The sequence below is a fragment of the Elephas maximus genome, chromosome 1 (assembly GCF_024166365.1).
Source record: "Elephas maximus indicus isolate mEleMax1 chromosome 1, mEleMax1 primary haplotype, whole genome shotgun sequence".
NCBI classification, from domain to species: Eukaryota; Metazoa; Chordata; class Mammalia; order Proboscidea; family Elephantidae; genus Elephas; species Elephas maximus.
In genome coordinates this window covers 193,438,977-193,506,910 of record NC_064819.1, presented here as the reverse complement: position 1 = coordinate 193,506,910, position 67,934 = coordinate 193,438,977, and the positions used below count along the sequence as shown (strand labels likewise).

At 39.2% G+C, this 67,934-nt stretch overlaps 1 protein-coding gene, 1 long non-coding RNA gene and 1 other non-coding gene across 5 annotated transcripts; 2 read left to right on the top strand and 1 right to left on the bottom strand.

Moving 5' to 3' along the window:
* The first annotated feature begins 7,767 nt into the window (after positions 1–7,767).
* Positions 7,768–7,839, top strand: TRNAE-CUC (transfer RNA glutamic acid (anticodon CUC)). The gene has a single exon. It is a non-coding gene; the product is annotated as a tRNA-Glu (tRNA).
* A 12,821-nt stretch (positions 7,840–20,660) lies between these two features.
* On the bottom strand, positions 20,661–38,001 carry HEY2 (hes related family bHLH transcription factor with YRPW motif 2). 3 transcript variants are annotated; one of them, XR_007519210.1, is made up of 6 exons: positions 37,667–38,001; positions 35,719–35,797; positions 35,504–35,587; positions 32,546–32,627; positions 25,602–27,330; positions 20,661–20,944 (listed from the first exon to the last, which is right to left on the bottom strand). XR_007519210.1 is itself a non-coding variant. In XM_049900381.1 (5 exons), exons 1-5 carry the CDS (start codon positions 37,747–37,749, stop codon positions 26,651–26,653), a joined length of 1,008 nt encoding a protein of 335 aa, XP_049756338.1. In that variant the 5' UTR covers positions 37,750–38,001; the 3' UTR covers positions 24,253–26,650. The 3 variants fall into 3 exon arrangements, 2 of the variants coding, with proteins under 2 accessions (XP_049756338.1, XP_049756353.1); XM_049900381.1 differs by lacking the exon at positions 20,661–20,944 and having other exon boundaries at positions 24,253–27,330; XM_049900396.1 differs by lacking the exons at positions 20,661–20,944; positions 37,667–38,001 and adding an exon at positions 37,052–37,259 and having other exon boundaries at positions 24,253–27,330.
* Positions 27,178–32,822, top strand: LOC126085276 (uncharacterized). The gene is made up of 4 exons (XR_007519230.1): positions 27,178–27,250; positions 28,017–28,090; positions 29,559–29,650; positions 32,254–32,822. It is a non-coding gene; the product is annotated as an uncharacterized LOC126085276 (long non-coding RNA).
* Positions 38,002–67,934: the final 29,933 nt, after the last annotated feature.

The window sequence follows — 67,934 nt, the reverse complement described above, 5'->3', positions numbered from 1 at the left end:
ACCAACCCTATAGCATCTAACAACAACAACAGTCCTACATCTAAACAGGCAGAAGAGAGTTCATTATTTAATAGTATTCAAGGCAGTGGCTCATTTTCACAAACTAAGGTTCTGCACATATTAAGTACCATCTTGAGTATTGAGAAGAATGCGTATGAGTGTTTTCGTGGATGGGCCTAGAGTCAGTTCTTCCCTTGGAATGTTAAAAAGTCTGAAGAGGAGGTAGAAATCATCTCACTATTTGAAAGAAGGAGTCTGTCAGAGTGTCCTGAGAAAGAAATATTGACTTATATGGTAAAGGAGCTCTGCCTAGGTTCAGGTCAGTGTGTAGAATTTAAGGCTGATTATTTAGAGTAAGCGCAATAAATTTACCCCTTTCTTTTATTCACAAGTAATTTAAAACTGTTTGGTTTTGGACAGTTTTTGACTGTCTTATTTCTGCTAAAAATAGTCTATTCAGTAGCCTGAGAAATCACTATATATTTTTTATACTTTCTGAAAAATTTATTCAAGTAAGCATTGGTACTAAAACATAATTTATAATTCTGAAATTAATCCCTAAATCAAAATGACATTAAATGGTGGTGGTTTTTTGGATTTATTGGGTAAAAGAAATGTACAGTGCAATATGCTGAAAATGGGTTTTTTCAAAGGATTTTTTAAAACTTTTTATTTTGAAATAATTATAGATTCACAAAATATTGCAAAAAAAGTTATAGGGAAGTCTTACGTACCCTTCACCCAGTTTCTCCCGGTGGGAATATTTTGAATAACAACAATATAATATCAAAACCAGAAAATTGACATTGATGTAATCTTCAGAGCTTTTTCAGATTTCAACACTTACACACACTCCTATGTGTGTGTGTGAGTATGTGTTCAATGCGATTTTTTCACACATATGGATTCTTGACATCACCGCCATAATCAAGCCACAGAAGTGTTCTATCCCATAAGCTATCCCTTTACAGTTCACTCATGCTCCTCCCCATGTTGTTCTTGTTAGGTGCCCTCAAGTCAGTTCCGACTCATAGTGACCCTATGCATAACAGAACGAAACACTGCCTGGTCCTGAGCCTTCCTTACAATCATCATTATGCTTGAGCTCATTGTTGTAGCCACTGTGTCAATCCACCTCATTGAGAGTCTTCCTCTCTTCCGCTGACCCTGTACTCTGCCAAGCATGATGTCCTTCTCCGGACAACATGTCCAAAGTATGTAAGACACAGTCTCGCCATCCTGTCCTCTAAGGAGCATTCTGGCTGCACTTCTTCTAAGACAGATTTGTTCATTCTTCTGGCAGTCCATGGTATATTCAATATTCTTCGCAAACGTCACAATTCAAAGGCGACAATTCTTCTTCCGTCTTCCTTATTCATTGTCCAGCTTTGATATGCATATGATGCGATTGAAAATACCATGGCTTGGGTCAGGCACACCTTAGTCTTCAGGGTGCCATCTTTGCTCTTCAACACTTTGAAGAGGTCCTTTGCAGCAGATTTACCCAATGTAATGCGTCTTGATTCCTTGACTGCTGCTTCCATGGGTGTTGATTGTGGATCCAAGTAAAATGAAATCCTTGACAACTTCAATCTTTTCTCCATTTATCATGATGTTGCTCATTGGTCCAGTTATAAGGATTTTTGTTTTCTTTATGTTGAGATGCAATCCATACTGAAGGCTGTGGTCTTTGGTCTTCATTAGTAAGTGCTTCAAGTCCTCTTCACTTTCAGCAAGCAAGGTTGTGTCATCTGCATAACGCAGGTTGTTAATGAGTCTTCCTCCAATCCTGATGCCCCGTTCTTCTTCATATAGTCCAGCTTCTCGGATTATTTGCTCAGCATACAGATTGAACAGGTATGGTGAAAGAATACAACCCTGACGCACACCTTTCTTGACTTTAAACCAATCAGTATCCTTGTTCTGTCCGAACAACTGCCTCTTGATCTATGTAGAGGTTCCTAATGAGCACAATTAAGTGTTCTGGAATTCCCATTCTTTGCAATGTTATCCATAATTTGTTATGATCCATACAGTCGAATGCCGTTGCGTAGTCAATAAAACACAGGTAAACATCCTTCTGGTATTCTCTGCTTTCAGCCAGGATCCATCTGACATCAGCAATGATATCCCTGGTTCCACATCCTCTTCTGAAACCAGCCTGAATTTCTGGCCGTTCCCTGTCGATATACTGCTGCAGCTGTTTTTGAATGATCTTCAGCAAAATTTTGCTTGCATGTGATATTAATGATATTGTTCTATAATTTCCACATTCGGTTGGATCACCTTTCTTGGGATTAGGTGTGAATATGGATCTCTTCCAATCAGTTGGCCAGGAAGCTGTCTTCCATATTTCTTGGCATAGATGAGTGAGCACCTCCAGCATTGTATCTGTTTGTTGAAACATCTCAATTGATATTAACTTCCCTGGTGGTCCAGTGGTTAGGATTTGGCACTTTTACCGCCACAGCCTGGGTTCAATTCCTGGTCAGGGGAATACTTTTTGGCAACCACTAATCTGTTCCCATTTCTATAATTTCAAGAATGTTATGTAAGTGGAGTTATACAGTATGTAACCTTTTGGGATTAATTTTTTTTTTTTTAACTCAGCATCATTCTTGTGAGACCCACACAAGTTGTACATGTATCAGTAGTTTGTTCTTTTTTATTGATGAGTAATATTCCATGGTATGGATGTACCATAGCTTTATCTAACCACCCACTGAACGACATTGGCATTATTTCCAGATTTTGGCTGTTACAAAATAAAGCTGCTATGAATGTTTGTGGGCAGGTTTATGTGTGAACATAAACTTTCATTTCATTTCCCGAGAGTGCAATTGCTGGGTCATATGATAAGTGCATGTTTAGTTTTACAAGAAACTGCCAAACTGTTCTCCAAAGCGGCTGTACCATTTTACATTTCCATCAAAAATGAATGCATGATGAAAGGTGGGTTTTTAACCTATTAAATAAACTTATTAAAGTATAGTCACACATTTCTTCTATGTTCACTAGCCTAGAACTACCTCCTAGGGTTTCCAAGGAGCAGCTGGTAGATTCGAACTGTCAACCTTTAGGTTAGAAGCCTATCTCTTAACCACTGAACAACCAGGCTCCTCCACCACTCTATTGTTGTGTGCGGTGGTGTTAGTTCGACTCCACTACTATATTCTTCTATACTATAATTGCTCTAAACCCATTGCCATCAAGTCGATTCTGACTCATAATGACCGTACAGCACAGAGCAGAGCTGCCCCATAGGGTTTCCAAGGAGCAGCTGGTGAATTTGAACTGCCAGCCTTTTGATTGGCAGCCTAGCCACCAGGGCTTCATAATTGGTCAAATATACTATAATTGCTTGTTTACTTGAGCCCCAATAGACTAAGCTTTAAGATCAGGGATCCTGTTTTATTCACCTTGGTGCCCCTGATGCTAACAGTGCCTAGTATATATTAGATATTTAATATTTCTTGAATAAATGAACAAATTAATGAACAAATGAAGATAAATGAATCAGATTTAAATAAAAATTGAAAAATAAACTTGCCTATAAAGCAGGATTATAACTGAAATTGAATTGGTGCCCTGATTTTTCTTTTTATGTATAACAACATTTTCAGATCCGAAATTGACACACTGTAAAGTGAACCACTTATGGGCAAATTAATTAAAACTAAACAATAAATTATGTTAGCCCAAGGTTATTCATTGCGGTACTTTTGTAACAGTAAAAGACAGAGAAACTATATGCCCCAAAATATGGAACTGCCTTAATAAAACATGGTATATCTATATTACACAATTATCAAAGCTAGTGAGAAAACTCTTTATGCAATGAATGGATACCCTTCGAAAGATATTAATTTTTTTAAGTTACAGAAAAGTATGTATAGTATGCCACTATTTGTGTAAAAATAAAGAAATTTAAAAAGAGTATATATATGCATAAAGATGTTAATTCTCCCTAAGTTAATTTATAAGGTATAGGGTGTGTCTGGATTATCTTGTGCCAGATGTAAAAAGTGAAAAGTAAGCAAGTGCCCAAAACTGATAGGGACGTGTCAAAAGCAGACAGGAACCACCTTGAAGGGCTCCTTACCTGCTGGGCTGTGTTTAGCAGTGGCTGCTTTCCTTTACTTGAACCACAGCTCTAGTCAGGTGGCCCTTTCATCCAGGCCAAATTCGTGACCACTTAAATATTAAATGAATAATCATAGCAATAGACTATAACACACTGAATTTAAAAAAAGCCGTAAGAATAGGAAAACATTATGAGTCCAAATGGTTTTTCGAAAATGAGGCAAAGAATAAAAAGTGTAATGAAAGGAAAGTTCTTCACATAAAAATGACAGAATTAAAATATCACCATTTTGCATTCAGCATATAATAATTGATTCAGGTAAGGATCATTCAGGAGTACTAAAACCTTTGGGTGAAAGTTTGCTGGGAAACAGAATATTCACATAGTCTCAGAATATTGCCTCCATAGGTGATATCTGCATTTTTCAATATTGTTAACTATAAGCGTAAAAACATAACTTGACAATGGAGAAAGATGGCAGACACCTTAATCAAATGATCAAATTTACTGTATTAGTTTCCTATTGCTGCTGTAACAAATTGCCACGAATTTAATGGCTTTAACAGCACAAATTTGTCATTTTACAGTTCGGTAGTTCAGAAGTCTGATACAGGCCTCACTGGGCTAAAGTTGGGGTACTGGCAGGCCTGCAGTCTTTTTGGAGGCTTTAGGGGAGAATCAATTTCCTTGCCTTTTCCAGCTTCTAGGAGCCATCGGCATTTTTTAGCTTATGGCCCCTTCCTTCTTCAAAGCCAGCAATGACAGGTCGAATCTTACTCACATTGCAGCACTTTGACACTGTCTCTTCTGCCTCTCTCTTTCATTTATTAAGGACCCCTGTGGTTACGTTGGCCCACCCAGATAATCCAGGATAGCCTCCCCAACTCAAGATTCTTAATTTAATCACATCTGCAAAGTTCCTTTTGCCATGTAAGGAGCCTTCAAGCTAGCTCCTGTATACTTTTGAGATGTCCCTATCAATTTGAGGGGACTTTTTTATTTTCCAGCACAAGATGGTCTAGGATTGAGAGACTAGGATATGGACATATTTGAGGGGCCGCTATTCTACCTTCCACACTTACCATTACAGATAACCCAGTACACTAGCATCATGCACATCTTGATGTAATGCACCAAGAAGGACATCTCACTTACAATAGTTTTACCACTTAAGAAAAAACTAACCAAGTTGAGGAACTTTCTAAAACAATTGTCTGATTCTTTTCAAAGGTGTCTATTCTGTAAAAGAAAAAAGAAGGCTGAGAAACTGTTCCAGATAAAAGGAAAGAGACGAAAGGCACAAGACAACTAAATGCAATGTATAATCCCTGAGTAGATCCTGGATAAAAAGAAAAACTATAAATGGCATTTTCAGGACAATTAGAAAATTTGATTCTGAACTGTATAATAAGTAATATTATTGTATTAATCTTAAACTTCCTGAAGGTGAAAATCGTATTGCTTATTCTTAGCAGATACAAAGTATACAGAAGTAAAGTATCATGATGCCTGCAATGTAAATGGTTCAGAAAAAAATATAGAGGGAGAAACTGAGAGAAAGCAAATATGAAAAAATATTAACTGCTGAATCGAGATGAGTACTGCAAAATAGAAATATAATGCAAGACACTTATATAATTTTAAATATTTTAGTAGCTACATTTAAAAATTAAAAAGAAACTGAAAATAATTTTAATAATAAATTATCATTAATTATTATTTATAAATCAAATAATTTATAATTAATTAAATAAACTAAATTAATTGTTATAAATTATGATTATTTATTAAATAATAATTATTCAACCTAATACATTCTATTATCATTTCAAAATAATCAATTTATAATTAATAAGATATTTTACATTCTTTATTTTCATACTAATGCTTCAAAATCCAGTGTGTATTTTACACTTACAGAACATCTAAATTTGGACTAGCCACATTTCAGTGCAAAATAGCCACATTGTGGCTGGTACTGCCTTATTGGACAGTGGAGGTCTAGATGAAGCATGTATGTGTGCTCATTGTACTATATTTGTGATTTTCTGTAGGTTTGCAACGTTTCAAAATAAAAGGGTGGGGGGCGGGAATTGGTATTTGTTTATACCTAGACTATTTCTGAGAGGTTACAGAAGAAACTGGTAACGCCGGTTTACCTCTGGGAAAAAAGAAATCGGGGATAGAAGTGGGAGGGTGGTTTTCACTGTATCCTTTTGTACGCATACTGTGACTATACCTATTAAAATTTAAATTAAAATCAGTTTAAAAACATTACCTGCTTTATCATTTTTATCGAAAACCAGATACTGTAACGCTAAGCTCTGGTAGCCCCCCAAACGAGAGGTAAGAGCTCCATCTACTGAACTCGAGATCCTAAAATAGCTTCCTTCCTTGGTAAAGGGAAGAGGAGTGTGTCCCACCTAAAATAAAACAATAAGTTCAGGAACTTCCTCTGGTGTTTTTTCCATCTGATTAGTCATAAAAAATCCTTTTAATCCACCTGTTTTCATATCAGTAGTTACTTTTAGATAAATTACGCCAACAATGTAAACTCCACCTCTGAGTTGCCGAAAACAAGAAACAATATTCGAGCACAGGCTAACCTCAGTTCTGTCGTGATGGATGATGGCAGTAACTCACAGTGGCGCCGGATGTTGGGACCAAGTTCATTACAAATTTATGTCTTACTTAAGCCTCTTTCCAAGTTGTAGGGGAGCGGGGTCTCTTGGGTTACATTTCTTCAACGGTTAACGGCTGGCACTTTCAACGTGAGTTACGTCCCATTGCTTTCTGCTCGTATTTCATGAGGGTTTCTGAGTTGAGGTTGGGCTGTAAGGTTTCTTGCCTCCGCTGATAATTGCATCGTTTCCTGTGTGCCGAGCATAATGCGGAGAAGTGAAGCAACTGCCTAGATAATAACACTCTTGGCAAAACATGATAATGGAAATACAATGGATTTAAAGGGTTTATTTGGATCCGGTGCCAAGCTGGTTCTTCGCTAGGCCTATTACCCATAACTCTCTTCAGCTTCGTTAAACTGAAACACAAATAAGCAATAGTAAGTAGACAATCAAGTCCTATAAGGCTACGTGTCCCTTCATCACTCATATTTACAAAGCACATGCTTTGTGCCAAGGACGCGTGCCCTGTGGCAGCCGGCTCGCCGACATGAAACGCTCTCCGCAGGTGGCAATCTAGGGCAGATTTCAAATGTTTAGTGGGATTTAATATCCGCCTGAGAGAGGATGACAGAAAGGTGGAGAGGTTAGATTTGGAAAAAGAAATTAGATGATTAAGAACATAATAAAACAAATTACATGATCTGGACCGTGCTTTAACTCTGCGTACACTGTGTTGGGTAATTAGAATGAGAATTCCAGAACCATGAGGCGGGATCGACACAACGGCAACGGATTTGGTTTTTTTTTTTTTTTTCGGTTTTTCTATAACGGGTGTCCAAAGAGGACTGGATTTGGAGAGTCGAGGTTTATTCCGTAGGTCGGCGGCTGAGCTCCTCCTGTAGGGAGCAGTGGGAATTTGCCTGCGTTTCGGGAATTAAAACCCGGAGCAAAAACGGAGGAGGTGGGGCTTAGAAAAGACAGCCTGTTTTCTGTTAGTCGGCTGGAGTACATGCAGATTTTTAACAGACAACTAGAGTTTTTGGAATTATTTTTGCATCCTCCCTGGTGGTCTAGTGGTTAGGATTCGGCGCTCTCACCGCCGCGGCCCGGGTTCGATTCCCGGTCAGGGAAATACTTGTTTTATTCTTTACAACCTACGTGTGAATATTATTCGTTTTTGTTATGGTTACTGGTGCTGTTTTTCTCGATCACAAAAATTCAATTTGTTTTGAAACTTTACGACATTTAAAATATGTCATACGTATTTACAGATAAGATCATCTAGAATCAAATAGACAAAATGAATTCTAAAGTACTCTAAAACCTGTTAAATCAACTAAAATTGCATTTACCAACTTTTGAAAATAATTTGGAACTGTATACAAGCGATGATTTTTTTAAAAAAGGCTTTGTTTAATCTTCAGGTTTGTTTGGCTAATAAAAGAAGAAAACAGTTTTAAGGGGAAATTATACCTGTTTTTCATCATGCCTAGAGTAAATTTCTATTTTTTCTATGTATTCAGATTGTGTGCTTTGTAGATTATTTCGTATGTTCGCAGCTGTTTCTACTGTATTGCCTTTTACCGATCTTCGATGATCTTTTTTGAGATACGTGATTGGTTAATAAGTAGCTGGTTTACTGTTTTTTCTTTTAATAATTTTTTTCTTTAAATGTCTTGGGAGAAGTACAGGCAGAATGCTTATTGGAAGCAAGGATGGAGAGACTTCTTCTCACATATTTTGGACATGTTATCAGGAGGGACCAGCCCCTGGAGAAGGACATTGGACATTAAAGTACAGGGTCAGCGAAAAAGAGGAAGACCCTCGAGGAGATGAATTGACACAGTGGCTGCAACAATGGGCTCAAGCATAAAAAGGATAGTGAGGATGGGGCAGGACCTGGCAGTGTTTCCTTCTGTTGAACACAGAGTCCCTATGACTCCACGACACCTAACAACAATAATACATTTCGTTAATTATTGTATCTTTTGAGTTTTTAATTTTCTCTAAAATATTCACACAAATATGGTAAATTTACTGCATTTAGAATGTGAATTTTCAGTATGTAAATCATATAACCCAAACCAAACCCACTGCCTGGAGCCCATTCTGACTCTTAGCTACCCTATAGAACAGAGTAGAACTGCTCCACAGGGTTTCCAAGGCTGTGATCTTTACGGAAGCAGACTGCCACATCTTTCTCCTGCAGAGTCCTGGTGGCTTCAAACTGCTAACCTTTGGTTAGCAGCCGAGTGCTTAACCACTGCACCACCAGCGCTACTTTTAAATCATATACCCAGTGCCACCCCAGTGCCGTCGAGTCGATTCCGACTCATAGCGACCCTATAGGACAGAGTAGAACGGCCCTTCAAAGCTGCGCTTGAGTATCATTAGGAGCTCTTAGATTCAGGGCAAGTAGGATTCTGGGGAATTGCTCAAAAGAAAATATGGCAATATCAGAGTCAAAGAGAAGGAAAAAAGTTCTACGTAGACATAAACTTCTTTTAATCTTGAAGTTTTAAAACCATTCCAACCTCTGACACTTTTTAACCTGTTGGGGGTTTGACCATTTAATTTTAAATCTGAAATTTCACAGCAGCATAAAAAAATGGACTGAATCTTGATTACCACTAAGTTTGTTTTGTTTTCCTTTTTGCTGTGCTCAAACTGATCTGGAAGAATAATGAGTGTGATCTAGGAAGCACATTGTGGCAGGTCTCATAGGGATGGAGGAAAGATGTGATCTTGATCCTTAGGGAGCTTCACTTCATTGGATAATTAAGACAGAAATATATTCGTTATTATTACCATTAACACAAATAAGAGGCATAACTCATTGAGAATGTGCTATGTGTCGAGCACCTCAAATAATCATAATATGTGGTAAAGGAAAAGAGAGGTAAGTGGGCACTAGAACGAAAGTAAATCTTGAAAACTGGATCACAAACTAGAACTAACAGCTAGTAAGATCTGGAAAACCTGAAGAGGGGACTGGGTGTTTCATCTAAGGGGATCTAGGATGACCAAGGCCTGGCAACTCCACTGAAAATGGCTATAAATTAGGCTGACTGTAGAAGGGGACACTTGCTGAGAGTAGTACTTCGTGAGGTAAAATATGTAAGTGCATCCAGATTATAGAGGGCCTTAACATCAGCAGGGAGCCCTGGTGGCTCCGTGGTTAAGAGCTTGGCAGGTAACTAAAAGATTGGCAGTTTGAATCAACTAGCTGCTCCTTGGAAACCCTGCGGGGCAGTTCTACTCTGTCGTACAGGGTTGCAGGATCTGCTCAATGGCAATGGGTTTGGTTTTGGCTTTGGTTTAACATCAGCATAAGGAGTTACAATGAGAGTCCAAGAGAATTTGGTGTTTGATAGAATAGGGGGTTAAGAATAATGAAGAATCAGTAATGACTCCATAATTTGTGGCCTGTATAGCTGAGGTGACATAAAAAGTAATAGGGAAGCTGAGATGGGGAAACAGATTGGGGACAGAAGGTAAATTCAGTTTGATCCTTACAGAGGTAACACACACCAAACCACACCCACTTCTGTCAAGTTGCTGCCGACTCATGGGTGGCCCTATCGGACAGAGTAGAACTGCCCCACAGGGTTTCCGAGGCTGTAAATCTTTAAGGAGGCAGACTGCCACGTCACTTTCCTGCAAAGCGGCTGCCAATCTTTTGGATGGTAAGCAGGTGAGAACTTTAACCACTACACCACCAGGGCAACACATCGGAGATACATAAATGGAACTCTGGTTATAAGTGTTGAAGACACAGACTTTGGAGCCAAGGCTGGGAGGGAGGGGAAAAGGGGGACTCTTTGCTTAGGGGGCACTGAGTTTCTGTAAATGGTGGAATAATTTGGAAATGAATAGTGGTGATAGCTGCACATGATGAATGTAATGAATGTCACTGAATTGTCCTTGTAAAAAACGTTCAATTGGCAAATATTTTGTACCATGTATTTTTACCACATTAAGCCAAACAGAGTAGATAGCCAAATATATCGTAGCATGGTCATACAATGAAATACTACAGAGTAGTGAAAACGAATGAATTACTGCTCTTCTCGTCAACATGCTGAATCCCAGGAAGTGAATATTGAGTTAAAAAAGCAAGTCAGATACATTATGATCCTGTTTTTATGTAAAGCTTTAAAATGCTAAATTAAAAATATTGTTTATCGATATATGTTGTTGTTAGGTGCTGTCCAGTTGGTTTCAACTCATAGCAACCCTGTGTACAACAGAAAGAAATACTGCCTGGTCTTGCACCATTGTCAGAATTGTTATGTTTGAGCCCATTGTTGCAGCCACTGTGCCAGGCCATCCGGGTGAAGATCTTCCTCTTTTTCTCTGACCCTCTATTTTACCAAGCATGATGTATATATTGATATATACAAAGTTGTTGTTGTTAGGTGTCAAGTTGGTTCCAACTCATAGCAATGTTATGTACAACAGAATGAAACACTGCCCGACCCTGCACCATTCTCATGATTCTTGTTATGCTTGAGCCCATTGTTGCAGCCTCTGTGTCAATCCATCTCATTAAGAGTCTTCCTCTTTTTCGATGACCATCTACCAAGCATGAAGTCCTTCTCCAGGGACTGGTCCCTACTAATAATATGTCCAAAGTACGTGAGATGCAGTATCCCCATCTTTTCCTCTAAGGAGGATTCTGGCTGTACCTCTTCCAAGACAGATTTGTTCATTCTTCGGGCAGTCCATGGTATATTCAATATTCTTCGCCATCACCATAATTCAAAGGCATCAATTCTTCTTTGGTCTTCCTTATTCATTGTCCAGCTTTCACATGCATATGAAGTGATTGAAAACACCATAGCTTGGGGCAGGCTCATCTTAGCCCTTAAACTGACATCTTTGCTTTTCAACCCTTTAAAGAAGTCTTTTGCAGAAGATTTACCCAATGTAATCATTTGATTTCTTGATTGCTGCTTCCATGGGCATTGATTGTTGATCCAAGTAAAATGAAATCCTTGATAACTTCGATATTTTGTTTATCATGATGTTGGTCATTGGTCCAGTTGTAAGGATTTCTGTTTTCTTTATGTTGAGGTGTAATCATACTGAAGGCTGTAGTCTTTGATCTTCATCAATAAGTGCTTCAAGTCCTCTTCACTTTCAGCAACAAGTTTGTGTCATTTACATATAGCAGGTTATTAATGACTCTTCCTCCTATCCTGAAGCTCTGTTCTTTTTCAAATAGTCTAGCTTCTTGGATTATTTGCTCGGCATACAGATTGAATAAGTATGCTGAAAGGATACAACCCTGACACACATCTTTTCTGATTTTAAACTACACAGTATCCCTTGTTGTGTCCCAACGACTGCCTCTTGGTCTAAGCACAGGTTTTTCAACCCTTTAAAGAGGTCTTTTGCAGCAGATTTTCCAATGCAATGCTTCTTTTGATTTCTTGACTGCTGCTTCCATGGATGTTGATTGTGGATCCAAGTAAAACGGAATCCTTGACAACTTCAATCTTTTCTCCATTTATCCTGATGCTTATTAGTCCAGTTGTGAGGATTTTTGTTTTCTTTATTTCGAGGTATAATCCATATTGAAGGCTGTGGTCTTTGATCTTCATCGTTAAGTACTTCAAGGCCTCTTCACTTTCAGCAAGAAAGCTTGTGTCATAAGCATAACACAGGTTGTTAATGAGTCTTTCTCCAATCTTGACGCCCCATTCTTCTTTATAGAGTCTAGCTTGTCAGATCATTTGCTCAGCATACAGATTGAATGGGTATGGTGAAAGGATACAACCCTGATGTACACCTTTCCTGATTTGAAACCACACAGTATCCCCCTGTTCTGTTTGAACGACTGCCTCTTGATCTATGTACGGTTTCCTCATGAGCACAATTAAGTGTTCTGGAATCTCCATTCTTTGCAAGTTATCCATAATTTGTTATGATCCATACAGTCGAATGCCTTTGTATAGTCAATAAAATACAGGTAAACATCTTTCCGGTATTCTCTGCTTTCAGCCAGGATCCATCTGAAATCAGCAATGATATCCCTGGTTCCATGTCCTCTTCTGAGTTTGGCTTGAATTTCTGGCAGTTTCCTGTTGATATACTGCTGCAGCTGCTTTTGAATGATCTTCAGAAAAAGTTTATTTGCATGTGATAATAATGATATCATTCAATAATTTCTGAATTCTGTTGGATCACCTTTCTAGGGAACAGGCATAAATATGGATCTCTTCCAGTCAGTTGGCCAGGTAGCTGTCTTCCAAATACTTTGGCACAGATGAGGGAGCACTGCCAGCACTGCATTCATTTGTTGAAACATCCCAATTGGTATTTTGTCAATTCCTGGAGCCTTGTTTTTCACCAATGCCTTCAGTGCAGCTTCGACTTCTTCCTTCAGTACCATCTGTTCCTGATCATTTGCTACCTCCTGAAATGACTGAACGTCAACCAATTCTTTTTAGTATAGTGACTCTGTGTACTCCTTCCGTCTTATTTTGATGCTTCCTGCATCGTTTACTATTTTCCCTGTAGAGTTCTTCACTATTGCAACTTGAGGCTTGAATTTTTTCTTCAGTTTTTTCAGCTTGAGAAATGCCAAACATGTGCCTCCCTTTTGGTTTTCCATCTTCAGCTCTTTGCACTTGTCATTATAATACTTTGTCTTCTCAAGCCACCCTTTGAAATCTTCTGTTCAGCCCTTTTACTTCATCATTTCTTCCTTTTGCTTTAGCAACTCAACATTCAAAAGCAAGTTTCAGAGTTTCTTCTGCCATCCATTTTGGCCTTTTCTTTCTTTCCTGTCTTTTTAATGACCTCTTGCTTTCTCCATGTATAATGTCCTTGATGTCATTCCACAACTTATCTAGTTATTAGTGTTCAACGAGTCAAGTCTATTCTTCAGATGATCTCTAAATTCAGGTGGGATATACTCAAGGTTGTACTTTGGCTCTTGTGGACTTGCTCTGATTTTCTTCAGTTTCAACTTAAACTTGCTTATGAGCAATTGACGGTCTGTTCAGTAGTCGGCCCTGGCCTTGTTCTGACTGGTAATATTGAGCTTTTCCATCGTCTCTTTCCACAGATGTAGTCGATTTGATTTCTGTGTATTCTGTCTGACGAGGTCCATGTGTATAGTCACCGCTTGTGTTGGTAAGAAAAAAAATGTATTTGCAGTGTGGAAGTTGCTGGTCTTGCAAAATTCTACCATACAATCTCCAGCATTGTTTCTGTCCCCAAGGCCATATTTTCCAACTACTGATCCTTCTTCTTTGTTTCCAACTTCCATATTCCAATCACCAGTAATTATCAATGCATCCTGATCGCATGTTCAATCAATTTCAGACTGTGGAAGGTGGTAAAAATCTTCAGTTTCTTCATCTTTGGCCGTAGTGGTTGGTGTGTAAATTTGAATAATAGTTATATTAACTGGTCTTCCTTGTAGGCATATGGATACTACCCTATCACTGACAGTTTTGTACTTGAGGATAGATCTTGAAATGTTCTTTTTAGTGATGAATGCAATGTCATTCCTCTTCAATTTGTTATTCCCAGCGTAGTAGGCAGTATAATTGTCTGATTCAAAATGACCAATTACCTGTCCATTTCAGCTCATTAATGCCTAGGATTTTGAAGTTTATGCATTCCCTTTCATTTTTGATGATTTCCAATTTTCCTAGATTCACACTTTGTACATTCCACTATCCTATTATTAATGGATGCTTGCAGCTCTTCTCATTTTGAGTCATGCCACATCAGCAAATGAAGGTCCCAAAAGCTTGACTCCATCCATGTCATTAAGGCCAATTCTACTATGAGGAGCCAGCTCTTTCTCAGTCGTATTTTGAGTGCCTTCCAACTTGAGGGGCTCATCTTCTGGCACCATATCAGGCAATGTTCTGCTGTTATTCATAAGGTTTTCACTGGCTAATATTTTTCAGAAGTAGACATCCAGGTCCTTCTTCCTAGTGTTTTACTCTGGAAGCTCCTCTGAAACCTATCCACCATGGGTGACCCTGCTGGTATTTGAAATACAGGTGTCATAGCTTCCAGCATCACAGCAACAGAAAAGCCACCACAGTACAACAAACTTACAGATACATGGTTAAATAGTTGGTAAACTATAAATAAAAGCAAGATAAGGAATAGATAAAATGGAGAAAGGATTTGAAAAGAAGCACATAGGAGCATTTAAACAGGGCTTCAGACTGGTTCATTCTGGTTCAAACCCCTGCTGAGAATTTACGTTTTCACCCCAGATTTACTGAATCAGAATCTCCAGTTTAACAAGATCACCAGGTGGTTCTTATGTAGAATAAGTTTTGAGAACCACTGCTCTACTAGCAGTTTTCAGAATTGGTCCTTAACCAGCAGCATTAGCATTGCCTAGGAAATTGTTAGAAATGCAAATTCTTGACAAGGGTTCGAACAGAAGGAACTATTTTCAAGCCACACTTGTAAAGGACTGACAGTGCTGAGCTGGGCGGTGAGTACACAGGTGTTGATGGCAATTTGATTACTTATACAATTCTTCTCTAAGCCCCCAGGAGCCCCTGGATGGTGCAAACGGTTAAGCACTTGTCTACTAGCTAAGAGTTAGCAGTTGGAATTCAAGCAGAGGCTTCTCAGAAGACAGCCTTGAAAACTACGGAGCACTTCTACTCTTCATAAATGGGGTGGCCATGAATGGAATTGACTCCAGGGCAACTAACAACAACATACCTTATACATATGTTATAACATTCTTCTGTACCAATTCGCATATTTAATTTAAGAAGATTTTAAAGGAATGAATAATGATAGTTGGTCCACCTTTTTGGGATAATGACATGCAAACAATATTTTGTTGGGTAAAATTCCACTCTGTTGCGATTGTTTATAACTAGCGCTTTTCTGAACTAGGAAAACGGTAAATGTGAGGCTAAACCACCAGGTGGCATCCTGGCCTGATGCTCCTCATTTTGGTAAACAAAACAAAATAAAACCCCCGGCAGTCAAGTTGATTTGGACTCATAGCGAACGTATAAGACAGAGTAGAACTGCCCCATAGGGTTTCTAAGAAGCGCCAGGTGGATTAGAACTGCCGACCTTTTGGTTAGCAGCAATAGCCACTAACCACTATTCCACCAGGGTTTTCCATATTAGTAACAGGCGCAAGCATAACAAGGATTGTGACAATGGCGCAGGAACCGGCAGTATTTCCTTGTGTTGTACGTAGGGTCGCTAAGTGTCGGGACCGACTCCAGCGCACCTAAGAGCAACAACAACAACAAGGAGCCTTGGGGGCACAGTGGTTAAAACGCTCGCTGCTAACGGAAGGTCGGCGGTTGCCTTTGTCGACACGGGAGAACGATGTGGCAGTCTACTTCCTGTTTCTGTAAAGATTCCTAGCCTTGGAAACAGTTCTACTCTGTCCTATAGGGTCGCAATGAGTAGGAATCACCTGACGCTGGCGGGTTAGCCCTGGTGCGCAGTTGTTAAACTCTGGGCTGCTAAGGCAGATGTCGCTGTTGGAACCCACCAGCTGCTCAGCGAAGGAAGATGTAGCAGCCAGCTTCTGTAAAAGATTTACGGCCTTGGAAATCCTATGGGGGACTCTTCTACTGTGTCCTACACGGCCGCAAATTGACTCGACAGCAGTAGGTTTTGTTTGGACTTTAACCCTGCTTACCTTGGAGATGCTAGGTATGGCTTAAAAAATCGAGAGTCTGTTGTGTCCATAGGGAGCAGCAGAGAGGTTTTTTTTTTTTTTTTTTTCGGTTGTTTCCTTTTAGCGTCTCTCTTTTTTTTCTTCTCCATCAATTGTGCTTGATTTTATTTGCATCTATTCTGTGCTATGAGATTAAAGTTCGGGGAAGCAATTCAAATAAATTCAGTATAACAAGTATGCAGGTCCCGTGTAGTTCATTCATTTAACCAATGTCCATAAATACTTCTTGAGCTTCTCTTCTGTTCCGGACACATGGTAAAGAGACCCTGGAGACTTAATGGTGAGCAAAAATGTAGTCACTTTCACTATCTTCATCTATAGTGGTGGCAAAAGACAATAATAGAATCACAAATTTAAAATGCAACTGACAAATTCTATGAAGGAGAAATAGGTGGTTGGTGTGATTCCAAAATGGGGCCTTGGACTCAGTTGGGGATGGCGGGAGAGTGATCCATCTGTTGAGATCTGAAGCATAAAGGGGAGTTGCCTAGGTAAAGAGAAAAGAACGTTCTAAGCAGAAGGAACATGTGCAAAGCCTCATAGCAGGAGGGAGCAAGGAGAACCAGAGAGGCTGAAAGAGAGCCAGGATGGGTGGATGGCAAGTCAGAGGCAGCAGAGAGAGGTGAGTGGAGACCTAAGATGCAGAAAAAAAACAAAAACAAAACCTATTGCCTGGTGCCATGGAGTGGATTCCGAATCACAGCGACCCTATAGGACAGAGTAGAACTGCCCCCACCGAGTTTCCAAGGAGTGCCTGGTGGATTTGAACTGCCAAACTTTTGTTCAGCAGCTGTAGCACTTAACCACTATGTAGACAGGGCATATATCTTACAGGGCCTTGTAGACTGAGGGTAAGGATTTTGTCTTTGTACTAAAAGCATTAGGGAGCCACAGACAGGAGGGGGCAGCAGCATATGAAAGCCGAGGCTCAATCCCGGTGAGTCAGCAGTGCTACCAGTAAATACCAAAGATTCTGCCCTAGTGCTAGATGGTGACACAACTCTGTTCACTTCTCTGTGTTAGGTGTACAGCCTGTGAAAACAGTAATATAATTGCAATCTTGACTATACTCATTAGATTTGAGAATCTTGTTTTAAAGAGACATGGCTCTATTGTATTTATTTGAATCAAATCAGAAACTATTGCTTTTGAAGACAGGAAAGATAAAGCATACTATCTTAAGAAACAATTAAACCTATTTAGCTCATCCACAACAAAACAAAAACCTTTGGCTCCTGGACTATAAAAGGTATGAAAGAAAATACTTACTTTAGGGTCATGTCTCAGAAAAAATCACGTATTGAAAATTAGGAGACCTGGGTTATATGACTGTGGAAAAGATTATCTAGTTGGGCTGGGCCTCAGTTTTTTTCACCTGAAAAATGAAGCACTGGCCTAGATTATGTGTCCTTCCAGCTCTGAAATGCTGTGAATCTGTAAACATAATAATAATAATAAAACTTGTTACTAATTTAATGTAAAGGGAATGGCTGTTGGAGGACCATGCTAGTATATATTTGAATAGAGGTGTGTGAGTGGGAAAATAGAGGTAAAGTGTAAAACCAGATGAGACCTACGTGGGATATTAAGACATTTTTAACCAACTAAATTTGAATAAGCTACCCAGAGGCACATCAAAAGAAAGTTCTGGCAGTCTGCTTCTGAAAAATCAGCATTTGAAAACCCTATGGAACTACTACCTCCATTACCAAGAGAATGGAAGAAATGGATGGTGGCCAGCTACCATTACTGAATGTTTTGATCATGGATCTAATAAATGGATCCTAAGTGAAAGGAGGAAAATTGTGGAACAGAAATTCAAATTCATATGGAAACAAACTTGCTAGATCCATTGAGATTGGGGGAACCCCCAAATCTAATGGCTGGACGTAATCTTTAAACGTTGAGCAAAAACTATCCCATGAAGCCATCATTGAACTAAACAATTTAGCTCAATTAATGAAGAGTGTTTGACTTGAACATTGTGCTCTTTAAAAGAATTATCTATATGAGTTTAAACTTACCATACTTCATCTAAAGCACAAACGAGAACTTTAAGGGGTGGAGAGTCTAAGTTAATGGTAATGAAACAATATGAGTAGATGTGGTGAAAATGGTGACACAATGTGAAGTATATAGCCAATGTCATTGAATTGTTCATGTAGAAATTGGGAATGAATTTAAGTTTGGTTGTGTATATAGCCACCAAAAATAAAAAGGAGTAGGAAAAAAAAACAAAAACAAAACCCAAATCCTATAGAGTACAGTTCTACTCTGCACACATGGGGCCCCCTTGAGCTGGAGTAGACTCAATGGTAACAGGTCTTTTTTTTTTTTTTGACCCTACCACTTTTTGATAATGTACTATGTGTCATGTCTTACAAACATTATCTCCATTTAATCCCCAGAAAATCCTTATGATGTAGGTTAAAAAAAAAAATTCTATTTTACTGATGAGAAAAAAAAAAAGGCTTACACAGGTTTAGTAACTTGTCCAAATTTACATAGCTAATAAACCTTAAGGGATGTAACTGAAATCCAGATCTGAATCCAGAACCTGCCCTTTTAATCATTATACTATACTATATATCACACACATTGAATAACTGAGATACAAAAACAAGCAGGATTTATAAGTATGCAAGATTGGAGATAAACTGACTAGAATTATAAATACGGATTTCAAGTTATTTATTATGGTCTGCTGAATAAAGACCAAGAGTTTTAATAAGCCTCACATCTTAAAACAAATAAAACTGCTCAATAAAAAAACTGCTCAATAGACTTGATTTAACTTGTTAAACATGCATTACCCTGGATATGGCTGTAAAGATGTACTATCATCAAGCAAACAACCTCCTTGTCAATATACCTTTACTGCATCAGTAGAGGATAACTTTCATCACTTCTCTATCTCTGTGATATTCTGAAGACAAGTAATTTCTAAACTTTGTTTCGCCTTCTGTCTCTAGCTCCTGATACCCAGAACAAAAATGCTGCCTGCTAGATCTTGGTGTTATGAGGAAGTGGCTAAAGGCATTCATATTGAATTACTGCTCCTCTGTTGTTTTGTCTGTGGCTCCCACTCTTGGGCTTCTTTGGGGTTTAACGATCGCATTAAAGGAGCAGCTCTGGCGTCAGAACTGGTCAGAGTGGGCCAGATAATTCACGGGTTTATCACTGAGGCCCGTTCCATGACAGTCATGGTCAGGAGGCCCTTGGGGTTTTCAGTCTGTTCTCTTGGTGTAAGCTATTTGCCTGTTTAATGATTCAACAGTGATGGAGTTATGGGTATCTTTTGGGGGGGCTTACTGAGCCCTGAAGGGGGACATAATGGCCCCTCGAGTCTCCATACTGTCCCCGTAAAGGATGCTTGTCACTGTAGGCAATGCCTGCCCACTGAGCTTGGCCTCATCTGGCAGTCACAGGGCTGCACGTGGTTTTTGATGTTGTCACCACACCTGACCATCTGTACTGTGCTATGCATATCTTTCTGCTGTCGGAAGGATGTCCTAATAATGAAATCAATCTAATGGGAGCTGCTTGTGAGACTAAAAAAAGCTACTGGCTTAGTTCCCGCTTAGAAGGTGGCTTGTGATTGTGGTAACGTTGTTATGAGGAGGGTAAAATATGGCGTGTGCCTCTATGTTTTGCCCTCATGACTTAGAACACATCTCCATCAACTTGCCAGATCCCAAGAAAAGCCTATTTAAAGCAGCTGTGCTGGGACAAGGGAAGAGGCCAGGCACAGAGAACAACTGAACATTTCAGGAGAAAATCTTTATAAACATCTCTGGTTGTATTGTTCTGGTAGAAAAAAATGTCTTCAGATTTACTGTAATTAAGGGAAAAGTGACAAAATATCTAGGAAGTGGAGTTTTACAGTACAGTAAATAATCAGTTTTATAGCTTATAATCAGAAAGGGGTTAACTCAATTAATGTACTCAATTGTTTTAGAAGTTTATGAGCAACTTTAAATTTATCACCCCTGACAGAAGTGAAACTTTATGAATAGCCATTCTTTGCAAAAATATTTTTCTTCTGAGTGAGAAAACGTAACTGTTTTCATTGCAATGAAAATATAAAACTATTATAATGCAAAATTAACGTAACAGACCTTAAAGTTACTTGCCAAAGTTATCCAATCTCTTTCTGTCCCTTAAGAAAAAGGTTATAATGTATTCTATTACATGCATATACCATTTCCTATGCATGAATTTCCTCATTCCCACAAAATAACAGAATGACATTGGAGGTTAAGGAAACTGGGAGTATTCTGCTTATACAAGGCTAAGGACATAGAGACATATGAAAATTTATCTAAATATATATTTTTTAATTATACATATACAAACTGTTAACTGCTATCAAAAAAACTGCTTCACTATTGGCTAAAGAATTTAGGTGAAAAAACCTTCCTGATCGTTACAGTGAATGGGTTACTGGGCAGGTCTTCATAGTCCAAACGAAGAATGTTGTTTCACGACATCATGTAGCTGGAGTGTATAAATATTCAGAATAATTCAACATTCTCCCTGAAAAACAAAAACTCTTATCTTTTTCATCCAGTGGAAGGAAGGATGGTTTTCTTTCCCTCCCCCCTGCAAACTCAATTTACTCAGACATCTAGTCTTAATACATCACCCTTTGCCTCACCTTTGTTAACTACCCTGAGTGAGGTTATAGAATATTCTTTGGCAGTCTTTACAGATGATAAGTTCAGTGAGTATGATGGTGTAGGTATGACTTGCTTGAAAGCTGAAAGTTAAAACTAGAAAACTATAAGAATAATTTCTAGCTGTACTCTTTTATGTTGTTAATGGAATAAAGCAGTTATTCTTCCCCCCCCATCTTTTCATATTTTAGAAGGATGAGATGGTAGAGGTTTTTGTGATAATACTGTAAACAGATTTACTCTTGTTATCAGTCCAGAGCGATCCCAGGCAGACTGAAATCCTTGGTTAGTCTGAATGAGTCTAAGAAAACAAAGCAGTGCCAAAAGCCATAGCTTACAGGTCAAAATCATGGGCTTTAGAATCAGACAGGCCTGGGTTGAGTCATAACCCAATCTACCAGGTATACCAAAAACAAACAAACAAACAAAAACCTGTTTCCATCGAGTTGATTCTGACTCATAGCAACCCTATAGTACAGAGTAGAACTGCCCCATAGGGTTTCCGAGGAGCAGCTGGTGGATTCGAACTGCCAACCTTTTGGTTAGCAGCCTAGATCTTAACCACTGTGCCACCAGGGCTCCCTACTAGGTATGGTCTGAGACAATTAATCTTTTATTCCCTAATTCCTAATGTGTAAAATAAGGACAAAAATAGTATCTATTCGATACGACAATTATGAGGCGTAAATGCTGTAATAGATTTCCAACGCTTAGCACCGAGAACCACCCAACAGTTTTAGCAGTTAGTATCACATCTGATTTACAGTCACATCTGATTTACAGTAAATGCTGGTTGTCAGTCATAGCAGAGGACCCGTCTCTTCCTTTGAAGTTCAAAATGAGAGGACTGTGGTAGAAAAGTGCCACCCAATCAATGAAAGAATGAGGATTTTTGCCTATAGAACTCTTTCTAATATGCCTCTGGGCCCTCACATAAGCTGGTCTATGCATGCTAAGGGGCTTTTATTTCTTTTCAAGTTCTCCCATCTAAGTTCAAAGACATCCTTCCAAGGAGCATGAACTACAGTTACAGTTTATAATGTCATGTTTGCTGTAATGCTTTGTTGTAGTTGCTGAAATATTCAGAACCTCAATCATTGCTTAGCTCTTAAAATAATTACAAGGGAAGGGCAAACTCCATTCGTCAATAAAATGCAGCAGAACTAGCAGTACTCCCATTGGGCAATAAAAACATGAAAAGCTTAAAAAAGTACTTATCTTTAGATCATTCAGCTTACAAAGTCAATTCACATTTTTTTTTTTTGACTAGGACCCTATCCTAATGATATTTTAAAAGTAAGCCAAATCAGCCACTTTTAAATCTGTGTACATTTCAAGCCACGGATTTTGTTTTTTTTAATTTGCTTTCATTATGTTCATTATGAGTACAATACATTGTGTTATAGCATTGCTTCCAATACGAGAGGCGTTTTTTCAACATTTTTACATCCTGGAAATTGGGATGTGTCTTATGATCCATGTGTAAAGTTATATCATGGTAGTTTTTTTTCTTTTTTTTCTTAAAAAGCTGATTTTAGATCAAATGATGAAGTCTTATGAAATTACAGTAGTTCTAAAATCATATTGCTTTATAATTTGCCTAATGTGGTGACTCTTTCTTTGCAGAAACATTTTTTTAGCAATTGGCAAAAGAACAAGTTTAATGTATCACACAATCAAAAAGGCTTTCTTAAGACTGAATGATACGTATGTACATACAGAGCTTAGAGACATCCCTCTAATTCAAATCTGGGCTTTTTTATGTTTCAACATACATAGATACTTAAAAGTCCCTCAGATGTCTTCAAAAACAATAGGAAATACTGTTTATAGTAGCAAAAAAGGTCTAAGAAGAGTGCAAAACCTCCCGTACTAGCTCCCAGAAATTCCTTTCCTCTTTCTCAGGGTGCCACCTTCTTTTGTGTTTAAGGGCCCCTGGGCCCTGATGTGGAGACCCTGGGTGGTCTGGATGGTTAAGCACTGGGCTACTAACCCAAAGGTGGGTGTTTTGAACCTACCAAGAGGCACCTTGGAGGAAAGGCCTGGTAACCTACTTCCGAAAGGTCACAGCCCTGAAAATCCTGTGGAGTGTAGTTCTACTGTGAAACACCTGGGGCTGCCATGAATCAGAATTGACTCCGTGACAACTGGCTTTTTCTGGTAACCTGACATGAATAGCTAGGGCAGCAGCCATGCTTGTCACTGTTGGGCTATAGGATCACATTTTCATGTGCTACTAACTACACACCAGTCAAAACATGACACACACAGTACAGTGCTGGGCACACAATAGTTACTCAGTAAATACCTTCTGGTTCACTAATGTGAAATAAAGGAGCACAATGGTTAAATGCTCTGCTGCTAACCAAAAAGTGGTTAAAACCCATCAGCCACTCTGAGGGAAAGAAGACCTGGAGATCTGCTCCTGTAAGGATTACGGCCTAGGGAACCCTACAGGGCAGTTCTACTCTTTCCAGTAGGATTGCTATAAGTCAGAATCAACTCAACAGCAATAAGAATGTGAAATGCAAAACTGTGTTCTGTTCTAATTAAGAAAAACAAAATTTTAGAAATTCCCCCTTTTTAACTTTTACACAAATAAATGCTACCAATAAAGCCTAAGTTTTCTTTACCTTGAACCATCAAAATAATCTAAAAAATCTTAACTCCTTTTATATTTCAGTAGCAAACATGAAAATCACCACACCTAAAAGATAAAACAACACCCTCATAAAACACAGATTGGTCAGGGAAAATCCACTGGCAAATCTCAGGTGAACACTGTGAAATGTGGAGTTAAAAGCTGACTATCTGAAACACGAAGCCCTGGTGGCACAGTGGTTAAGAGCTATGGCTGCAAACCAAAAGATCAGCAGTACGAATCCAGTAGCTGCTTCTTGGAAACCCTGTGGGGCAGTTCTACTCTTTCCTATAGGGTTGCTATTAAGTCACCAAGAGGTTTGGTTTTGATTTTTTTATATGAAACATGAATCATGGCCCAATTAAATTGAAAAGACCAAAATTATTGACAATGATAACTTTTAGGAATGCTAATAGCCCTTAGTGATTAAGTGACAAGTTGGTTTGCAAATATACTAATAAACTACATTGAAAAATCATAACCCATAACTGATAAGAAAAAAATGTAACAAACAAAAAGGAAGGGAAAGAGGAAGGGGATATATCTTAAATATTTGATCATAATTAAAAAAAAATTTCTGATCTCTCAAAGTTTACATTTCAAAAAGGCTAAAATTACAATAGATACAGAATCAGTTTTTAGATCTTACAATTAAAATTAATTATATGCATATTTTCCATAAATCATGCTTAAAAAGCAAATTCCAAATACTACTAAATCCATTTTCTTATTGGTATCTAATTCCATCAGAGTTATCTTAAGATAAAACAACCACAGGACTTACAAACAGGGAAAATGAGGCGGTGTGCTCTTGCACACCTTTTCATATAAGTCTGACTTGCTTACAGAATTAGATAAATGATCTACTTATTTTTCAAAATTAAAATAATGTAAAAGCCCTTCCATTTTTCCTTCTTTGAGCATTAATTGATGTATGTAATAAAAACAGTATTTTTTATTCTTTTCATGTTGTTTGGCTCAACAGCTTCAGGAACTCTGCAACAGCCTCATTTGAGATTCACTGAAGAAGGGAGGGATACTCACAAAATTTCCACAACAAGGAAGGATTGTTTTCATTGACATATGGAGTATCTATCCTCAGAAGTATAGGTATGCCTACCACGCATGCATGTGATGTTTTACAAACCCTCTGCAAAAGTTTTTGAGTTACAAATGACACAATCTAGTTACTAACCTATATTTGGTATAGTCTCATCTGGAAGTCTTGTGTTTGCACTTTTCCAAGAGCCATAGTTAAAATAAAAGGCAGAGGAAATGGATCACTTCCTGCCTCCAAATAATGTCATATCCGCTTATGCTTAATTGATTTACAAGCTCAGAAAAACGCTGTTTTCAAAGACACTGTGAATTATATCAGCCAAATGACTTTGAAAGCAAAAAAGAAAAGCCGTGGCTTAGTTGGTAAATCAAGGCCCCTCTTAAAGTTTCCATTCTGCGAAGCAATTCATCCACATAAACAGTCAAAAAGGACTTCATTTAATTAGTGATATGTAAAGACTTTGCATAGGAAGTTACAAAGCAATGCAAAAAAAAAAAAAAAAAAAGGACTAGGCACAGTAATTTTAAAACAAATATTTAAAAGTATAATTTTGCATAATGTTTAACATTCTCATAATGTTTATTGCTTTCTCCACACAGCAGAGAAATGAAGTGCATAATACATGCTGTGTCTTTATCTTTCAAACAAAATCTCATGTGCTCAATTTCAACGTATTAAGATTATTTTAGGTCAGAAAACAAAAGCAAGAAACAAAACCAAAATACGTTTATGTAGCACTAGTCTAGGCATGGACAAAAATATGTACATCCCATTGAATACATTCTTCTTGATTGGGGATCAAATGCAATCACTAACCTGATAAAGAGCACTTAAGAATCGTGGCTTTCTCTTTCCAATGCTCTCTCCCTGTCTCATCACCTCCAGAAATGCAACTTCTCCCAAAAGGTGACAAGAATAGATATTACATGTTATCAGGGGAAAATGAAGAGGATAAACATAAAAATCGTCCAAGTGAAACTAAATAAATTAATCCAACTCTTGCAAACTAGAGTTTTCGGGTTAGCATGAATCAAACAATCTTGAGTGGGCAACACAGTAGCCAATTGCTTCTAGGTGTACTATATAAGTGTATGGCTTGTATAGATATAAAGAAGCACCATATTTTGAGCCATGAAAAAAGGAAAGAAAAGTGCCTGGGGGTCTTGCTGGCAAGGCAGAAATGCTTGCTAATCCAAACACTGATGGGATAATTGCTTATACCAACACATTGCTAAACGTCACCACTTGACAAGTCTGTACAAACAAAATGTAAACTAGATAAAACTAGGTCTTTCAACTTGAAAATTATTTTCTGCAATCCTTTTGGCCAATAAAAACCCGGTTTCAAAAGAATACTCTTCTCTGGAATTGTATTAAATGTCTGCAGCCTAATGCAAGACTTCTGTCCCTTTCCTTTCTTAACACAACCTCTATATTCTTCTTATGCAATGTCCTATGTTCAGAAGAAAACTTTACTAGCTCAGGCACTTATGAAACACTATAATTTTTCCCATCCAATTTCAAGAGAATTCAGTCAGGGCACTTCTTGTCCATAATTGAGACATACTGATGCATTGCTGGATGGTACAACCCTTATCTTTTCCAGGAAACTTCTAAGTGGAAATAAGAAGGAAGTTTTTAAAAGTTGCTGTCAGTTAGCAAGCTGCCTTAAAAATGAAATAAAAGAGAAAAAAGATAACATTTCCACTTGTGAGCTTTGTGTCTCAAACAGCTTTATTGTTTCTTTGTGGATCTGTAGGCATCTGTAGGGCCGTCTTCTCGGTGTAGAGGTTTTAAGCTGACTCTGAAATGAAGGACATTCAATTACTATTGCAAGTTGTTCAATGAACAGCTTCCTTGAAAACTTAAAAAGCTCCAACTTCTGTCCCCCAGGGTCGGTAAGGTTTATTTGTTCCACTGCCTGTCTGCTGAGGACTGGATGTAGCTGATACTGATAAGGGCGGGCTGATAGCTGTCGCGGCTGCCACTGCAGCAGCTGCGTTTGGCGGGAGCATGGGGAAAGCTCCCGCGAAGGACAGAGGGAAGCTGTGAGCAGCTGCGGTGGCTGCTGCTGCGGCGGCGTGGACGGTGGCCGAGAGGGACAAGAGAGAGGTGGAGAGAGGTGGCACGCAAGGGGCGACGCTGCCCGTCGACGGCATTCGGAGGGCAGAATCGGCATGGGCAAACGTGGCAGTGAGGAGAGCGGAGCCGTGGGCAGGAGGCACTTCTGAAGTTGTGGAGAGGCGACAAGGGGTTGATTCTGAGGCGTGGAGTCCGTTTGGTTGGAGTAGAGCCGCGGGAAGATGGTGGAAGGCGGCTGCCCAGTGATGTGGATGTAGGGGGTGATGGTGGGCCATGGAAGACGTCATTGCCGCCGCCTCCCGCTGGGAGGCGCAAGTGCTGAGATGAGAGACGAGTCGCATGCGCAGTGGGTCCGAAGAGTCCAGGCCTTCCACGGAGCTCAGGTATCTTGCCACTTCTGTTAGGCACTCTCGGAATCCAATGCTCATGAAGTCCATGGCAAGAGCGTGCGCGTCAAAGTAGCCTAAAAAGGGATTTGTGCAAAAGAAGGAAAAGAAGAGATTGAGAAAGAGGGTGTGAGAAAAAACGTGGCAGAGAGAATGATACAATAACTACCAGCTAATGTCCACTCTGTCCTTAAGATTTGAACAGAATCATGATACTTTCTGCATACTTGGCCAGCTATTTATGGTTTTAATTATTGCAGAAGTTAAGAAAGTAGACTTTGCAATTTACAGGTGTCACAACTCCCACAATACAATATGCTACAGTTGTTTTTGCAACTAGATATCACACTGGGGAAAAAAATTAAGAACATCCGTGTTTCAAACACTTCCAGAAGGAAAAAAGAAATGGGACCTCTCCTCTTGCACAGTGAAATTCCCTAGCAAGCTTTTTCATGGTAATACAGAGTTCCAGTCTGTCACATGAGTGGGGATTAAAGGGCTTATCTGAAACATCCACATTCTCTTAGCATTTATAACAGACACGAAGTCCATCTTAGCAGCTTGAGGGCTTTCTTTCAAAACATGCTAGAATCTCATCTCTTAGTGAATTCATAAATGCTTTTTGACACACAATGTTTTTTATCAGCAAAGTCAAAACAATCTGTCATTACTTTGTATGAAAAACAATGAAAACAAAATGAAGCCTTTTTGGGGGAATATGGTTACTAACTTGTAGATACGGAACATATAATTTTCTTTTCAGCAACGTAAGGCTGCTTACCAACATGAGATTAGACCATCTGCCCTTGAGTGGATTCTGACACATGGTGACCCCAGGTATGTCAGAGCAGAGCTGTGCTCCACAGGGTTTTCAATGGTTGATTTTCAAAAGTAGATCACCAGGCCTTTTTTTCTGAGGTGCCTCTGTGTGGACTCTAACTGACAATCTTATGGTTAGCAGTAGAGCGCACTACCGTTTGTGCCACCCAGGGACTCTGATATGAGATGTTTTTGTTGTTAGCTGCCATGGAGTTGGCCCCACCTCACTGCACAGTAAGGTCAGCTGTCATGCATAAAAATAGTGACTGGTTTTTCATAAGCAGATCGCCAGGTCTTTGTTACTAGTCTGTCTTAATCTGGAAGCTCCGTTGAAACCTTCTCAGCGTCATAGTAACACACAAGCCTTCAGTGAAAGGCAAGTGCTGGCTGTGCTTAAGGTGCACTGGCCGCGGAATCAAAACTGGATCCCCTGCATGGAAGGGGAGAATTCTACTGCTGAATCACCAATGTCCCCTCCCCAAGTGCAATTAAAAAAAAAAATTACTATACTTTAATTCCTAGTTTTCCCGAAGTTCAAGTATTTCTCTCCTTTATTGTTTAGATTACTTTTTCCCGGAATTCACCCAAGAAAAACTATCTGTTAACTGTCTATTAATTTTATCAGTGTGTATGCACGTACCTCCCCATACCTATGGTATAGCTTGTATACCATAAAAATGGCTGGAACTGTGTCACATTTACCATCTTCGTAGCTCTTTTTATCCCAAGACAATACATTTCAGTAAGAAATAATAATGTCTGATTATTACAGTGCCAATTTAGAGCAAAATAATAACCAGTCAACAAAATGTCACCACTTTCAGTGTGTGCTCTTCACTATGTACAAATGACTTTTCCAATTCCTTTTTCATTTTCTACTTTTTTAAAATAGAATTTTCAAATTAAAAGTTTAGTCTACTCTTGGGATGTGTATATACATGAATGAGAAATACCACATTCAAACTATGTTATTTTCACTGAAAGTATTTCCTACATTACCTTTTTTATGTTTTTGAATTTATCATCTATTAAAAAAAATTAAAACTATTAAAACATACTCTTATTTCGTAATCAGGTACTTTGGAAAAAGTAGTCACGTATATTCAGAGTCCTAAACCTGAATATTTAAACCTAGAATATTTGGAAGTCCTCAAAAGATGTTTGGGGCAAAAATATTTGCCAACAAACCAGTAACAATAACAGCACAAAGCTGATATAAGAGAATATCATAAATGTGGCAGATTGGCAAGAAAAATATTTATTATCCGAGGACTTTGGCTGAGTTAGCAAATAAAGTCCCTGGGATTAGGAGGGAAAGCTATTCCTGAAGAAGATGCCTCCATAGGAAGCATTTCACACCAGTCATCAGGGCTATGAAGCCTTCTGACTTCTGTGACAGAAGCAGAGAAGCGATCACCAGAGTAGACAGAGTCCAGAAACGCAGAGGAGTTTAGAAATTTAGCTCACTGTATTGAATTCTCTCTAGGAACGACTGCAGTACCAAGATAGACCATAGAGAATGGACTAACAGAATTGGAACCCCAGGAACCTCCAAGAGTTTTCATGTGTGGTGACAAAGTAAGTGCTCTTTGTGGTTTGCTAGTTATGTAATATTGTATATAACTGAGTCCTCTGTTGCATTTAAGGAATATGTTGTTGATGTATGTGCTATTGTGTCGATTTCGACTCATAGCGACCCCATATGAGCTAGCAGAACTGCCCCATAGGGTCTCTTAGGCTGTAATCTTCACAGGAGCAGATTGCTACGTCTTTCTCCCATGGAACTGCTGGGTGGGTAAGAATGGCCAGTTAGCAGCCGAGCGCTTAACCACCATACCACCAGGACTCCTAAGGAATATAATTGACTTAAATCCTATCCTATTGCTAAATGCAGAGGGAAATTATGGCACGTAGCTGTCTCCTGTCAATGCATCTTGGGACAACAATAATAGCACACATGTCCATACCATTTTCTGTGCCAGCACAGCTCATGAGATTTAGGTGAATTCACTCATAACCACCTTGTGAAATGGACACTATCACTGTCCTCACTGGAGCTCAGAGAGGGTTAGTAATTTACCCAAGGTCACAGAGCTAATAAATAACAGAGCCAGGATTTGAAATCAGGCAGCCCAACTGCAGGATCTATGCCCCTCATTGATATACTCTATGGGCTCTACAGCAGTTGGGAGTTTTCAACAGCGTGAGCCCAAACTGCCAGCCCCCCCTTTAATTTAAGGCCAACACATCCTCCTACGTGATGACCTCTCTAATGACCCAGCAGTCAGATGACTTGTATAGAGCCTGCTTGGAAATGTCTGCTCATAAACTATTCTGGAATGAATTTTAGGACTGTTCAGGTAGCCAAGAATAGCAACCAATATGGAACTCAGTTTTTACAATAATCCATAACAGTATTACAGCTTATACCAAATATTTGAAGCCCTGTTAAGAATTCTTAGCCTTGTGGCTAACAATGCCAAGAAAGGTAGAGGAGTCGAACAACTTTTCTTCCACCATCATTACTTCATTCAGTCTCCTAACATCCTCAGGTAGTAGTTGTGGACACAGAATCACAGGGCTTGAGGGGGCTTTGGAGCTCATAGTGCTTGTGTAGGCCCCAAGGTACAGCAGAGAACGACTGCCCCAGGTCAAGGTGAGGTAGGGCCCAGGCTGGGCTGGATCACTGCTCTAGTTCTTTTCTCTACAGTGTGAGAATGTCTGTATTCTGTGCTTTGGGCTATATTTTAATGAGCAGAAATCATAATTCCATCCCTGCTCATTACGCTCTCAGGATGGTTCCTTGAGAAGGTACAACCTGGGATAGATCACATCATGTGGGCTTCCTTGTACATAGATGTACAGGTTCTCACTAGTACAGCCATGTTGACGATGTTGTTGGGTGCCATAGAGTCGATTCAGACTCACAGTGACCCCATGTGACAGAGTAGTCCTGCCCCACTGGGTTTTCTAGGCTGTAATCTTTATGGGGAAACCCTGGTGGCATAGTGGTTAAGTGCTACAGCTGCTAACCAAAAGGTCAGCAGTTCGAATCCGCCAGGTGCTCCTTGGAAACTCTATGGGGCAGTTCTACTCTGCCCTGTAGAGTCGCTATGAGTCAGAATCAACTCGACGACAGCAGGTTTTTGGTTTTTAATCTTTATGGGAGCAGATCGCCAGGTCTTTCTCTGCAGAGCCTGCTGGTGGATTCAAACTACTGACCTTTCAGTTAGCAGCCGAGCACTGAACCATTATGCTACCAAGCGTTCTTAGTACAACAATACCAGAATTAAATACTGAAATACTTCCATACCAATTGGTAAACGGTCACTGCCCTCCAATTTCATGGCGATCCTATGTGTTACAGAGTAGAACTGCTCCACGGGGTTTTTTGGCTGTAATCTGTCAGAACCGACTCAATGGCACTAACAAACTACCACCTTTATGAAAGCATATCACTAGGCCTTTCCTCTGTGGTGTTGTCGTGTGAGTTCTAACTACCAATCTTTTTTTAGGTTAGCAGCCAAATGCAAACCATTTCCATGACCCGAAGACCCTAGATACTAGGTACTGAAAGGTTAATGCTGAATACACAGAGGCCTCTAGGATTCAGTTGCAGCACTTAGCTCCTTGTGATACCTCCTTTTTAACCCAGTTCTTAAATATACTGAATAACACCCTTGGCTAAGGTGAATATCAAAGGCCTCTTTGAAGAGTGACAAAAGGATACAGAAGAACAAAATCTAAGTCAGAGTGATGTGTGGAGAAATCAGATAATTATATTTGAATTTCAGGATTTCAGTTTTATTTCTGCCAGGAGGTGAGAGTCACTCCCTGATGCCCCTGACAATCCCTCCCTCCCTAAGTCTCTATCCAGTACAAAAGACACCACCCAGGGCATTGGATCCAGGAAACCTGCTCTAGTTTTCTCTCCCCAGGAGTGACTCTGCTCCATTAATGGTCTCTTATCCAGAGAGGCACTACCTACACTTCTCATGTTCTGCATGATTTTAATCCAAGAAAACTCAAAATCTGAAAGCAACAATGAAAATAATTCTAGAGTCACTTCCTTTGGAAGTCCTGGTCTTAATTTAATGGGAAAAAGGGAAGAAGAAGAAGATTGCATCTAACCTCCTGTTTATGTTTGGATATTTGTATATTTGTTTTGTCCTTCTGTACAGATTCCAGCATGCTCTCCTGAAGTCCCAAACAAATCTCTGACTAGCCTGCTATGAATGAAGCTTTACTCCCACAGCATTATGAAAGCAAACACAAGCCCAGGGTCAAGTGCTTCTTTTGTTCCAGAAGTTCTTTCCCACGAGTTCAATCTTGCCATTAGCATTGATTTCCACAGCTTTAATCTGGGACCGCCTATCTCAGCTTGTTAAAGAGCGGTTCAGCTATCATTTCCTTACAATATTAGATGGAAAAGATGAAAAGGGAAAAGGGGAAAAAATGAAGTTACCTACTTACCTTTACCTCCTGTTGCCTGAAGCATCTTCAAATGATCCACCGTCATTTGCAGTATTTCAGCTTTTTCTAATTTTGCGGATCCCTTTATTGACAAATAATAAAGTCTTACAAGTCCTATTGCAATTAATTTGGAATATTTTATGCTGAATTTTGCATTATAGCTTCAATTTTCCCTCTCACTAAAAAATTCTAAATTTAAGTTTTTGGACAAAAAGAAAATTTGCATTGTTTCTAAGCTTTCCATGAAGCACTGATTACTATGTCACATCCAGTGACAGGTTTCTGCTATTTTAACACTTAAAGACTAAAAGAAAGCAAAATAATTTTTTCTTTTTTGTCAAAAGAACAATTATACCCTTAAGATGACTCTATCAAAACTATTACAACTGCAAAAATTACAAATTTGGCATCTAATCCCCACCTTGGGATATAATATACTTTATTTTCTTAGGGGACGCTGAATAGTCTTATATCATGCCGAAGTCTATACCAATTGAATACCAACCCTGGAGGATAAGAAGAAAAGATTTTAGCAAAAATAATTGTTAGAAGAAAAATTTTCAAAAATAGAAAATTCTAGTAAGTCTTTAAGATAATTTGTACTAGACTATTGGCAAAAACAAAAACAAATCAAAACCCTTTGCCATCGAGTCAATTCTGACTCACAGCGACCCTATAGGGCAGAGTAGAAATGCCTCGGAGGGTTTCTAAGGAGTGACTGGTGGATTTGAACTGCCGACCTTTTGGTTAGCAGCCGAGCTCTCAACCACTGTGCCACCAGGGCTCCAAGGCCACTGGCAAGCAAAACTAAAAATAAAAAAGACTTGTAAGGTTTTTCCCAGTAATTACCAGCAGGTGTCACTGTGAATTCCAAGATCATAAATGAGGAAGGAAAATCTACTCCTTATCAAGGAAGATTCACAAATGCTTACGGATTTTTTAATCCTTTAAAAAGAATTTTTAGTAAAATTGTCTAAGAAATATGTTTGCTTATGTTCCCCGCCTTTTAAAATAAGGTACCACTTGGAAACCAACTGAAGTAGAATGCCACCTTAAACTGTCTCAGAGGGCTGTGGGTGGTTCCAAATTTCTTCGAAGAGCTCAATAGTTACACCGATTAAAAAAAAACAAACCCGCTGCCATCAAGTGGATTCCGACTCATAGTGACCCTATAGAACAGAGTAGAACTGCCCCATAGAGTTTCCAAGGAGCGCCTGGCAGATTCAAACTGCTGACCTCTTGGTTAGCAGCTGTAGCACTTAACCACTACGTCACCAGGGTTTCCAGTTACAGTGATAAATACATATATATATATATATATATATATATATGGAAACCCTGGTGGTGTAGTGGTTGAGAGCTATTGCAGCTAACCAAAAGGTCAGCAGTTCAAAGCCACAGGCGCTCCTTGGAAAGCCTACGGGGCAGTTCTACTCTGTCCTATAGGATCATTGTGAGTTAGGATCGACTTGCAATGGGGTTTTATATACATATATGCATATTTTTAATAGGACATTAAATTTTATTTCAGGTCCCTATGCTTTACTTGTTTGGAGAAAATTATTAGCACCCAGTACATGCTAAGAGTGTCAGAGTTATTCAACTGCTCTAAAAAAAACATTCTTCTAATATTGTGACAAGGCCAGCTCACTAGAGTTGGTAGCCAAGCCCTAAAAAAGGGAAGGCCTGTGTTTATGGTAACTAACTGCCAAACAACTGAGGTTAGCTTTTAAGGTTTGTTTTAAGTCAACATTTAAGGGGGAAAATCTAACAAACCAAGAAAAAAGAAATCACCAAACTGCCCGCTCCTCATAAATGTAGATGTTTTAGTACGCAAAATTTTAAAAACATCTCTGATTACGTTTTCATCTGCAGCCTACAGTTATTGAAAATGCTACTAATCAAAACTACAATTTCAACATTACATTTAGCTTATCGAAGGCAGCCTCAGCATATAAAATGGTTGTCTTTTTTCTCTTTAAAATGTATAACCAATAGCATATTACGTTCTGTTCTGTCAAGGTTCTTTTCCATGAAGATGCACCAATAGTTTCAGTCAAAGTGACTAATAATGAAAACTGCAGTTTCTGAGTAATTTCCAACAGCTTTGTATGGCTTGTTTTATAATGTTTTCGGGTTCACGAAGTAAACAAAATGGAATAAACAAACAGCTGCTATTTAATAATTATTTTCAGCAAGGATATTCTGCCATGTCTTTTGAAAGATCCTCTTAGAAATCTGTACCATAAGCCATTGCAGCAGGAGAGATATATGACTTTTCTTAAATGGCAAAGGTGATTTAAACATTTGGCTTTCTAGTTTTTTAAGTGTGCAAAATCATTTTTTGTTTTTGTAATGGAATGCTTCAATTCTGAAGGGGAGGGGGTCTATGGCTAGTTTCATTTTCACCAAAGTTCCAAAAACATGCCCCATATCAAATATGATTCTTTAACCCGGGGATTAAAAGTCAAAGCAAGTGGTTTGGTAAATACATTTGATTAGTATTATTATTTAAAAAATAGAGCTGGATATGTTACTTTCTAGCTTCAGTTATTTTTTAAATAAAAAGCTTACTTTAATTTTTTATTTTTAACAATTTGAAACAAAAATGAAATTTCCTGTATGTTCCTCTTTTTTTTTTTTTTTAAAAGACTACTACATACAGCATTATTTTAAACAAAACCACTACTGGTTTTCACAGAACAGAGAAAGCATGAACACTGTTACCCTAAGGGGAAAAATAAGCAAAAGAATGGAAATGTTTTTCAACTTCATGATGGATTATGTTTTTCATAGTTTTGCCACAACAAAGCATTTTATTGAAATAGCTGCTTTATGCCAGATCAGAGCACATACACCATTATTTTAATGAGCTATAACAAGAACCCACATTCCCAGATGAGAAAATCTGATTGACTGAGCTTTTTTAGGGGTGGGGTGAGGGTAGGGGTAGCTTACTTGTTTTTCAAAAGCGGTTGGCACTAGTCGTCTCAACTCAGATAAACTGTTATTTATCCGATCCCGACGCCTTTTCTCTATAATCTATCCCAAAGAAAGCCAAAAAACAATAAAAAAAACTTATGAATATGTAAATTATAAAATTACTCATAATGGAAACATACAACTGTTACACATTAGGCTGGATTATATGAAATAAAAAAGAAATCACATACCCCTCTTCTTTTCTTTCTTGCCATGATCTGAGATGTTGTTGTTGGAGAATTTGATCTAATCACAGAGCTAGTACTTTGCCTATAAAATAGGAAGACTATGTCAGGTGTTGCATTAACATAACCAACCACTAAGTATTCAGAGTGACTGTACCACTCATACGTGTTATTTTATTCTTAAATCTTGCTTTACTCGTAGCACACTGTGCTTTCAGCCATTCTGTCTCTTTGCAGATAGGAATTATGCCTTTTTTATGTTTTTGTAAATGGATAATCCAGATGACAAATTCATTGGCAAAACTTTCCTGAATTTCTATTAAAGTCTCCCAGGGAAATAATTATGGGCAGTTAGATGAGAAGTTAAATACTAGCACTTCCTAGTTCCACTCACATATTTCCTAAAAGCCAACTATTCTCCTCTAATAGAGTCTCTCCTCCTCCCTCCTGTCACACACACTGAACAAAGCAAGCACAGCTATTTCAAAATAAGGGTCATGTTAAGCACCACTATCAAACATATACAGTTGTCTTGTGTCAAAGTGTTGTCCCTGGACGCAATCTTCAAAATAAACAGAAGTTATCTTACTATTTGCAAACATCAGTTAATCATATCTCAGGACAGGGGGAAAAAAAAACCTGACAAATTTTACGTTTTGTACACTAATCCTCCAAAAGAATGTCCCAAATTAAGTACATCACTGAGAGGAGAGAAATATTGGATCAAGGACTAGGTAAATGTCTTAGTTTGAAAATGAAACTGTAGGTATCTCTTAGCCTTCAGTCTAAGCTTAAACCTCTATGAGATGCAATTCACGAGTTTACTAATGAAATGACATTTTATGTTGAAAGTTCAGATTATTATCTTGTTACTGTTTTTATGATCTTCCTAGTGTGTATCTGTTTCTCTTCCTAATTCATGGGTACTATACAAAATCTCTAGGTTTGTTATTCTCTTTCTTTTTAGACATGTGGCACACACCAGGTTCCTATTCACCTTCTCACTTCTGATCTTATTTCTAAATTAACTGTCCCCCTCATTTCCACCCGCTCCTGAGCTGGATTCGCATTTTCCCTGACATCTTCTGTTTTTCAGACCTCATTAAGACGGCATAATGACTCTTTAGCAATTGGTTTGGTACTTCGCAAACTACATTTCATGTAAATATCTTTGCTTTTGCTGATTTCAGGAGTTGCTTTGTATGTATTAGAATAACTTCATCAAAGAAAATCAGTTTTCCAAAGGTAGGAAAAATTTCGTTCTTTGAGTGACAGCTGCAGATAAATAATTAAGGTGCTTCTGGGGATGCCAATTAGAAGCAATTATCATTTGACCCACCTTGGCACTAAAATGCCTCAGTAATCTCCCTCTGTCACGGGAAAGTGGAGGTCTGGCTTCTGTGATCACGACCCCGATCTTTTCCAGATTTATGAACAAGCAGTCAAAGAGTTGTTAACCGAACCGATCCTTACATCTGTCACTCGCAGGTCAGCCCAGTCACACACGGTCAACCTGGAAGCTCGACCCTACTTAACCTTGACATCACAAATTGCTTTAACTTCGCCAAAAAGCAAGTGTTTTTTTAGTCTCTCTAAAAATAAAAAAATCTGTTTTTAAACTCCCCCCAAATACAGTTTCGGTGGCTTCGCCGGGACGCCCCGGTTTCGCGCGCCCACCCGCTGACAGCCCGGATCCTCTTTCGCCAGCCCCTGCACCTCTCCTTTCACACCCGTTCCCCGTTCTCTCCCTCCCCACCTGTACGTTGAAAAGCGACTTCTCTCGCCCCATCCCAATGCAAGCACAGCGCGCGCCCACCAAAGTTTCTCGTGCAAAACTTTCGCCTGCCCCTCCGAGGCGCCGAGGAAAGCAGCCTAGAGATTTCCAAGGAGCCGCTGTGCACAAAGCTCCCCGACACCCTCGGGCTCTGGACAGCCCCGCCTAGCCCGCGCTCACCCGGAGTAATTGTTCTCACTCCCCACGTCGATGGTCTCGTCTACGTCGCTCTCGGAGGTCGTCTCCTCGCAAGGGCGCTTCATCGCCGCGAAGGCGGCGCGGGGCGCAGCCCAGCCGGAGCTACGGACGCCGAGCAGCTTAGCGCCCTCCCTCTGTCCCTCGGCCCCGGCGAGCGCGGCTCCCGCGCGGCGCAGTTGGGTCCTCGCAGCTCTTTCCCACGCCGCAGCCCCGCTCAGCCGCAAGTGCTGGCGCCGGCCACTCCTCTCCGAGCGGGCGGGGCCCCCTAGGCCGCCCCCAGCGCGGCGGCCCCCGCCACCCGCCGGGCCCTGCCTCCTCACGTCGGCGTGGCCCGCGATTGGCTGGAGCGGAGGGGCGGAGCCCTGCTTGCCCATGCCGCTCGCCAGGCTTCTGGCGAGGCGTGGGAACGCGGCGGCATACCTCGGGCCCTGGAGATGCGCGCGGGCGGACAGGCTGCGGCGAGCGAGAGCGGGGGTTGCTAACTCCAGACTGGGAAGCGCAAGGACGCGGGCACGGCTGGGACGGGCCGGCGAGGGGCGGGTTCCGGAGCTCTGGTTTCGGCCCTGCTTTGCACCCCACCGTCTCGCCCGAGAAGTTTCAGGCCTCTGTATAAAGAATAACTCCAAACGCTTGGCTGAGTGTGAGTGAGCGTGTGTGACGTCGGGAGGCGCAGTAGCTTAACCAGCCGCCCCACACGGCTGTCCCTTGTCTGGAGCGAAACTGCCGACTGGCTGTCCCGGGCGGTCACGTTTGCCCTCTGGGGTTTTTGAAAACCTTAAATCAAAGTTTCTTTTCTCCCTGGCAACTCCTGAGCCTACTTCCGCGGCCTTTGGGCTGTGGACGCATAAAGACGTGAGTTTCCCTGACCAGATACTTAACGGCTCGCTGTCGGAGGGTCAGACCACCATACGATTTTCAACTGGTTATAAATCAGTCATTGCCATGTGAGTGGGCTGTGGGTTGGAGTTGTGTCTGCTCTGACGGTAGGACAGACTAGAGCCATGATGCGGGCATTTCAGCACATAATTTTAGTAGTTTTTCAGATTCGAGTTTTTCAGGCATGGCTTATCTAGATAATTGCCGCAATTCTCCACTCCTGGTGTATGCAGCCGTAGTGTTCATTAGAATCCGGAACGGAAAGAATCGCTCTTGGAAACGGAATTTGTTCTTTAAATTACGAATTCGAGTCAACAGTTTTTAATACATTGGATAACGTGGGTTGTATAAGACTCTAGATGTGCTTTCCAGACGTTTCCAAGCTCCCTTTCTCTCCACGTTCGGTGGTATCTTGGAACCGAGTACGCCGACGTGCCTTGCACGGGCAGGAACTGAGCGAGACGAGCGGGGGATCCCGGGTCTGATGGCCCGCCCCCGGGTCACGGCGGTACCCGGAAGCGGGTGGTGGGTCGGTCCGGGTCAAGTCGAGACGCCACACAGTGCGGCCGGACACCTCGGCGCTTAGCCTAGTAAAGCCTCTGAGGAAGGGACGTGTGTTAATTATCACGACGCTCCGCCACGGGACAGATTCTGAGGATCTGCCTGGAGCATCCCTTTGACACTCCATTCTCTCCCCACCCAAGACGTAAGGAAGAAACAAGTGGGGAACGGCGGGCCGACGCGGGCGGGGAGAAGAGAAAGGATGAGACATGAAAGGCCAGGGCCCCGGGGCGGGGGCAGGGGCGGGCCGAAGGAGCGCGGGCTGGAGCACTGCGGTGCCAAGGACCTTCAGCCACCGTGTTCAGCCCTAATTAAAACACAAAACCCCTTCCCCACACGCCCCGGCCTCTTTTGTGCCGTCCCCACCGCGCTGCCTGCAATAACCGTGTGAACAGAAACCCGAAACGTTCAGTCCAGACTTCTGAAACTTAACCCGGGCAAATCACACGGCCGGGCGGGGCCAGGCGCGGGTCAACTCGGGCGCCACGGCCGCAGTGGGCGGTGACCCCAGCTCGGCTCTCAGCCCCGGGGCGTTAGCCCGGCTCGCGCGGCTCCCGGAACCTCTGCTCCGCTGCAAAGCCGGTGGCCTGAACCCCCACCCTCTCGGGCCTCTTTCGACACCGCCCCTGTTCTGGTCCCCTCTGCCTCGTGCACCGTGAATCTTGTGCGCGCCTGGCGCCCAGCTCCCCCTCCCTGGCCGAGCGTCGGGGACTCCGGGACAAGCCCGCCCCGGCCTGGCGTGAGCTTGACCTTCACAGCTTTAGCCAGGGCTGCAGCTTGTTCTGAAAGCAAACGGCTACAGGTGCAATGAATGTTTTCCACCCGAGCAAGTAAGCGTGCGCATCCAAACGCCTGAGGCAAAATCTGAGAACGCCACTGAAAAAAAATTGAATTCCTTTTCACCATACTAGTGTAATGGTTTTTTATTCAGTTTTTTTTTTTTAATTACAATGACTGCGAAAATTGTAAATAGGGAAATTGTTTGCTTCCAATAAAGTAGCAACCGATTAAAGTTTTTTTCCGTATTTATCTCTGAAGACAACCGCTGTACCGTGTTGTAAAGAAAAATATATCAGGACGTTAAAAAGCACTAGCGGATTTAATGTCGCTTAGAAATAAATTTTTTAAAGCAAAGAGCGTCATATTTTTTAAAGCGTTTACAACAGTGCCTGGTACATAGTAAACCTGTATTAGTTTAATAAACAACAAAACATGAATAAATAGGGCAAAAGACCTCGGCGTTTTGGACACTGTCAAAAGAATATGCTCCTTTATCTGCAAAATACTTAATCGCAATTAGGCAACACCAGATTTTTCCATTAGGTCTTTTATTCCCCTCAAGTGTTCCATTTTCCCATCCCCTAGTTAGGCGGCTCCTCTGAGTGCGTCTGGAGTCAGAGGGAGAAACAGAGGGATGAAACTGTTTGAAACGCCCAAGCTTAAAAAACGGTCATGGATCGTCGAGGGCGGGTGAGGAGAGGCGATGAGGGAGGATGGGGAGGTGGCGTGGGAGAGAAAGAAAAGAGAGAGAGAATGAGAGGACTGCGGAGTTTCAAGCCTCATCGCTCCTCTGCGACATTCTTTTCAGGGATAGTTGGTTGAAGGCTTGCTAAGAGCCAGGGCAGAAGAAAAGATTTCCGCGCACAGAGCATACCGCAGTTCGTTCTTTCTTTTTGTAAGATTTGTACGATGAGATAATTAGACCGAAAGATACGAGGGACTTTCCTAGAAACGAAATGTCATGGAAGGGAAAGCCCAGGACGACGGCTGTAAAAGGAGGGAGAAGCGGAGACATAGCCGCCTTCCCCAAACTGGTCATCTCAGCCGTATTTTGTGCTTATGTGATTAACTCACTTAAATAGAATCGGAGTGAAATGCTGAGGTGTAAACATCTAGAAACAGGAGTACTGATTTCCTCACACTTAATGGATCTTCCTCCCCGATTCTTCCCTCAGCCTTTTAATATAAATAAAGTTAGGGCTTTCGCACCTGTACTGATAAGAGTTTGGAGATCTTGACCTAGTGTTGCTACACAAATTTTGAGGCCTTGTTGCACAAACTAATGAAGAAATTAATTTGCTGTAATTCTAAAATTTCCCTGGCTGCAGTTCTGGGATCTTTTATTCTTCTTGGTCTGCTTTAGTCTTCATTAGGGCCCTCTGGTTTTTCAAGATCAATAGTTGCACTTATTTCTTGCTACTCTGAATTCTTTGCGATGCTGCTTACAATTATTAAAAAAAAAAAAAAATGCCGGCCGCTCCACTGCCTGGATTTGCTTAGAAAATCACAAGGCATGACACTACCTTAAAAAAAAATGTTTTCACTTAGTTTCTCCGTTAAACAGGGCAGCTCTCTTATTTAAAGACCTTTATGTCAACCTGAGAAGCCCAAACGCACGTAGTTCAATGTGAGAAGTCCAATATTTTGCCCAGTCTGGGACGTTGTAATTATCTACACAGCTTTCTCCCTGCAAAGGGAAGGCAAGCAGGTTGAAGTGCTAGTCTATTTGCAATTGCTGGGGCAGGTGACAAGCACGTGCTTATCTGTAGGCAGTCTTGTTGTACTGCTTTCTTTGACTACAGGGCTATTGTGAGCTGGCAACGCCTTAAAATGCGAGAGAATGCTTCCCCCTGGGAGTGGAGGCCAAGGGCAAGATCCTTGGAAATTTCAATACCTTTCCCAGCATTAGGCTGGCAGTTGGCAGGCCATCCTAGGGTCACTGTGTGACACGTATTTGCAAGCCAGTAAAGCAAAACAAAGCTGAAAGCAAAGGCAAATGTAGGCCCACCAACCTTGAAGTCATCTCTAAAAGAAAGCTGCTTTTGGTAGTTGGCAATTATTCTCCCCTGTTCAGCTGCACAAAGTGCATCATATTTCTTAGCTTGTAGTTGCCCCAGTACAAACTACTTATTTATTGCACCCAAGGCTCCAAGGTAGGAAATCTAAGACAAAAAGCCCTTGGAGTTAGAAAATTTAAGTTGATTTCTGTTGTTAGGGGCAATATATTCTAAAGCTTTAATTTGTGGTGTTATTAGTGCTTAGCTCATGCCCAGGGATGAAAAAAGGGATGAAGCCTGGATTTATTGCAGGACCCCTGAGAAGCAGGTTGTATAATCAAGTAACCAGTTTTCCATACCCCAGAATGCAACAGTCAGAAGATGACACTCACTGTATTAACTTACTCTTTGTGATGATTAAATTAATGTTGGCAAACCTTTCTTGAAAAGAAAGCTTAAATTGCATTTTCTTGAATTTGGTTTGACTGACAGATTTCTTTTTCCTTCTCTTAAGGATACATTAAAATATATTCACTTCTCTCATAAAAATGATCCTTTAACTAATAGTATCCTCATCTTGTAAAATAGTGCGAGGCCACAAAATGGGTGCACAATAAGCGGTTTTGAATGAATTTCTTCTTGAAATGAACTCCCTGCTTCTTTCCATATATATATATATATATATATATAGGACTTAGATACATTGGAATAATAAGGTAGAAATAAGTAACCATATACTAAAAGGTAGTGAAAGGATGAGAAGAATATGCTTAAACATATGCAGGAAAACATTTACTGTGTGTGACTAGGCCCTTAGCTCAGACCTGAGCTTCCTGGCTGCCAAGTCAGAAAGAGAAACAGTGAGTTTTCTAATTCTTATAATTAAAAAGGAAAAAGCTTACTGTTTTTCAAAAAAGAAAAACTTCATCCTGTCGCTGAATTCTAAAAGGACTGTTTGAAGTACACAGAGTTTAATTTATATTTATTTTAATTATTTAAAACTATTATTTTCTTTGTCTAAAATTCTCTAAGTATCTGCATTAATTACAGCATGAAAAATAACATTTCACTTTATGGTTAAATGGAGACAATAGCTTATCTCTGAATAGTATTACAGAGTCAATAGTATTATGTAAGTCATCTACCAAGCTCCCAAGAAAAGTTAAACGACATTAGATAATAAGACAAGTGCCTCAAAGAGTTCCAGAAATGTGGATTCTCCCTAGGAAAGTCTCTGCTTTCAGTTTCAGAATTTTTTTTTAGATAAAACTTTCCTGGATCTGGTTGGTTGACATTACTTGATGAAAGCAAAAGAAAAGGAGAGGCTCTATAAGTTTTTGAAATAACAAGTGCTGTGGAGATTTTTGAAACTAAACGTAATTGCCACTAAAATGCAAATGAACATGTATATTTCTTAACAATTTTATTAGATGTGTGTACATTTATGCCCTTATCTGTTTATTTTTTTTCTGGGGGAAAAAACCTCATAGACTAGAAATAAGAAGTTTTTAATTTTAGATTTGCTGTGGAAAAAATACAGTCTATTTGTGGACCTTCATGATTTGCAAACCTATTGAAGTACGCATTTTATGAGAAACAAAAATAGCAAATTTTTTTTTTTTTTCATAGACGGGTGGATTGGTTCCAGTGAATAAAAATTTGACTAATTCTTGGTATTTATATGTTGACAGGTGAAGCACAGAAGTTTTTTTTTTTTTTCTGTCTTTATCCTTCAAAATAATGTAATAATGTATTAGATACATTAGACTGAGAATTTTTAGAGATCAATTTTGTTCTTGAGTAATAGTTGATTTCACTTCTAGAAAGTGAGTACTTTAAAGAAAATAACATTTGTTAAGGAACCGCAGTAGTCATCAGGGTAATGCAATCTCTCTGGAAACAAAATATGCTGTTTAACAGAGAGCAACCATGCTCAGGGTCAGCATGGACAACAGCAGTGTACTGTGGCTTGAACAGGTAAATGATACACTGCACTTTCCATAGTATCCTAGAGTCCCAGAGCGTTATGGAATTGTGAATCAAAACTCACAGCACTTGTCAAGGCTGGCTGTCAGGATTTTGCTAGAATAACTGCCTCAGCAAGAACATCAATAAAGTCTGAGAAGACCAGTATAAATGATGTATGTGTCTATATATGTGTCTGTATATCTACCCATCTGTCTATCCATTTGTCCATCTGTCCGTCTATCCATCTATCTAATCTATCATCTATCTACCTACCTGTCTACCTACCTACAGATAGATAGATAGATAGATGACTCTACATATTGTTGTTAGGTGCCATAGAGTTGATATTTTGAGTAATAGGAACCCCAGGTAACAAATACAAAAGGCATAAAATAAAGCTTTTATGATTGACATGACTTGATTGTTGGTACATAAAAGGTTATGGTAATATTTATCCCAGGCCAATAGCTCAGGTCACATAAGTCAGAGAGGAAAATGCTACATTTTGTAATTAAGCCACAATGTGCAAAATGGAATTTATAATTTTACATATTTTGTATGTATTTCCTCTACTTTTGAAAATTACATTGGCATTACAGTTTATTTTAGATAATGAAATCTTATGTTTTGTCGATTCTGCCTTCTACATTTTGAAGCAGCTCCTTTATGGAGTTTAAGAAGTATAGCCGTGGAAAAGCCAGCTTTGATATTTTGAACTTCTTGGTGCAGTGGAAATAAGATTGTTGTGAGAAAGGTTTAGGAGAGTGATTCTCTCTGGTATTCAGGTAGAACACTTGAAATTCAGGTCCTCATTGCATAAACCTATGAAATATTGAAAAATTAACCAACTATATACTTGCGTGTTTAGATTCTACCTTAAATAATAAATGTTTGAGCAAAATTTAAAATTACAAGTTGTCATAAATTTATTTAATTATTTATTTTGGAGTATGAACTGGAAATAGATTGCTCATACTTTAATTTTAACAAAGGAACGCTTGGTTCCTACTCAAGAATGCTGTTTGAACACTAACATGTTAGAAAAATCACAGTGAAGCCTAGATAAACAAAACTGTGGGGGGAAATGATCTAAAAATGAAACCAAAGACTTGAATAGAGATCAGTGACTAAACTGTTAGTGTCTGTACTTGAAATCTATAAAACTTTTCATGAATCATGGCCTGATTTTTCAGACTGTGCCTCCTTTAATTTGTTTGTTTTCATTTCCAGGCCACTAAAGTACTGAATCCTTACCATGAGCATTGCTCCCTGCTAGGCAGTGTGGGTGATGCATGGTGAACAAGACTCAATTCCTGCTCTCAGGAAATAACAGGGCAAATTAGATGGGAGTCAAAATACACACAACTATTACATAAGATGGGATACATAAAGCCCAAAGTAAAGGGAAAACTGTATGCTACGGGCACAAAGAGAGAGAAGATTCATTTTAAAAGGAAAAGTACAGGAGCATTGGCTCCAAAACATTAGCGTAAGATTAGGGGCAGCAATTCTGTTGGAAGGGGTGTGGGTAGTCCAAGGATTTTTGTCTTCAAGCTGCGTTTATGTAGCAATCACACTACTTTTATTTAGATATTATATTTATTGGGATGTCTTTGTGGGGGATTGCTATTGAACATTATAGGAAGGGGGATGTCTAGTCCTTTACCTCTCCTTTGGTGCTACAGTGGGATTATGGGGAAAAGTGGCATCAGAGCAGGATCTTGAATGATGAACAGAGAATAGCTACGATCTTAAATAGGCATTCTTGGGAAGGGACCAGCATTTGCAAAGACACGCAGAGGCTAAAGAGCACAGATGGTTCATAGGGAAAGTTTGGCGATCCTTAACTACAGCGAAGGATACGGAAGGAAATGGGAATCAGGTAGAGATTTGTCTTGGGAAAATAGGCTGTAGCCAAAATCATGGAGAAGCTTGTTTGTTGAGCTGGGTGCCTTCCTGAAGTCATTTGGGAGCCACAGGAGGTTTTTTAATAGAAGTGACATGTCCAGAGCTATAATTCATTTAGATATGCTTGCTCCATCTAATCAAGTTTTGTCCTTGTTCCAGTTGCTGTCGCTAACTTGAAAATGTTACAGTAGAAGAAAAATTCCAGGGTCATTCTTTGGGCCATCATTTTGTGAAGACTTCAGTTTGTCTTTGTAAATGGCATTTTGATATTTGTTGTTTTTCAGTGCAAATTATTTAGTCACGAGAAGAGTATTGTCTGGAAGGACTGTTGACTCGGTCCTTAGAAAACTAGTTTTTAACTGCTTATTGGGTTTATTTTATATAACTCAATTTATATGAAAAAACATGTTCACTGCCTACTCTGTATTCACAGAATTATGCCAGGACTTGCACGCCAATATTTACAGGTTTGTTTTAAAAGATGCAATGTCATAATTAAAATCAGAACACCGTTATACTCTCAATGATTAAGAGAACTTTCTAAAGTGAGATTTTCAGCATCATTGACTTCAAAGTAACACAGTATATGAACACTGCTAGTTATCTCAGGGTTTTTCCAGATTAAATACTTTTAATGAAAGATTGAGCCATGATTCTTTTCTGTTATGCTCTTGCTGAGAGAAATAGGGTACAGTTATTTTTCTACAGGGTGTCATAAATAAATGTTTAAGGATTTTACAGCTCATGTCATTTAATATCTTAGATGCATACACTTACATACTTCCCTGAAAGGCCTTGTTGAAATGAAAATAATTTGTATTTAGTGATGGGTAATAAGGAAATGTAAGACAACCTTAAAATAGTGATTTTCTTCTACTCGTCAAATTCCAGATAAGATAAAAACAGGGATCCTATTAGTCAGTAAAAGTTAACCAGCTAGGGCTCTTGTCGAATCAGAGCCAATAACTTTCAATGCTGAGGGCTTCCCTTCAGAAATTACTTTACTCCACTTTCAATCCATTGATCAATCGTCTTGTAAACTCTTTAGGGAATTCAAAAGGAATGCAACCGTAATTCTTGCCCTCAGGGAATTTATCACCCAGAGAATACAATAATAATGATCTAATAACTACCCTTTATCTAGTGCTTACTATATGTCAGACACTCTGCTGACAATGCACTATGTGGATTCATTTATTTAATCCTTACCAGAACTCTTTGAGGCAGGTACAATCATTATCCTTATTTTACTAATGAAGAAGCAGACCCAGTGAGTTTAAATAACTGTCCAAAGTTTTTTGGGTGCTAAGGAGTTGAGTCCAGTTTCACCCAAGGAATCTAATTTTGGGCTAGTGCTCTTAGCCATTACTCAGTCTGCCTCCAAGAATAATGTATGTGACACTGAAGCAAACAGTGCAAACAGGGTGAGGTGATGCACAATTTAAGAAACAATTGTTTCCCAAATGTCATTTGTTGTTTGTAATGCTGAAACTTTTTCTTGTAGAAACTGTGTTGTACACAGTAGTGCCTTTCCTGGGTTTACTCTCAAAATTCTAATTACTCCACGATATGCCCCAGGAAAGTTTGTGGTTAAGACCATAAGGTTTTGTATCAGACACCAGGAGGGCTATAGCTAGTTTTGTTACTGGTTGCATGCCCTTGAGCAAGCTACTTAACTGTTTCTGAAACAGGTACCTCATGTGTCGAGTTATTTGAGAGTAAAACTTCACTCCACAGGGTTTTCAAGGCTGTGGCCTTTCAGAAGCAGATTACCAGGCCTTTTTTTCCGAGGCACCTTTGGTTGGGTTTGAACCTCCAACCTTTCAGTTAGTAAACTGTTCACCTGTTTGTGCCACCCAAGGACTCCTCACAAAAGGATCACATAAAATAATATATGGCAAATGCTTAGCAATATGTTTAGCGCATGGAAAGAGATAGATATTATAACTGATTAACATATCCTGGCCCCTGAGAGAAGGGGACTAAATTCCCAGTTACTTTTTTGTTTCTTTATTAAAATCATCTTTTATATTATAGTATCTATACATAATCATTGCAGAAAAATTAATAAATTGTGTTAGCAGTAAGAACAATTAAATTGCCACTTAAATCTGCCAACCAGAGGCGATCACCTTTAATACTTTGATGATTATCCTTCCAGTCCTTATATTTTTTCCTTTCACAAAACATGGGGTCATTTTGCCTATACTATTTGTAGCCTTTTTTTTTTTTTAAGATATATATATTTTTACCTTATTTATTTATTTTTAAAATAATATACTTTATTCTTTAAAGCAGTTTTAGATTTACAGAAAAAATGTACAGAAAGTACAGAGAGTACCCATATACCCCTTTCCCCCTGTACACAATTCCTCCTATTATTAACATCTTGCATCTGTTACAATTGATGAGCCAATGTTGGTACATTATTAACTGAAGCCCATAGTTTACATTAAGCTTCACTGTTTGTGTCGACTGTTTGTTTTGACAAATACGTAATGTCATATATTCACCATCACAGTATCATGCAGAATAGCTTCACCGCCCTGAAAATGCCTGTGCTTAACCTGGCCACAGTCCCCAAGTCCCTGGCAACCCCTGATCTTTTTATTGTCTCTATTATTTAACAGTAAAAAGAAACTATCAAAAAGTTTCATGTAAAAAGACATGGATGAACCTTAAATGCAAGTTGCTGAGTGAAATAATCCAGTCTGAACAAGCTACATACTGTATGATTCCAACTAGGTGATATTCTGGAAACGGCAAAACTATAGAGACGTTAATCTGCTTTGTTAACCTAAGTATATACCATGAACGTTTCTCTATTTCATTGAATATTCATCTATAACATTCAATGGCACCTAACAACAATAACTTGACAAAATAATTCTAAAGTATTCTAGAAGTATAAACATGGGGGAAATGTCAGGAAAAAAAATTAAACAGAAAAAGTCAGAAAAAAAAATAGAACACAGGGAATGAAGTTAGCCACCCTCCCTATTATTTAATAAATTATTTTTAAAACTATGATAATTTAAACAGTGAGATACTGGCATAGTTTAGAAACGAACAAATGCAGTCAAGTAGAAAGTCTATAAACATACGTAATTGCACAAGTGGATTTAGTATATAATAAAGGAGGCATTTAAGTTAGAGAAGAAGTAATACATGAGCACCAACAGTTGATTCTGGGACAACTAATGACCCGTTTAAAGGATGGGCTGCTTTGTGAGAACAGAAAATCTGGCTGCTTTGTATACTAATAATTCCGGGGAAAAACACGAGCAAATGTTGGTACATTATTATTAACTGAAGTCCATAGTTTACATTAAGCTTCACTGTTTGTGTTGTACAATCCTATGGGTTTTGGCAAACACCTAATGTCATGTATTTTTTTTTTCTGACTTTTCCTGTTTAATTTTTTTCCTGACTTTTCCCCCTGTATTTATACTTCTAGAATAACTTTAGATTCATTTTGTCAAGTTGTTGTTGTTAGGTGCCATCAAATGTCATAGATGAATATTCAATGAAATAGAGAAATGTTCATGGTATATACTTAGGTTAACAAAGCAGATTAACCTCTCTATGGCTTGGCCTTCTCCATGCCATTGAATAGGTTCCGACGCATAGCAGCTCTATGTACAACAGAATGAAACACTACCCAATCCTGCACCATCCTCACTATCGTCATTATGCACGAGCCCCTTGTTGCACCCACTGTGTCAATTCATCTCCTTGAGGGTCTTCCTCTTTTTCTCTGATCCTCTACTTTACTAAGCATGATGTCCTTCTCCAGGGACTAATCCCTCCTGATAACATGTCCAAAGTGTTGCCATCCTTGGTTTTAAGAATTTTTGTCAAGTACTCCTCTAAATCCTCTAATTTCTTTTCAACATCCTCTCATGTCCCTTTCTACCTACCTTGTCCTCTATTAATGTTATCTCCCTTGGTTGTTAGGCCTGGTTCCTTCATACTGCCCAAAGCATCATACTCCAACCCTTGAATATCTCCTCCATCAAGCTGCCCCATGCTTCAAAATTAGCTATTCTACTTGCATCCTCCTAATAAAAATGAACACTGCCTCAGTGCAGTTGATGTTATAAAGATATTGGGAGGAAAACAATCCAAACTAATTCTCCCTAAGTTATGCATGTCGGATGGCCCCTTAGCCCTCTTTGTAGAGAGAGACAGACAGATAAAGAGAGAGTTTGTGCATTTAGTTAAAGTCCATAATTTATTTAGATTCCCTTAGTTCTGCCTAATGTCTTTTTTAGTTCCAAGATCCTGTCCAGGATACCATGTTGTATTTAGTTGTCTTGTGTCCTTAGGCTCCTTTTGGCTATGAAAAAATTTTTGTACTTTCCTTGTTTTTGATGGCCTTGATGGTTTTGAAGAACAATTGTCGGGTAATTTGTAGAATGTCTGATGCTTTTCTCATGATTAGAATGACATTATGGGTTTTTGGGAGGAAGACCACAGAGGTAAAGTACCATAATCACCGCATCATATCAAGAGTACATAGTCTCAACATGATTTATCACTGTTGATCCTGACCTTGATCACCTGGCTGAGGTAGTGTTTATCAGGTTTCTCCACTGTAAAGTTACTCTTTTTCTTCCCCTTTCCATACTGTACTCTTTGAAAAGAAGACACTATGCATAGCCCACACTTAAAAAAAAAAAAAAATTTTTTTTTTTCACACTTAAGGAGTGGGAATTTTTGACCCCTCCTTGAGAAAAGTATACGTACATAAATATTTGGAATCTTTCTACAAAGGAGATTTGTCTCTTTTCCCCATTTATTTATTCATTCAATCATTTATTTGAACTCATGACTCACAGATATTTATTTTATATTCTAGGACATAGCTCAATACTACTTTGTTTTGTTGCTGAAGTTATTCTGGCTTTGGACATTGGGAACTCTTTCAGTTGGCTCCTGTGTCACTTTGACACATTTCCTTACTTTCTGACACTACAAGATGCTTCAGACTCATCTTGTATATTTCCTGCCCCAGTCCTAGAATCAGCCTTTTTTTTTTTTTAAGGAGCCCTGGTTCCTTTTATTGAAGAATGGTATTAAAAATTGTGATCTGGATGCTAGGTGTACACATTACCACTGGAGTGTAGTTACTGTATGTATATTTTAGAAAAAGGATGTTTGTGAATTTAGATGATTTGCTGTTTTGTAGAATTCCAATATCACAATAAAGAACGATTTTAAGTGTCAGTGTACATGAGCATCACAATTTTTTTATTTGAGGGCTAGCTTCTTGAATCTGATTCTGATACAAGTTATCCTAAGGCATTCCTGTTTTTCAGGTATTTTCTTTATTTTCACTTCAAATCTATTTTTGTTTTTACTTTTGAAATTCTTAGCTTGGTAATGACATTAGTGACCCCAGTGATGATGGAAGCGTTGGAGATGGCTTGTGTGTGAGTGGCAGTGGGTAGGTGTAAATCAGATACTATTTTAAATGGGAAACTTCTTGTAAATAAGCAAATTCTAAATTGTATATTCTAGTCCACAGTTCAGGGATGAAAAAAACAAACAAACAAACATGGTATAAGATGGCTTCGTGGGTATTCTAGCAACAATTCATTTGGAAAAGTCTATTATTCATCTGTTCTTTGTAAAGGTAAAGAGAAGCTCTAGAAAAAAGGATCTATTAGATAGGTGTTGTTTGTCCTTCTACTGTTGTATGCTTAGCAAAAGAGCATGGGCTTTGGAATCATGGAGACCTATGTTAAATTCTTGGTTGTCATTTAGTAGCTTATATTATCTCAGCCATATTAATTTTTTCCTCTCTAAGCCTTTTTTTAAGCCATAATTTACTCAACTGTGAAATATACATCATAGAGTTGTTTTAAAGATCAAATAAGAGACAAATACAAAAACTTCTGACAGTGTCTGATTCATTGTATATGCTCAGTGAAGACCAATTTCCCTTTTCCTTCCTTCTCTAAATAACAATAAAAGTAGTCTATATAGAAGAAAGAGTTTGTAGCACCAAATGCGAGCCCCTCCTGGGTTAATTGTTAAACAAAGATAATGTCTTAATTTTTCTTAATATTTTAATTTTCCTATGTGTAGTTCTCATTTCATGCTTCACCAAATTATGATGCTTGCAAAGTGCCTTGAACTTTTCCAGTACAAAGCACACTGTAAGCAGGATGGAATTAACATTATCCCTGGTCTAGAAAGTATCATACCTACATTCTTACTGATTGACAGGATACGTGTTCATACAGTTGATGTTGCCCAGGGACACATTCTTGCCTGGATCTTGCAGCAGTGTTTTGCCACCTGGAGTGTGCTGAATAAACGTGGTCTCATCTATCAGTTCTGTAGCTTTATCTCATAGAAGCAGTCTTGATAAGAATAAAAAATCCAGGACATGATAGTATCAACAATCCTTTTCTCTTCAAAGGTGTCTTTCAGATGGGGCTCTAACAGCACCTTACAAACATTAATTATATAAATCTCACACTCTATTGCTTTGTGGGAGGTGAGTGAGTGCTTAGTAAAAATGATAATCTAAACAGAGACTGGCTGTGTGGGGCAGTATGGAAATGTGAAAGTGGGAAGTAGATTCTTAGCATATATCTATTGTTGATACAAAGTCAGCTGTGTGGCTGTTTGCCTGTGTACACTCTGTGCTAGGTTTCTGACTAATGTATAAAATGCACGCTATTCTTTACTAGAGAGAAATTTTTTTTTTATGAGCTACTTGAATATTCAAGATATTAATTTTTAAGCTCAAATCTTCATACTTGAAATGAATGGCACCCTAAGTTTTGAAGTTGAGTTGCTCACTGTCACATGATGAAGAATCAACCTCAGGCTTGTACTCAGATTGAGCTCAGGGTGGTTCAGTCTGACTCCTGTACGGTATTAAATAGTAGAAAAGAAATGTGGGTTCTCTCAATCGGAGTATATTTTACTAAACCCAAAAAAGGGAATAATTTAGTAGAGAATTAAGCTTTAAGATTAATAACAATTGTGTGTAATATTTATATGATTTATATTAGTGTCTAAACTTTTTTGTTTTATTCTGATCATTGTTCCTAATTTGGGGCCCTTGCATCCCTAGTGATTCACAAAGGTAGTAATGAGTATTCTTGAAAAAACAAAGTCATTATTTCTAAAAGCCTAAAAGGAATTACATACATATTATTTATTTAAATATTTAATAATGCTGTTTAGGCTGCCAAAAATAACATATCTGTTTATTTCTATCACAACAATGCTGAATAGACTAATAAAAACGTCAACTGTCTTCAATATTTCAGCAGCAGTCATTTCTTACCTTTTAGGATTTCTTACAATTTACATGTCTTTGATTAGTCTTTAAAGTGGGAAAATAAGTTAATTGTTTTGTGATTTGATAGGAAAAACTTTTTTTTTGTAGCATAGAGTTAGAATAGAAAGATAATAAAGAGATCTTTGGTTTCCAGAACTTAGAGTAGCACTTGGAACATAAGTGCTTAATTAATATTTGCTACATGAATCAGAACCATTGCTGTAAACCATTTTCCTTGATTGAAATCCTTGCCAGTTTGACTCCTTGATTTGTTTCTGATAAACCCATTGATCATTTCTGGGGTTTTTTGGGGGCTATAATTTAGAATGGGAGTATTTTTTCCTGGCACAAATCTTATTTCATAATTATAAAACCTGTAGTCAAGTCGATTCTGACCCATAGCTACCCCATGTGTATCAGTGTAGAACTGTGGGTTTTCAGTGGTTGACTTTTTAGAAGTAGATCTCCAGGCCTTTCTTCTGAGGTGCCATTGGGTAAACTCAAACCTCCAACCTTTCAGTTAGCAGCCAGAATGTTAACCATTTGTACCATCTAGGGACTCCACTTGCCCAAAATGTAAGCATTGCTGTGAGAATTAATGGTAACTACTTTTTTTTACTTCTAAATCCACTGCCATGTAGTTGATTCTGACCCATAGCAAACTTATAAGACAGAGTAGAACTGCTCCACAGGGTTTCCAAAGCTTTAATCCTTAGGGAAGCAGGCTACTAGCATCTTTCTCCCTTGGAGTGACTGGTGGATTCCAACCACTGATCTTTCAGTTAGCAGCTGATTCCTTTAACCACTGTGGCACGAGGGCTCCTTAACTACCTCTAAGCCAAAACAAAAAAAAAAACCAAACCAATTGCCGTGTAGTTGATTCCAACTCAAAGCACCTTATAGGACAAAGTAGAACTGCTCCATAGGGTTTCCAAGGAGCAACTGGTGAATTCGAACTGTAACCTTTAGGTTAGCAGCCGAGCTCTTAACCACTGTGCCACCAGAGTTCCTCACTACCTCTCCTAGACCTTAATTGTCTTCCCAATATCTATTATCTTTTCCCTCCTTCCTTACAGTACTCAGATTTTCCTTTGAAGAGCCACCCCTTCCCACTGTGTAGTAGTCATTAGCTTGAGTGGCACTGTACTGACTCCATTCCCAGGGGTGGACTCTGAATTGTTTTGTTATAAGGCAACCAATCAGGGCATACCTTTTTGCTTACCACAGGCTTATGTATATGCACGCCCAAATTGATCCAATCCCCAACCACTGGGATTTGTTTGAGGAAGGTTCAATTAGTGAGCAGATTGAGATATGTAAATAGGAATACATAAAGCCCACCTTGCTAGGAGACTCATTTGGGAAACAACAGGAAAGCCTGAGGATGACATATAAAAAAAAAAAATTTTTTTTTTTTTGACATATAAAGAAATTTCAGAGTCAATTCCCTGGCTGTGCTGCATCTGGCCTATTGCCATTGAGTCAATTCCAGCTCACAATGGCCCTATAGAATGGAGTAGAACTGCCCTCATAGGGTTTCCAAGGCTATAATCTTTAGGGAAGCAGACCACCACATTTTTCTCCCTTGAAGTGGCTGGTGGGTTTGAATGACCAACCTTTCGGTTCGTAGCCAAGCGCTTAACCACTGTGCCATCACGAAGCCTGCTTTAACACTGAACTTGACAGTTATATGAGTTGTTAAGTCCCTTTTGTTTTTTAAACCAGTTTGTGTTTGTTTGCCTGTTCTTTGTAAGGGCAAATCAATCTTAACTGATATATTGCCTTATCCTATTCTTATTTTTATTCTTATTTTACATGTAAATAAATACTAGATTCTCCACAAAATATTTTTATTAAGTTTCTGCTTTTAGAAGGAGGCGTAACTCATTCCAAAAGCACAAACTATCTCCTCTTTGACTAGAAGACAAATTACATGTTTTAGATAACAATGCAACAAGAAAAACAGGTAGACATTTATGGGAAACTTGTTAATATTGTCTTTTTTTTTTTTAATTTTCACAAGTATCCAAGATGTTATAAGCTTTTGCCTGGCACAGTCAATTCATCCATCTTTACACACACCTAGTATTTATCATTGTACCGTTGCTAATTGTCCATTAGAAAAAAGCTGTATTAAAACAGAGGTTAAGATAAATAATCATGTTAACAAAAAATCCATGTAGGTAACCTCTGCAGATTTTGGTATTGTTCGTACTAATAAGTCTTCTGCTTTATATTCTGCCTTGGTTTCCACCATTGTTTATTTCAAAATCTTTCCAAGTCAGACTTTTCCTGAAGGGTCGTCCAAAACTGAGAATAACATTTGAAATTCTGCTTCTCATGACCTGGTTGTATCACAAGAGGGATCAAAGAGGTTTTGTTCTGCTCCTATGATCAGCTATTTCTTTGAGAGGGCAGATTCGTAAGAGTTTGAATTATGCTTGGAAATGCATACAAGGCAAGCAGCTACATGGCATTTTAATTACCTCTCCCCACCCTAATGAAAAACACCACCAGGCACAAACAGATGTCTAAGGTCAAATTCAGCTTGATGCTCCTAAGGTAGAAAATAATTTGACTGTCTCCTTTCTTTATACCGTTTTTCTTTTTCCTTTTTTTTCTTTCTGTTTTCAGTCTGTCTGCTCTACTAGCACTTCCTTTTATGTCTTAAGGATCCACCTTTTGTTAATATTGTTAAGGCAGTTTCTACTTGACACGTTCTCATCCCTGTCAGATTCTGTGTGACATAATATTAATAGTCATAAAGGGAACAGATGGCTGCCTTTGGAATTCACCAATTATAGTACTACCTTGTTTAATCTGAACTGTACTAATTAAAATCCTCAATTAACTGGAATTAATAATTCATCATATATGACCCGTATGGTGACTCTACAAGATAATGAGTTTGCAAATGAGTATTTAGAATTTTTTTTTCCTGCCCTTTATTATCAGGAGACAAAAACAAGGACACAGACTTGTATAAGCAATGTATTAAAACACTAAAAAAAAAAATCCACCAAACTCCAAATGTTAACATGCAGGGCATACTCTGGGGCCAGTATACATTTAATCTAAGTGCTCATATTTTCAACATATGCATCTGTAATTTTGTTGCAATCATCACTGAAATTTAGATTAATTACTATTACTTTGAGATTCTCCATTTTTCAACTGATCTTCCATAATTTTCAAAATACTATGCTAAACGTCAAGGCAATAAAAAAATGAGTTTCCCACTTACCATTGCTGTCTATCAAAACACCCCAAAACTTGGAGGCTTAAAATAATAGCAACCATTTTATTATGACCACATATGCTGTGAGACAGGAATCTAGGAAGGGCTCAGCTGGGTGGTTCCGGCTTGGGGTATGTCATATGGTTGCATTCAGAGAGTGGCTGGAGCTGGAACAATAGGGAACTGGAGCAGCTGAGGACTCTACCTGCCTTCATATAGCCTCAGGGCCTCTCCATGTGGTCTCTCTAAATGGGCTAGTCTGAGCTTCCCACAGCATGGTGGCTTGCTAGTCTGAGCTTCCCACAGCATGGTGGCTTCGAGGCAGTTAAACTACTTACATGGCAGTTCAGAACAAGTGTCCCAGCTAATAAGACAGAAGCTATATCAATTTTTATGACCTAGCCTTGAAACTCATGGAGTATCATTGCTGCTGCATTCTATTGGTTAACTGAATCACCAGTCACTTCCAGATTGAGGGGAGAGGAATTAGACTCCATGTTTCATTGTTGTTGTTGTTGTGTGTTGTTCACTTGATTTCACTGGAGTGGCTGGTGGGCTTGAACTGCTGACCTTCTAGTTAGCAGCCAAGCTCTTAATCATTGCACCATCAGGGTTCCTTGTATTTCACTGAGGGACTGGTTAAGTTCTAGAAGAGCATGTGGGACTGGAGATGTGGTCACCTTTGGGAAATACGATTTGCTATGATGAATGAGACATTCCTTTTCCAAGGAAGTTTACAATCTAGTGAATAAAACCATGATTCTCAAACAATGTGTTGAGGTACCCCAGGGCACTGTAGCAAACTTACAGGTTAGCGGCAGACACCATATGAATTATTACTATTAGGTTGTTTGGACCTAATTACTTAATAAATAGCACTTTTAGGTATTTCTTTTGTCCTAGCTATGTCCTGAAAAAGTTACAGAGAACTGAAGTTTCCATGAACAGAGAAAGCTTAGGAGTGTCTGGTATAAAACCAAGACGTGGAAATCCAACTACAGTCCTAGCAGACCCATTACTAACATTTATGGGGCCCAGGGCAAGAATATAAATAGGACCCCTTTCTCTTCTCACTGCAGCACCTACCTTTGTGGGATCACATGCACATGTGTGTAGACATCTCAGCTTCTATGTCCAAGCTCTGTACTCTCTCTCTCCCCACTTCCCCTCCCCAAAAACTGCTTCTTGGCCCTAGGGATGAGCACAGTAGAGGCAAATCAGCCCTCTGTGGGAAAGATCAGGGAAAGAGGCCCATGTGGAAGCTGGCTCAGTGTGGATTTGAGCAAGGAATTCTGGTGTCTCAGGTAGCCAGCAGGTGAACAAGGCTCTCGGTGAGTATGTCCCCTGGGTCTCAGAGACCTTCAGACCATTTGGAGGGGTCTGAGCAAGGCCTAGTCTAAGAGTGGTACTGAGATCCAGCACAGTACCGGGTATATAGCCAGTCCTCAATACAAATTTATTGAATAAATTAATTTAGGGCAGATTCTGGCAAGTATGATGACACAGGTAAATACTAGCTACTGTAAAAAAGGAAAAAAGGACCCATTAATTCTGACTGGGTGTCTTGGGAAAACTTTTGTGCCTGTTGTGTTCAAGGATGAGGAAGGGAAGTAGTGGGAAGTGGGATGGATGGGAAGTTAGTCAACTGCAGGGATTAATGAAGCTTCTTGAGGCAGGGATCAAAAGAGAAACTAAAATTTGCTCACCATCAGGAGTGAACCTAGGTTTAAGGGCTTTCTGTAGCTTATACAGTTTGGGGGGTACTCTTTCAGAAAAGGAATACAAAATTCAGTACAAAAAATTGCACAGGAGTGAACTCATTAGAGCAGAAACAATGAGAATGTTGACACAATGTGAAGAATGTAAGAAATGTCACTGATCATTATGTCTAGAAACTGTTGAGTGGGTTTTCCTGTGTATATTTTCACCAAAAATAAAATATTACTTAAAAATCACACAAATTACAAATTTATAAAAGGTCACAAAGCCAAAAAATAAGAAAATGTAGAAAAACAGCAATTTTAAAATTAATTATCTGCCACATCTTTATATTACCTTTTTTCTATACTGTTTTTGCATATATAGTCTTTGATTGCTTCTTTACTAAAAAATCAATTTTATGTTCTGTACAGACAATGGAAACCCTGGTGGTGTAGTGGTTAAGTGCTACAGCTGCTAACCAAGAGGTTGGCAGTTCGAATCCACCAGGCACTCCTTGGAAACTCTATGGGGCAGTTCTACTCTGTCCTGTAGGGTTGCTATGAGTCAGAATTAACTCAACGGCAGTGGGTTTGGTTTGGTGGGTACAGACAATAGAAAGATAATTCATTCTAGCATGATTAATTTCATATATATACATATATATAAAAACCCAGTGCCGTCAAATCGATTCCGACTCACAGTGACTGTATAGGACAGAGTAGAACTGCCCCATAGAGTTTCCAAGGAGCGCCTGGTTGGATTCGAATGCCAAACCTTTGGTTAGCAGCCATAGCACTTAACCACTACACCACCAGGGTTTCCCTATACACACACACACACACAGTTAATTTTATTGTGGTAAAATGTAAGCAACAAAACATTTTCCATTTTAACCACTTTTAAGTGTACAATTCAGTGACATTAATTACATTCACCATGTTTTATAACCATCACCACTATCTATGTTTAGGGCAATTAATGTTTTGATCACCCTGAACAGGGACTCAAAGAAACCAAAAAAGCCAAATCTGTTGTTGTCAAGTTGATTCCAACTCAAAGTGACCCTATAGGACAGAATAGAACTGTCTGCATAAGGTTTTCAAGGAGCAGCTGGTGGATTTGAACTGGCAACCTTTTGGTTAGCAGCCAAATGCTTATTCATTGTTCCACAAGTGCTCCACAAACAGGAACTCAATACCCCTTAAATAATAACTCCCTGTTTTCACCTCCCATCTACCTCTGGTAACCACTAATAAACTTTGGTCCCTCTGCATTTCCCTATTCTAGATATTTCATGCAAGTGGGATCATACTATGTTTGTCCTTTTGTGTTTGACTTATTTTGCTCAGCATATGTTTTTAAAAGGTCTTCCATGTCATAGCATGTAGCAGAACTTCATTTCTCTTTATAGGTGAATAATATTCCATTGATGGATATAATACATTTTGTTTATCCATTAATCTGCTAATGGATACTTGGGTTGTTTCCATCACTTGGCGTTTGTGAATAATGCTGTCGTGAACATTGGTGTACAAATAACTGCTTGCACCCATACTTTCAGTTTTTTGGGATATGTACTTAGGAGTGAAATTGCTGGGTTGTATGGTAATTCTATGTTTAACTTTTTGAGGAACCACCAAACTGTTTTCCACAGTGGCTGCACCATCTTACATTCCCACCAGCAGTGGATGAGAATACCAATTTCTCCACATATTTTCCAACACTTGTTATTTTTCCATTTTTATGATCAACTGAATATATTTTTATCCATAGTTTAAAAAATTTTAGCCCCATCATCATTAGTAATATCATTTTATGACTATTGTCAAGATTGGAAAACCTATTATGCTGTTTGAACTGTTCCAGACCTGTTCTCTGCTGCTAGTATAGTTATGGGTTTTGTTCCCCTCAAATCTATCAATTCTGATAAATTCTGTTTCACACAATTAACCGTAAAAATATGAAAAATACGGAGTTTTATAATTGTATACACTACAGTACAAATATATTCCTGAGAGGAGAAGACATCTGTTTTGATTAGATACTGATGAGAACCAAATCATCTGCTAAAATTTTAAATACTTGAAGATTGGAAGTATTTTCTACAGATTTGCTTCTGACTTCATGTATTTCAAACTTGTCTCTCCTCCAATATCATATGCTATCACAGCTGAGCTTTGTAGGAGTCAACCGCTGGCCCTGCACCTTTGTGGCAGGAGACCAGAAGAGATGGCATAAGTCGGCCATAAAGGGGTTCTGGGACCCCATAGTTTCTTAGACTGCAATCTTTACTGGAGCACATTGCCAGGTCTTTTCTCCCATGGAGCTGATGTGTGGTTTCAAGCCACCAACTTTTTGGTTAGCAGTCAAGCTCTTAACCATTGTGCTACCAAGCCTCCTTTAATCACATAAATATATATGATAGTTTAGATAGTATGTCAACTTGGCTAGGCCATGATTCTCAGTAGTTTGGCAGTTATGATGTAGTTTGTCAGCTATGTATTTATGTAATCATCTACATAATGAGATCCAATATAATATAATCACCTCCATGAGGAGGTCTGCTATGAGCAGCCAGTCAGTTGAAAGGGAATTTCCTTGGGAATGTGGCCCGCATCCAATATATGCGGACTTTCTGGCAAAACTTGCTGGCTTTTGCTCGCTCTGGATACCACAGCTGGCTCCTGTTGATCTGACATCCAGTTCTTGGGACTTGAGTTGGCATCCTTCCTCAACCTTGGGATTCCTGAGCCTCCACAGCCTGTGAGCCAGCAGTCTGTCAGTTTACCTGCCGATCTTGGGATTTCTTGGCCTCTGCACCCTGTGAGACAGAGGCCTGCTTTCTGACCTGCTGATCCTGGGTTCATCAGCCCCTGCAGCTACGTGAGTCAAGAGAAACCTCCAACCTGACCCACAGACTTGGGACAAGCACGTGAGCCATTTCCTTGGTATAAATCTCTCTCTCTCTCTCTCCCTGTGTGTGTGTATGTATATATATGTGTATATACATACATACACACTTCACTAATTTTGCTTTTCTAGAGAACCCAGTCTCAATACAACATATGACACTAAATCGAAACTTTAGTGTATCCTTAACTCAATCAACTGTCTCTTATTCAGATCTTCAAATGGTGCAGGGTCAGCCAATATCGCCCAGCATGAAAAAAATGGGGAGTTCAAATAGACAGTGGCCTTACCCAATTGCAGCTAAAAGAATCTTATTTTTGCAAATTTTACAGAATTCTATACCCTTGGAAGCCCATTGTTGGGGCTTTCCCAGGGCTTTGGAAAAGACCCCTGCAAAGTAAGCCTTTGAAACTGAAACTTCACTCACTTGAATCCACCTCTGTTCATCATTCTATATTCAGTAAGGGAGAGAAGTAGCACAAACTGAAAAAATGTGTTCTATATTAAAGGAAAAAAAAAGTACAATTCTTGCACATCTGAATTTGTACACTGAGATTCATACTACTGTAATGTTAATAAAAGAGTGAGTATGTACACTTGATAATATATCTTAAATACTATATTAGCACGTGTAAATCTACCTCCTTTTTAAAATTGCTTCATAAGCCAAAAAAAGCCAAACCCTTTGCCCTCAAGTCAATTCCAACTCACAGCCACACATAGGACAGAGAAGAACTGCTGTATAGGGTTTTCAAGGCTGTAATCTCTATGGAAGCAGATAGCCACATCTGTCCAGATGGCCGTATCTTTCTCCCGTGGACTGGCTGGTGGGTTCAAACTGCTGACTTTTCATTTGGCAGCTGAGCACTTAACCCCTGTGCCACCAGGACTCCTTGATTGCTTCATAGAATGGCACAATATGATGTTTGTATAATCATTCTATGGGTGGTTTGTTTAGCTTGTATCTAATTTTTTGATCGTGAGTATTGCAGCAAAAATATTCTTTTACATAAATCAACTATTATCATTAGCATAGTCGCTTAGATCTTGTGTACTAGATACTAGGTACTAAGAGATACAGATTCCAGTTGCTAACAAAAAACAACACACACGCGCACACACACCCCCCAATACAAAAGAGCATATGCTAAAATGTATGCTGTTTTCAATTTTTAGCACTAATATATTTTTGTCAAATGAAATGTTATGTGGCAACTCTATACTAAAAAAATAACGTGGAGGCCCTCTGGTTGGGTGGAGGTGGAAGACTAATCTGCTGTTCTGGTCAACATTCTCCCCATCTCAGTGCCCCGCCTTCCCCTGCTGCTGCCTGAGTCAGTGGCAAGGAAGGCCTAAGCGGGATACTGCACCCCTTGCCAAGGCCACTCATTAGGAATGTCACAGATAATTTTAAGGTTTCTGTCTGACAAAGGCAGTTACCTTAGGTTATTTTAATGCCTTTTTTGACTTTTGATTCTGTGATTTAACATCAACTGTTGTGAGGCTAATTGTGTTCTCCTTTATCCTTCCATAAAACCAAAAAATCCCAAACCTGTTGCTGTGGAGTCGATTACAACTCAGTGACCATATAGGACAGAGTAGAATTGCCCCACAGGGTTTCCAAGGCTGAAATCTTTGCAGAAGCAGACTGCCACATCTTTCTGCTGCAGAGTAGCTGTTGGTTTCGAACTGCCAATCCTTTGGTTAGCAATGGTGAGCTTTAACCACTATGACACCAGTATCCTTCCATCAGACATAGTAAATAACGCAATGATAGCACTTAACACATTGCTCTTTCCTTAAAATAGTGTTCCAGAGGGGAACATTTCCTTATTTAACTTTGAAATCTACAAAACTTACCTATAAAACTTGGCAAGTCCTAGTTTTTCCATAAAGGTCTTCTGAATGAATGAATAAAGCACATACATTGCACAACAATTTAAATATAGGGCATACAAGCTCATGGTCAATTTATAGATTTTTTTTAAAGGTACAAGACCCCTTTTAGTCTCCCCTACCCTTCTTTGGAGTGATTATATAGGCCTCCAAGTGTTCCTCTTTTATAATGGTCAATTTGCTTTATATAGATTTATATAGAAAAGGGCTGGAATTGGCCCAAAGTCCCACATCATCTTCTTGCAGCCACCTTTTGAAGATAACATAATGAAAGCAGCATATGTACTTATAACTACTGTGTGTGACGATGGATTTGGTAAATGTTAAAACAAAAATGAAAATATGTCTGCTTTTTACATCTGAGCATTAGGAGAACCAATAAGCTGCCCACTGCATCCACACCCTCAATTTTGTTACCAGGAAAAGTGGGCAGAAGAGTCCATAGAATGGAACATTAATGGAGTAGAGTGGAGAGCACGGTGTAGGGGAGGAGGAGAGAAGAGGAGGCGCTTGTCCTGGGATGCATGTCCAAGGGGGTACCATACAAGGTGTGCAATGGCATTCCGAGGTGCCACAAATATGAAAGGCGCCTGACTGAGGCAGCTGGACAAGAGGGGGAGGGTGTTTCTGCTGACCTGGTGTGGCTATCAACTGGCATTTATCTTGAAATTGGGATGGGAGCGCTACTTAGAGATTGCCCCATGCTGGTTACCCTCCCTTTACCTCTGAGTCCACGATCAATGCTGAATAAGTAATGGAGGATCAGCCACGTGTGGAGAGTACAGGTATTTTTCTTTAAAATTTTTATTTTGACATAATTTCTGACTTACAGAAAAGTTGCAAGAAGTGTTCAAAGGATTTGTGAAAACCCTTCACCCAGATTCTCCAAATGAAAAAATTAAAAGCTACAGACATGGTGCCACTTACCCAAAATATTTGAAGTGTATATGTATATTTCATATATATATGCCTTAAAATCAAGTGCATCCTTTTACATATCTAAGTATGATTATCGAAATCAGGAAATTAATACTGATACATAACTATTATCTAATATATTGGTAGATTTTTCCCATTGTCTCAATAGTTTCCTTTAACAAACAAACAAAAACAACAGCAACGAAAAATAAACTGCCACATCACACATTGCATCCAGGCCAGTCTACCTTAACCCGACATTACATTCAGTTTAGTTTGCTTTAACCTGGAACAGTTCCTCAGTTTTTCTTTGTGTTTCACAGCACGGACAGTTTTCAGCAGTACGGGCCAGCCTTATTGTAAAATACTCTTCGGTTTGGGTGTGTCTGGTGTTTCCTCATGACTAGACTCAGGTATGCATTTCTGGCAGGAATTCCAGAGGAGTGCTGCCGTGCCTTCCTCAGTGCATCCCATCAGGTGGCGCGTGATGTCAACTTGGACCATTACCGATGACGTTCGAACAGTCAGTCAAGGTGGTGTCTGCTAGGTTTCTCCACTGAAAAGTTATTAAGTGGCTCCACTATTCACATAATAATTGACATTTTCTGCTGGCAGGGACTGGCTTCTTTACTTGGCATAAGTAACAAGCTTCTCCAAAGAACTAAGGCAACTGTAACAAGATCAACTGTAACAGCTCCTAGAAGTTTAGGGGAAAAATCTCCCAAGCTTTTTTTTTTTTTTTTTCCCACAGAACCAAGGCAAAAGGCCACATAAAAGAATTCATTTCACTACCGTAAACCCGTTGCTGTTTACTCGATTTTGATTCATAGCGACCCTATAGGACAGAGTAGAACTGCCCCTTAGGGTTTCCAAGGAGCAGCTGGTGAATTCGAACTGCCAACCTTTTGGGTAGCTGCCGAGCTCTCTACCACTGCACCAACGGGGCTCATTTCACCACAGTCCCCGTCGTTATTTGAGCACTTCCTTATTTTTTGGTGTAAAAAGCTTTTCTAAACTCAACTTGTACTTTCCCTGCAATGGACTTGTTTTGTGTTTTAAGTGGAAAATGGGTATCATTGCTTTTCGGGTCTCTCAGCAGAAAGAGCTAGGAAATAGAATTAAATATGTATTTATTTTTTAAAACCTTGAGTTCATACTAATATCTTCAGTTTCTATTCAAAGCCTGGCCTTTTTCCTTTCCATGCTGTAACTCCTTTCTCTGGCAATAAGAAACCTGGCTTCCACTAACCACAATGTATTTACTATTTGCTTAGTCCTAGAATACATGGGAAGAAGTTTCAAAATCACTAAGCCAAATACCTGTGGCGGGGTGGGGCGGGGTGGAGGGGGGGTGGTCTTACTGATTGGATTTCAGTAATCGCTTATATTTCTTTTTGTCTTTAATCTGAAGGTATATCGTCCAAATATTCCACTCAAAAGTTATTTGAGCTAGCTCCCCCCCGCCCATGCCACAAACACATAATTTGGTAATTTATTCCTGTTAGTATTCCATTTTAGCGTCCCCCCCTCCCCGGCCCCCTGCATCCTCTTCCGAAAAGTCAGGATTATATAAAAAGATGTGACGCTTTCCACCATTCCTTTTACCTTTTTCAACGGTATTATTAGTTTCTCTTTTATCCTGCCTGTTTTCTTTATACAAAATGAGTAGATACATGTATATATTCTAAATTATTTTTTACACAAAATTTAACATGCTATAAATACACTCTTTTTTAAATTTAACAATATATCCTGTAAATCACTGTATAGTGGTTCATAGAGGTCTTACTCTTTTGTTAAGAAAATTTCTTATTTTTAGTTAGTTATATTTGTCAATCTTTTATCGCAGCTGGATTTTGAGACACAGAAGGTCTTTCCCTACACTGAGCCTAAAAAACAATCCACTCTTGTTTTCTTCTAGTACTTTTGTGACTTCATTTTCTTCACTTGGAGTCACCAATCCACTTGGAATTTATCCTTGTTTATGGTGTTAGGTACAGATTTAATTTTATCTTCTTCCAAATGACTAGTTAGTTGTCCCAGCACCATTTATTTAAAAGTATAAATTTGCCCCAGTGTTTTGAGATGCGCCTTTGTCGTATACCAACTTTCTGTATGTATTTGAATCTATCTCTGGATTTCCTATTCTGACAGTACCTTTGTAATAGAACAATACTTAATTATCCTTTAGAATAAATAAAATACATATGCTTGCCTTGAGACACTTGAAAGAGTAACCAACTCTATATTCAGAGGATTGCAGTTTTCAGAATCATGGATTTTCTGTTTGGTAGTTTCGTCATCTGTAATCTATTGTCTGCCCATAACAACTAAAGACACTGATCTTATGTTTGCAATTGAGTTTGGGAAGTCAGGGAAGAAAAAAATGAAAAAGAGCTGAAATCATCCAGTTTTTCCATTTGGTTGGGTGGTTGAATTAGCTGACCTTTAAGGTCTTTTCCACCCTGAATTTTCTGATTCCGTGAGTCATTCCTTTGACTCAGGCCAAGTAGTGATGAATTGGCTGGGGAGGTGTGGAGGTCAGAGGTGAGTTGGAGATGTGGTGAGTGGCTGAGAACAAGGGAAAGAGAGCGAATTTTAAATGACAGAGAACAGTGTAAGGAAATAAGTAATCTCTCCTTCCCCTTTTAAAAGCTGGTACCTAGAAGAGGGGAGCGGAGATGTGCATTGGTGGAAAGGGAAGTTGGATGGATAGGGAGTAGCATGGTGGTGATGTTGTGGTTGTGGTGGAGGACGAGTTCGGAGATTTGTACAGAATTTTGAGGATGAGTAAGATAGCAAAAAGTATCACCTGCTTCCATCCCAGCACCGAGAGCAAAGCGGGACCTGTGTGTGTGTAGGTGAACTGTACAAAGTCCTAAGAGTGCTTTTGCCTTCTTCCAGTTTCATCTGCTTTGTACATTCACATAAAGAAAAACTACTTTGAATAAGGCACTCCAGTGTAAAACTTGTAAATTTTTCTAAATAGAAACCAGTGCACTGCATTTTCAAAAAGTATCTTCAGATTTTAAGACCATTCTTCGGGGAGGGAAATTAAGGGAGAGGTCATAAATGTCAGCGTTATCTATAAGAACAGATCAAAAATATCTGGAAGCAACTTAATTTTATTTAGCTGTCCAGTTGTAGAAGATATTTTACTTCACAAATTAAGTTAATCAAGGAAAGATTGAGTTTGTGAATCATTACATATGACACTGAATATGACATTTTCATTTCATCCTTGAAGAAATACTCAAAACATTGCTACCAAGTGGAGAAGTTGGTCTGGATAATTAGAATGAGAGAGGTGCCGTGGGGACTTAAGTGAGTATGTCATGTTTGCTGCTTATGGTAATAATAATAATGATGATAATAACAGTAGAAAGACTCACTGGAAAGTTTGGGCTTCTTGTTTGCAAATGCAATGGAATCTTTCTATCATGGAAGGGGTGAAAAAATCTGACAGTAAAAATTCATGATTAAGCAGCACATGACAGCATAAATAAGGAACTAGCATTCACCTTTAAGTGACCTCCATGGTTCCCTTGCCCTTTGGTGTGTTTGGCTAACTCATTTCTGCTTCACTTTGCTCAACTGCTGAATGACCGACTCAGCTGCAGATGATAAAATAACTATCTCCAGCCCCCAGCCATCAGTGTCCTTCCATTCTGGATTGAGCATCAAGAACAATGGCTTTTATTAGCCTTTTTGCTCTTATTTCTTTTTTCTGTTGGATACCTGCCTTAATTCAACAAACATTTATTGAGAACATACTCTGAGTCCAGCACTGGGCTAAAATCTTTATAGCGCTTCCCACTGGAAAATATAAGGAATATTTGTTTATTTTATTATTGTCCGTAGAAACCAATAACATGTAATCTCCAGGAGAACAGGGACTTTTTTATTGTTTCATTTCAACGCCTGGAACAGTGTCTGGCACATTATAAGCACTCAATATTTGTTGAATGAATGGATGGATAGGTAGATAGATTGAATATCTTACCCTCAAGGTTGTCACAATGGTGGGGCAGGCTGCTAATAGACTGCAAAAACAAGTAATTACAAAACAATATTGAAGTCACATCATGGAAATACATATAGGAAATTGTAGGAACCCACTTTCCAACCTGGATTAGAAGTGAATGTAAGGGGAAAATATTATTTAAATCTGACCTTATTATTAATATCACATAC

Coding starts and splice junctions, on each gene's coding strand:
- HEY2 (XM_049900381.1), bottom strand. CDS start 37,749: ATGAAGCGCCCTTGCGAGGAGACGACCTCCGAGAGCGACGTAGACGAG. Junction 32,628..35,503: donor CAACCGCTTTTGAAAAACAA/GTAAGCTACCCC, acceptor TTGTCAATAAAG/GGATCCGCAAAATTAGAAAA. Junction 27,331..32,545: donor TCAGGCAACAGGAGGTAAAG/GTAAGTAGGTAA, acceptor ATCCCTTTTTAG/GCTACTTTGACGCGCACGCT.